Here is a 72,089-nt window from a genome sequence, read left to right on the forward strand (position 1 = left end):
ACTCAGGATGTCTCCGTAATTTCTTCTTCAATGACGACGATTTTTTGTACAAGACCAAATACAGTAAACCGACTTACTCTAGCTACGGTGATCTTCTTTGGAATAAATGCGAGAATATTGACTACCAACCAATCATGTTTAAAAGCCCGCAAGAATACGCGCTAGTTCCAACTTACCTGAAACACAGCTTATCTTTGACCTTCAAGTTCCGCACGCTGATCGGATCCGGACTTCTATTTTCCAAAGTGTCGAAAGCAGTGACAGCTACATTGTATTTGAAAGAAACCAAACTATTTCTTAGCGTAAGAATCGGGGAGGGGAATGGACCCATTATCATGACCCAGGGCGCGGATCTGGATGACGGCTTCTGGCATCGTGTTGAAATCTCTATCACAACTAAGCATATTATGCTTAAACTGGATCAGTTGTCGGAGCTCAAACATCACAGCCCTTTCTCTCACTTGGTCTCTTTCCATAAAAGTAACGGAACACTGGGTGGCGGTGAAGAGCACATTATGAAAGGTTTCGTCGGCTGCATGTATAACATTTGGATGGACAACACACTGATTGATTATCGCAAGTTACACCCAGTTTATTCAGCCGGTGTTCTTCGAAAATGTGAATTGAAAGACTATTGTTTGTTTCAGCCGTGTCGCAATGGAGGGCGGTGCACGCAAAACCATAAATCATACAAATGTGATTGTATCAATACAATGTATAGCGGCCCAACCTGCGAAGAATCAGTGTTCCAACGGAGTTGCCAGGAATATAAAGAGCTGGGGTTACACGAGGACGCTTATTGTACAATCGATCCGGACGGAGATCAAGCTCAAATTAAACCTTTCCGTGTATTGTGTAACATGACACGATATTCACACAAAGCGGTCACCATCTTCGAGCATCAGTTACCAACAGATGAAATTCAAATCTCAAAAGGCGTCATCGAAGGTCAATCCTATCACCATAATATTGATTACGCCATTGATCTAGACACGTTTGATTACCTGCTTCAACACGCAACTCATTGTCAGCAACACGTCAATTTTAAATGTAAGAACGCGCGGTTGATGAATTCTCCGCTCGGTCCAGCTGAAACTGTTTGGATTGGTCGTCAAGGACACGATGAACAATACTGGGGTGGAGCCAAACCGGACAGTGGGTCATGTGCTTGTCGATACGATAAATCATGCGCTAAACCGTACCGCTATTGTAATTGTGATGTCGGAGACGACGTCTGGAGATCCGATGCAGGTAAGATGTCTTTTTCTCTTTGAAATATTTCAAAATATACTAAGTGCTACCCACTTTGATGTTAGACCACTAATATTTACTCTCGGTTACCTAATAGCAGGGGGAGGGGTTGGAAAAAATCTCAAAACTTAATAAGCGAGGGAGGGGGTTAGAATAAAAATGTCTTGGGTGGAAAATGTTTGAAAAGGAGGCTAGTACAGCAGAATTAGGGCAAAAGAGGGAATTTTTTAAAAACATTTTCTCAAAAATTAATAGGCGGGGGAGGGGGGTTAACTCAAAATCTGCAATAGAAATAGCACGGTGGGTTAATAATGGTTATGGAACTCCGCTAATTGATAGGAAATGTTATTATCTTCTACAGTTAAAGTGTATTTAAGACTTGTTGAATTTGTTGGCCCGAAGTTCACCTAGGTTTAACATGTGATGCATACCTGAAGCATGAAATGGTATTTTTGTGAAAGTTTTGAGCCCCCCCGCCCCCTTTCATAATTTTTTTACCAAGCATAGGGTTAAGCATAAGTCGAGGCTCAAAATTGAGCTTTACTTAAGCATAGTGAGCTTCAGCCGAAATTTACCGTATGCTTATAAAAAAAAAGAGTGTATTTAATGCAGCATGCCTGACACAGAAAATCATACAATAAATAATACATATTTTTTTCTCAACGCAGGTTACCTCAATCAAACGGACCGCTTACCCGTCGTTATGATGTCTTTCAAATTGACCGCCAACCAATCCTTCTTCAGTGTGGGTCATTTAGAATGTCAATTCAACGCTACAGCTATCCCGCAAAACCTATCCAAATTCAGGGCGTTAAAAGCCTGCACGCCCTTAAACCAGCGCCCGACCAGCCGCCCTCATGTCACAAATCCATCGATCAAGCAGAACGAACGTATCTTGAGTTGGGACCGTAAAAAGCCGAACTTCAACTATGGCCGTAAAAACCCGACCAAAGAACAAGGCTACGTCGGCCCCTTTGTGCCTAAAGTCAACGTCAACGTCACAGTCGAGCTACCAAAGATCTTGGAGAAGCAAGGGGAAGAAGGCTTGAAATTCACTTTGAGCGTATATGCTGTCATCGTTATTGCCGTGGCAACCGTTATTGTTGTTATCATTATCGCCATAGTGATTATCGCTAAGCGTTGTCAGGGGTTACGAAATGGTGGACGAGCTACGAGCGAACACGATATGGATGATTATGAAAGAGAGGATGGGGCGGCCGCCAATGAAATGTGTACCTTCTTTGGATCTTATTCCCGCCCTAGCAATAGTAACCGCCCTGTTATTGAAGTTCACCGCCACTCTATTCATTGTGATACCATTGATGAACTTCCTCCCGCTTATCGGGAATTCGCCCATGGTTACGGACACCAACCTATTACGACGCATATAGACTTGAGTTATAAACCGCACAAAAAGAGCTTTGGTATGTTCTGTTGATAAATAAAGGTTCTCTTTTTTTGCTGTTAACTCAACACAAACAAAAAGAGGGAAATCTAATTGGTGGATGTTAAAAAACGAAAGGTTTTCTTTTGCGCGTTGGAAAGATAACCGCGAGAGAAATGCAGCACGTGATTGCTGTATGTTGCATGAAGAGGCTGCCAACCTTCTGGTGTGATAACACTTTGGCAATATAGCCAAACAAAAAGCGGCTCAAAAACTTATCGAAGAAAAAGGAGTATGTTTTTTGTGAGATTGAGAGGGTACTTATCTTGGAACATAAGATTGAGTCAAGAACGTTATTTGGATAAAGAACTCAAATCAAAACCGTAACTGGCACAGATACTTGTATGAAAACATGTTAATAAAAGCATTTGGGCTGACCAAAAACACCTGCACACATACTTCAAAAAGCTACAATGTCGCGTCCAAGTTGCCTGTTCTTGCATTAATTAAACATTAAGTTTGGGATGCGTTGAACCAATTTTTGGAATTTGGAGAGTGTCAATCACGAATTTTTGACACTTTTATATGAAAAACATTTTACACACTAGAATTATAAGAAAGTTAAGCAAATCGTGTGGGTTAAAAGAAAACCAGCTGGCACACAACGTTGTTTTAACGTTCATCTAATGTTATATGGACGTTTTGAACGTCATATAAATGTTATATGGACGTTTTGAACGTCATATAAACTTTGAAACAACGTTGTGTGCCAACTGGAAATGTATTTTAGAAATGATTTTATTTCACAATTTTAAAATGAGAATATCTTGTTTACACATTACTGCCGAAAGTTAGAGTCCAAGATTATAGAAATTTTAGATTTAAAACCTGGTCAAAAGTCTATTTCCTTAAGAAATGACCAAAAAATGCCTACCGGGGAATTGTTTAAAACTTATCGATATGAGAACTTGATCTTTGTTTTGCGTTTTTTTTTTTGGATTTCACGAAAAATTTGTGCCAACACTTCGTATCTGAGTTGTGTCAAGAAAAAACGAAAATTGCGTTCAAAATGTAGAAAAACTTAATTTTCCGTTAAAGCTGACACATTGGGTACTTAGGGTTTTTGAAATAGAATATTCTTAAAAGCAGAGAAAGATTTTCATCGGATGGAAGAGCGTCATTTGAAAGTGTTTCTTGTTGACGGTGACTTTCAATATTATCGAATAATTGAGCGAATTAGTCGAATTAGAGAGTGTTAACTGTAATTTTCAATTTGCCTTTAAAAACACAGCCTACAACTAAAATTGTAAATAGATTTTTTGATAATTTTTTGTTACATAGCATAAAAATATTATTTTTCCTCCCATCATATTTGACCTTAAAACACCATCAAGTACCATTTTTCAATATCTTTAAACTGTCATCAAATCAAAAATAATATCTCATTGATTGATTTTCTCCTTCTAAATATAATCCGTAATGGAGACAAAAATGCTGTAGCACAAAACCGCTATCTAGTGCGAATTCTATCAAAAGTTACAACCGTTTTGTTCGATGCTCCACTGCAGATTATATTGAGACAGACTTAACTAGGTTCATACCTGAAAACTTTAATGGACCGATACACTAAAAATATCCCTTCAAAAATCAAAAGGTTAAAAACTGGGCGTACAAAATAATTAGGACCAGTGCTAAAAGAGCCAACAGAGGATGGTTTACCTAAAACGCCTCAATTTAGTTCAAAGATGATGTCATCTTCCATACGGATTTTGGTCACTCATTTAAAGACGTATAATTAAGACTGTTTAATAAGAACCTTCGGATTGTGCTTGTTCTTGAGTCAAAGAATAGTTCAAGATCAAAGATTAAACTTCTTAAAGATTTTTACCAGATTATTAGACCAGTAGCGTGGACAAAAAGGGGCGCAGAATTTGTGTCGGAGATCAGATTTTTATGATAACAATATTGTAATTATCTTTTTATTTTATGAATAGATAATTACTTTGTCATAAAAAGCTGCTCTCTTACACAAATTTTGCATCCCTCTTTGTCCACGTTACTGCAATATGAACAAAAAGAATGCTAAGTAGAAATTCACAATATTAAGAGACTAGTTATCGTGGTTATCAAGACATGTTTGTCCATCCTTAAAAGTCTTGATCAGTTCTACGAAATTCGTTTTGTCGTTCGCCGTCGGCTTGCATTCGCTGTTTGGACAGAAATTCGCTTTGGAGCATGGGTAAATGGCCCAGAATGCATTTGTGTGTTTCCCACTTGCTATTTGTCCTTCCATACAAAAGCCAAGATCAGCGTTACAGAATTTCATTGGTTTGTAATGGGTCTTACGGCTCCTTTTACAATCTCTCTGCGCCCATTTACAAATACGGCCTCCGATCTCCGACTGGGTTTCGCTTTTGACGTGAAACTTCACGCTGACGTCAAGGTAGTGATCGTCGTTCTTGCAGTCAGGGGGCGTTGCGCATTTTTGTTTTACAAGCACGTACGTACAATCATGTTTCACGCCACCAGCTTTATTGTACATCGATAACCGCCCATTACCGCCCGGTGCAAGTTTCTCTTGAAAGGGTTCCATGACTTCGCCTTTACCGTTCTTGCATTCCTGAACGTGTAAATTAAATTTGGAATAATTCTCGATCGCACCGACTGCACCAAAGTCATAAGCGCTGAGGAGCGTTGCTGCAAATGCGTTTCCAAGGTTGGCCGCGATTGCGTTGATTCCGTCAGCAACGTGGAAACGTTCAACGTTGGACTCTTTCGCTGAGTTTTCTTCTACGTTGGCGATGAAAAACAACAAAGCAATGATGGCGCTAATCCGCTCCATTTTCGTCCAGTCTAAAATAAAATGGAACATACTATACACAACAAATATGCCTCGTAATATTATCCAGATTTGATGTATCGGCCCATGAAGTCGCGTTCCCTGCGTATTATCAGCTTTTTAATTCATACTGATATCGCCATTTAATATACAATACCCTGGCATTGACTGTTTTGTGAAATCCCTCTTCTGATAAAGGGAATTTGCACAATACCACACCAGGGTATTATCTGGCATCCATCAACATTGTAAATAAAGCCTAGGCCCGGGGGTACTAGGGTTGCGAGCTGACAGGTATATCCCGACTTTCGATCCTCAGACTAAAAAGAACTAAAAAGGAAGAAAGAAAGTAAAATTTTGTGAATTTTACGACCCTTATTGGGATGGCTTCGATCTTTAGGAGCAACTTGGAGTTATCCCATTTTTTTCCCGACCTTCAGTGGGTTTGAAATTTGATTTTCTGATTTTTCCAACTCTTAGTAAAAAGATACCCTTAAGGGCGGCACATACTCTTACCCGGACCCGGGGGCCTAGGTCAAAACTATTACTAAAGTATAAGGTTTTACTGTGATCTAATTCTGGACAATACTATAGAACACGAGATTCCAGTGAAGAATGCAAATGCTCTTCATCAAGTAGGAGATATGATTGAAAATAATCTTACCTTTTTTCAAGAGAGGTAGCCACTATATCTCAATCAATCTTCTGGTTTGGTAAAATTTGAGCTCATTGTAAGAAGTTTAAAGAAATTTATACTTCTGTACAAAAGATATTAGAAAACATTTCTAACTTGATTTGTTTACCCATGGCTAAATAAGTTTTGGCTGGTTCACAAAGCATTTGTCTAAGATAGTTGAAGCGTGCGAATTTCAATTGAATGCTTCACGATTTTTGTGAAAATACACATTTCTATTCGTTTGTTCAACAAATTTCTGTAGTACTCAGAATACAGAAATTGTAAGTTTCGTAGCAAGCTGAGACACTTATTTGTGAAGACATCTTGTGAAGGTGGTAGACTGGCAAAGATGATTCATCTGAAATTGGGCATCGCGATTACAATCTTACTGATCGGCTTCTCGCAAGCTTTTCAATACAGCAGAGCAAAGGATAATTCAACAATCACACCAGATTCATTTGAGACAGGTCACAAGAAAGGACTTATCACCGGAGCTGCGGTCAGCTTTGGAATGTCAATGTTGTCGACCATGTTCCTGTCCGCCATGCCCGAAGGCGCGTCCGCCGAAGGGACCGTCACAAACGATAGCCCGTACGTACTATCGTTTGACGGATGCGAAGTAGGTGATAGTGATGGTGTGATCACGAAACTTCCACAATCTCTACGACCTGGTCAATCATCGACATTTCAAGGGTTTGAAGAGCAGCTGGCGAACGATTTATGGTTCAAATGCGAATATAAGACGAAAACAAAGGGAGGTTCTAAGAATGTCAAAATTGTGTTCATGGTCTTTCTTCATATCAAAGCTCTACGAGAGAAACCGAACCGGTTATCTGTGACCATTTGTGAAGAAGGAAATTGCGCCGGCAAGGATAGTCTCACGGCACTTTTTAACGGTCGAGGCTCACAACAAGAGCTATACGATGCATCATCTGAAGCTGGAAAGTATCAGCCTGTATTCCATTGTGTTCCCAGTCTTGATGTTTGTGTGTCAGGGACAATGGGTAGCGCCCAAAAAACTGTGGTTACATTGACTGTGATGGATAAAGACGGATGGAAATATTAATTTTTATATAGTGTTACTTATGTGCTTTTATTGAGAACCATAAACTTATTCTGACGTCGAAGTGATGTTTTTAAAAAATAACCTGTATAATAACCTGACTATTCTGGTGTGATCTTCTACAGTGTGTTCCAAAAAAAAAAAGGGGGGGGGGCAAATTTTACATAAAGTAAAATCCTGAAAACTCATTATATAAAGTGGGTTTAGAATGATTGAAATAAGATTATAATTCGTTGTTCAATCAATTGATTTTCAATTCCCCAGATGATGATATGGTTTTGGAGAATTAAATATCAAGTATGGTATACAAGACATAAGATTTTGCGTAAATAGTATAAATTAAAATTTGTCTGCTTTTCTTTGGGACATACTTTATGAAATTCTGTGTTCTCGAAATCAGTAGCCTTGGAATTTTAATCTAATAAAAGTCTAATACCATATTTAATAACCAGAAAATAAGAACATGATAAGAATAGGTTAAGGCTCAAAGTAAAAACAAAAGTAACAATCGACCCCAAAAAAATTTTAGTGTTTCACCGAAAAAAATATTTGAACGATTATGTGTCCTGGTTGTGATTGAAGTGTGCAAGCGAAATATTTCACGGGTTGAGACAAAAATTCCATTACTCTCGGGTACCTAATAGCTGTCCCCCCCTCCCCGCTAATTAATTTTTCGACCCAGGACATTCTTATTCCAACACCCCCCCCCCGCGCTTATTGATTTTTGGGAAAATGTTTCTGAAAGTTCCCTCTTTTGTCCTAATTCTGCTGTATTAGCCTCCTTTTCAAAAGTTTTCCACCCAGGACATTTTTATTCCAACCCGCCCCCCGCTTATTAAGTTTTGAAATTTTTTCCAACCCCCCCCCCCGCTTATTCCAAACCCCCCGGCTATTAGGTACCCGAGAGTAGATGCTAGAAATTTCAGTAGTTAATCACGCTGGTAGTTTTTGACATGATTCTCTCCCCACTCGGTAATTAAATGGATGTTTCCTAGAGTTCCAAAATTCTAATTTGTAACGAAAAAAGATGTGTTTTAACCTTTCCGCCCCGAAAGACGTATCTGATACGTTCGCCATACGTTCCGAAAGACGTATCTGATACGTTTTTAAGGTGACCTTTATATTTGGTCGGATTACGCCCCAACCGTCAGAGGTACGGTAAAACCGATTAAAAAATCGGAATCAGCGTGAAATTTCCGATAAGAAACAATCGGGGTTTGTTTTGGTATGACGCAACATTTTTCAAAAATAGAAATGGTAGACAAGGTAGAGAAAAACACTGAATCAAGATGGCAACCAAGAAATGGGTTTTTCAAACTTACTGCTAAAGTTCTTGGATTTTTTGACTGGTTTAGGCCACTTTTCTTCATGGAAACATTGTTTTTATAATGGCAAAACATCCAGTAAGTATATCTTATATTTTGTGTTTTATTTTGAGCATAAAAATTCCATTTATTTGTCATTTTGACCACTTTTCTCGACAAACCATCGGAGTCGACCCAAACTTACAGTGCTTTTTACTTTTTATTCAGGTTGGAGCATGGAAAGTGGACAAATTCAATGCAAAAGTGTTTTCTACACCTCATTTATTTCAAAGGAGCACCAAAGAAATTGAAAAGCCTGGATTTATGTTGAATTGCACTACTTCTTCCGCTCCACCAGCAACGGTCGATCGATCCCCGAAATTCTTGGCTCATAACGATGTCCTGATTACAGCTTATATGGATCAAAATGATGGCAGGAACCACATAACAGCCACATGGAATTATTATGATGACATTTAGCATTCCTTATGGGCAAGAGAGACCAGATTTGATAGCAATGAGTTTGCCTCAAAAGGCTTACAGTTTTTGGAAACTTTGCAACTGTCGCCGACTATGCCATCTAGTTTCACGGTAGCCGATACCCTTCAAAAGCTTCAGGAGCTAAGAATACTGACTGAAAGTGTTGTTTAGATAGTTGGGGAATACTTTTACACCATTTTTGATGTTGTAGCTGCTTCTGGAAACACATTATCATCAAAATACTTCAAAATTGTATATATTGGATTTTTTTAGCCGAAAATCGTGATTTTTGGCAAAAGTGACCGATATTTGGGAGGCTGGTGTGACACATACAGATTTTTCTGGATGCTGATTTTTGGTATATTACTTCAAAATGATGTATAGATTGATAAATAGCCAAAGACAGATTTTTTAATTAACTTCCCCCCACTTTTTTTGCTCTAGAAGTGAAAAATGCAAAAAAAGTGACATTACCGCAAAACGTGAAAAAAAACTATGGTTTACGTGATGCTACCATTTTTGTTGGAATATTTTATTTGGATTGGTACTTGGTCTAAAAGTTGTAGAATTTATGTAGCTTTTCAGGGATACCTTACTTTTTTTCTAAAGATTCCTAGTTCTTGAGTTATGATCAAATAACTGAACATGTCTATTTTCTGAAAAAATGTTGCGCGCTGACAGCGTGAAAATTTAAAAAGTTGCGCGCTGGAAAGGTTAATGAATTAGGTACGTAGTAAAAATTATATGATCCATAATGTTTGTTCCTAGCAAAACGTTTTTTCTATGGAGAAGATTATAGCAAGAAAGTTTTGATTATTTTAGGCGTACAAACTTCCGCGAGCAGAAACGATTTAAATATCTTTAAAAATTCTACTTATTCCAAACTCTACCGCTACTATTTTTTCCCGTAAACTACCCTGACGCATATATATTGTCCCTCTAAACGGACGATAGCATCGTTTAAGTAAGAACGTGGACGCAAAATAGTGTGATTTATGGACATTAATCTATTCATCCAGTTTAACTATATGTCTTAAACTTTGAATTGTTGTACTTACACATTTTTCATAAGAATAATTTTATAAGAATATTTTAAGGTAAAAGTATGTGTAGTTGAAAATTTGAATTTGAATTTCTTTGAAATTTTACCGAGATTTTGATTTTAAAAACTAAATTAGATGAGCTTAAAAGAGCTTAATAAAAACAGCTACCCATTAATATCGCAAAGATCTAATTTACACTATTTAATCAACTCAAAATTATGAGCTTCCAGAAAAGTATGGCTGGATCTAATTCTAAAACTTTTTGCAAAAACAAAGTTCGTGTAAGCTCTAAATAATATTGGTAAAAACATTTTAATAAGGCGAAAATAAAAAAAATGTTGTTTCCGGAAACCGGCCGGGTGAAAATTTTGTTTCTGACCCGGCCGCATTATGGGTTCATCTATATGGTTCATCATAAAGAAAATCAAGTTGACCGTTCAAGCTATCAAACGTCGTTTGGTTAGATATTCCCGCTTGTAAATAAATTTTTGTTCGTTAATAGTTGATACATTGGTATCCAGGGCTTACTTCATACTGTTTGTACATAAAAGTTTTATTTAAAGTTATATTTCAATGATCTTAAGTTATAAAAAATAGCAAAAATTTTTTTTCCGGCCGACTGCATGAGAGCTTTTTTCCTTCACTCGCATACCGGGTACACTACATTTTTTTATTTTCGCCTAAGTTTTAAATTTTCAGGTGGACTAAAATTGGGAATCAGCCTATTTTTTACCTAAAAATTATAACTTTTATCTTTCGCACAACAGGCTCGGAAACAACATCATTTTAGTTTTCATGTTATCGCAAAACAAGTCCATAAAACAACTTTATGATATGAAAGAATTTAAGTGTTTCTCTTTTAACCGAAATAGATTGGTACGAAATCTATCTAGCATACTTTTTTTGTCTTTCAAATATTGTCCTTGTACAGCCCATACTCGACGACATCAGTTGACTCAACTTTTCGATCTCCACCAATCCAAAAGCTTCTCTTTTCATTCCTGACCAATCAGATGACGCGATTTACATCCTCCGCCAATCGAAACTGATCTTTATCTCCTTCTTTTATTATCTCCATTGGGTCCACCTAACCATCGAAATTTCAACAACATATTGATCTTCATCCAGACCATGTCAACAAAATGCATATTTCACTTTTCACTGGGTCTCTGTTGCTGCTGCACTGCTACTTGTAATTGACTTCGTTTTCCGAGGTTCATAATTCACGAGAACCTTTCCTATCAGGTACCTAAACATAAGATTACACGAGATTAATTTAAATCCATTTTTGGTCAATGAATCTAACTCTAATTCATCCATCTGCCTTATACTTATAATACCGATTTTATGTATGTGTATTTTTCCGCGATGGAGACGGCAAGGTTATAATTTGGCTACATCCTGAATGACTAAGGACGACAGTAAATCAGCACTTTTACTATCCTTGTTTTACATGTTTGAAAAATCTATGCTAATTTGAAGTATATTGCCATTATCAGTGCTACTTCCCACTCATTTTAGACTGACTGGTGCTAATTTTGCCAAAAGATGATTGACAAACGGCACGCGAAATCTAATCTCTCAAATAATTATTCAGGTTGAAGTACAGGGGGGGGGGGGTCGGTAGTAAAATCTTAGACATATGAGTAGTAAAAGGATTCTTACTACCACCCAGACTCTTGGAAGAGGTATTTTACTACCCTGGTAGTAAAAGTTTTTGGGCAAGGCAGTCAATCTAGAAACATGAAATTTTTTAGATTTTTAATGAAAAACAACAAAAGGAACTATCCACCCTTTCGAAGCAAGAAATATTTAAAGGTAATCTTTTTTTCAAGAACTTAAAGAAAAAAAACTGTAAGAAAAATCGATATTTCCGCAATCGTACGTTCGAAAATATTAAGTTTTTAAGGACAAGAAACCGGAAAGACTTATATTTCATGCAGTGTTCGGACTTATACTTCATTGGGTACCACCCATTTTAGTATTTCACTACCCTGGGTAGTAAATTTTTTTTCTCCATTCTTCGTCACACCGCCACCGTAGTAAACGTCATAATGTCTGAGATTTTACTACCAACCCCCCTGTGAAATATTGTCTTACTTTTCGTTCCGTATTTTCTCATACAGTGCTTTGAATTGTTTCCCTTGGAAGAGTAGAACTCCAATGACGGAAATAGACAACATCAACAAAGGATACACGCGATGTAAACATAACACGATTGTCGACTTCTCGAAACCTGGAATCATTTAAAGTAGAAGAGAATGAAAAACAGGGGTTTTGCGGCTAAAACTGTCTTGGGTAAGTATATTATTATAAGCCTAGTACCGTAATTAACTATACCAATCCAAATGTTTTCTAAACGATCATTCAAACGCGTCCGACAAAAACTTGGATAATACTGCGGTACAGCTACCTTGAAAAAAGACAAAACCAGTATAAGTTCCCTTGAGTTAGTATTTGAAAAGAACAATAGAATCTCGAGCTTACCGAGCAACGGCATAACACCGGCAACGGCGACATAAGGCGCAGTAATTGCCAACAACAAGGAGACGGTTACAGGATACACGATCTTTTGTAGGATAAACATTAAATCAAGATTCGCAAACCCATTTCGATATGCCTGAAAATGAAAGCCAACATGATATTATATTGAGTTGAAGGATATGTTATTTCTTATCGACAAGCATCACATCAACACACGGCAGTTTTTCACATTCTTTTTTAAATATCCCTGGACAAAATACATTTTTATATAAGCAGTCCCAATTTTTAGCTTACTGTAGGGCTTAAGTTGCTAAGGATTTTCCTGATTTCAGCAAAAAGTTGCTTATGTTATGGATTTTGACCCAAAAATGCCTGGGAACTTCAAAAATTTTGGATTTCATCTCATTTTATGTCTAAAATACCAAATAATAAAATAGGTATATTCAAATACCATCGGTACAAATTTTAATGCCAAACAATGCCTCTTTAGGTATTTTTGGTTGCTTCCCCGTCCCAAGCTCAGTTTCAGGGCTAGGTTTGCTAAGGTCAAATTGCTTAATATTTTGGCCATTTTCAGGGCTAGACCCTTAGCAACTCGGTTGCTTATCAAAAAAGTGGTATACATCTTCAACGTCCTATGTGCGGTTTTTTTTATATGAAAGGGCCCATTTCAACTTCGAATTCAATGCATTCCATCTCGTTGCTAAATCTCAAATTGTCGACTACCAATTTCATTTTGAAAATCTTGATTTACATCCCCCAAGCAACTGAAAGGGTTCAAAGCCCCGAAGGGGCTAAATCTGAACTCCTGGATGGGAAATGAAGCCATTTATTTCCCAGAACACATGACCCTTGTGTTTTTCAAACAAAATTTCTTAATGCTGGGCAAACATAAGGCTTCGCTTTTTCTTGCTTGACAGAAGTTGGAGATTCCTCTCTAGCCCCTTCGAGGCTTCAAACTCAATGGTTAAGACAGTAAAGTGTAAAACACAACTCACCCTATCTATTGCATCACGCAACCACCAATCAGGACCGACCATGATCAAAGCACATAAAATCTTCAAATGTAATACTCCTAACGCCCAATCCTTGAGAAAGTCACAAATAAACAAAACAATTACATTCTGAACTGGTCTGCCTTCCTTACTCTTAGGTTCCTAATAAACGGAGAGCGTTAATAATTAAGCGCTTGATATTTTTTCGATCCCCCTCTAGACCTGATTTGCCCCTCTCCCTGGTTTATTAATTTTTGAATGACGTTTCAGACTAATTACCTCATTTTGGGGGGAGGTACTCAGAAGTACGATTTCCAACCCAATTAGGTCCCCCTTTCCCGTTAATTTATTCGAAAATTCTACCGTAACTTTTAACACTGTAGTATCAACGGGAGAAGAGAATTTTGAGAGACAAGGGAATCACCGCAAGTACACTCACCTGCCATATATACAAGAGAGCAGTTTGGTCGAGAGGTACACGTAAAGGAATCACCACTACAAATTCAAAGAGGATTCCCAGGAATAAGGGAATGACCAACAGCACAGCAATCGAAGCCACTATTATCTTCAACACCTAGAAAAAACAATCAATGAAAATTGTGTAATAAGTAATAGTGCCCTTCTATATGCTAGAACGTTAGCCTTCCTAAATATATCTAGGTTCAGAATATCTGTTAACTTGTGGGATGCTCGAATGTTAAAACTTTTCGAAGTTCATGAAATATGTTTCTTTTGAGAAAACTTATCGACATTAGCGAGTTTATGTATTTGCACTTTTGAAAACAGCGGAATGAATGAAACGATTTGGAACAGTCCGCAGTATTGACCCGCAAAATTGAGGACGCTAAAGTGTTGATTTGTCATCGTCCTCAGTCAGTCAGGTTATAGACAAATTAGAAGCTTACTGTCTCCGTTGCAGGAAAACATAAACTCGCCATTGTTAAGGATCTTGGTTAAAGTTTTTGGAAAGATGAAATTCGACGATGGAGGGCACAAACTACAACCGTAGGACGGCTAAACTTTCTCATCCCCGGAAACCTATCCTTTTGTCACTTTACAAAGGAAAAATTATCCGGAACTCTGGGTAGGTACCAAAGTAGCTTCATTTCTTCAGCCAAGAAATAAGTCTTTAAACATGCTTACCATTGTAGCGAAATTCTTGACTTTTGTGTAGAGCGCTTCCAGTCCTGCAGGATACCATGCAGAAACGGCGGACAACATTCTCATGAAAAGCCATAATAAATAGAACCCAGCAGCCGAAGTGTACAGCTCGTGAATGACGGCATTTCCGAACACAAAAGACAAAACTTTTCGACCAATGTATACTAAGAAAAAGAAAAGAGGTAGTCATTTTAGCTTATCTACCACCAGTAGCGTGTTGGGTCGACTAAAATTGGGCAAACTGAGGAGGCAACTTTCGAAAGTTGGGGATTTTGGCGCCCCTATCAAAGAGAAATATGTTTGTGAAACTACTTATGCGAACAAAGCAAGCACGGAAATTTTGAGGGATTTTATCTGTTTTTTAGCTGAAAACTACTACTTTAGGCGTACAAGCTTTCGCGAGCAGAAATTTTTGCCATTTTCGCGAATTTCGGCCCTTTTCGCGAAAATAAATGTCTTTAAAAATTCTAGGAAGGGCCATTCGCGAAAGTTTATGCTCGCAAAAAATTCTTGACGAAATAGAAAATCTTTATAACTTCAAACTTTGAATAAAATGTAACTTTTATGGCACTTTTTAGCCTGCTAAAAGACTAATAAGTCAAAGGACAAATGTTTCAAGCCAATCCAAGAAGTATTTGTCCCTCTAAGCCACTTTTTCATGTGAAAATTATCAATTTTACGTCTTGATTCGCAAAAGTTTATGCTCCCGAAAAATATTTTTCCGTTAAATTCGCGAAAGTAAATGTCGTGAATTTCGCGGTTTTTCGTCCTCGTGAAAGTTTCTGCTCGCGAAAGTTTGTACGCCTAAAGTAATTCTAAGGCGTAATTCTAAGTGTAAAAAAGCAAAGGGGCGCTAAAATTAGTAATCAGGGCCACGTTTTTGCTCCCCTTATCTTTCGGTGCCTCCAAAAATTTCTTTCCAAAGCTTTTAATTTCAAGATCTACTATAAGATTTCACACATTTTCCAGATTTCATTTTATTTCGCAGTGAAAAGTTTACAAAATTTACCTTGTTCGGGGGTAAACTTGCTCTGTTTGGGGGTAATTTTGCTTTGCTTGAGGCTAATTTTGAATGTCCAGGGGTCAACTGATGCTTGTCCGGGGGTTTAGACCTGCTGTCCGGGGGTCAAAAGTCACAATGTCTGGGGGGTAAATTTCCAAAAAATGTTATATCCTCCACCACCCCCCCCCCCATATTCAAGCGGAGAAAACGCTCTCGCTTTTTTACCTGGTACAGTGAGTATGGAGAAGGAAGTCAGAACGAACGTTGCCACCACCAAACCCGTGAAAACCATCATCTAAACAAAAAATAGATCAGTGGCAAACTTTTTCGTGGTAGATTGAGCTTTAAATTTATAGAATTTATAGAATTTGATTCTTTAAACTTTCAAGAAAAAATCAAGGGCACGAATCGAGTTGGAAATCATTTATTAGAAAAAAAGAGAGAACTTTAAAAGACACTTTCTCAAAAACCCTTTCGTGAGGAACGATTATTAGGTACTGGAAGAGAGCACATACGTAAAAAACTTAAATTAAAAATGAGAGAGCAAACTTGCTGAAAATGAAATTATAGAAGGGATATTAAAAACTAAACAATCTCATACCTTAGCTTTAAAATATTTGCTTCTCGAATACGCCCTGACAGTGGGCGAACCAACACCCTCCATTTGATTTTCCAGGGGCGTTCCACGGGGCGGGGGACCTCGCTGCCATTTACCGTTATTATCAACGTGAATGATCTGTGGTAAAAAGAACATTTAAATTTTATGCGGCTATAAACAAGTTGGTTTAAAACATTGTAATACGACGTCTGTATAAGGTCCCCTTTTGGCCCTCCCTTTCCAATACTAATTAAAATATGCTGAAATTTGGCTGTCTTATGTCAATACATTGCCCTCTTATGACGTCACTAAGGTATTGACGGGTTAATTTTTGAAACTTTGGCGTGCATTCGAGTTCGCGAATCAGGCTCTTTTTCATCTAATTTCTTTCATCTTCCTAGAGATTTCGGCCAAATTTCGGAATTTAAATTTTTTGCGAGGCCTAACTTTCACGAAAAGGGCCAACATTCGCGATACGAAAGATGATGAAAACTCAGACATAAAAACATTTTAAACTGAAAAATGAATATGAGCTTACCGATTGAGGGGGTAGAGCTTTGATTTCGATATCTCCGATCAAATATGAGCGTGTATCTCTATAAGACAACAAATTGAATGTTATACTTGAGATACAATTTTTCAGAATATTGCTATGGTTAATGATTACCTGAGGCATTCATAAAAATTATTTTAATCGGATTAACTTTTGAGAGATTAAATTTCGCGATTTTGCGAATTTTTACCATTTTCGCGAAATGCGTAAATAATTTTTGAATTATTTTTTCGGTGGAGTGTGTGGAGGAACCAATCAAAACTCTTCATTTGTGGCAAACATGGCCATTATCAGCTATTTTCAGGCTCATTCGCGAAAGTAAATCTACGCGAAATTTTTCAAAACGCTGACTCGCGAAAGTAAATCCAGAAAAATTTTGGACTTTTTTGTCTCGCGAAATTTAATCCGATATAAGTAACACTTAAAGACTCAAAGAATTTAATCAGCTTGGTGATGGTTTCAAAACGAGGCAGTTGCTCTGAGAATAATTTTTAAAAAGCTCTATCACGCACGCAATAACATGTACTTAAACATAATCTCCCTCGTCCGGGGGAGGGGATTTGTGCTTTCTGGTGGGGGGGGGGGTCAGTCCTGGATTCAATTGATGAAATACTGGGGGGGGGGGTTAAAATCAACAATTTCTCTCCCTTCCAATGTGAAATCTTTTTCCAGAAGAGCCAAATAAGATAATGATGAAGCACAAGGCACAAAACAACTTACAGAATATATGAGACAGCCTTTGACCAGTATTGAATGAAACTCTTTAACCAGCGCCTTGCATGACCTTGCTCCAAAAATGCTGGTAAGATCACTTGCAATAATAACAACTCTAAGGACATCTCGCTGATCGGTGCGTCGCTGAAAACCCAAAAGAATATACAATTCGTCTAAGTGGCTGGTCGAATCAATCGAAAAGTCGATCGAAGATATACATTTCGAATTCGACCGCAGATTTACATTTTGGTTTCATTTTTCTAAAGACTACGATTGACTTACTTTAGGCGTACAAACTTTCGCGAGCAGAAACTTTCGCGAGGATGAAAAATCGCGAAATTCACGACATTTAATTTAGCGAATTTAACGGAAAAATATTTTTCGCGAGCATAAACGTTCGCGAATCAACACTTAAAATTGAGAATTTTCACATGAAAAAATGGCTTAGAGGGATAAATACTTCTTGGATTGGCTTGAAACATTTGTCCTTTGACTTATTAGTCTTTTAGCAGGCTAAAAAGTGCTCTAAAAGTGCTCTTACATTTTATTCAAAGTTTGAAGTTTTACAGATTTTATATTTTGTCAAAAATTTTTCGCGAGCATAAACTTTCGCGAATGGCCCGCGTCCTACAATTTTTAAAGACATTTACTTTCGCGAAAAGGGCCGAAATTCGCGAATTATGTTATGTATTAAATTAAGTTTCTGCTCGCGAAAGTTTGTACGCCTAAAGTAGACCAATTCGACTTCGATCGATTTCACTGAAAAAGTTCACCTTAAACAAAAACATTCAAAACATTATTTTAATTAAAAATTGTTTGAACGTTGAACTCACCTGCTAAGCGAGACATTGAAGGGAATGAAACCATTGGTGACTCGCTTAACCAGTTGAACTGGCAACCAAATGATAACTAATACTGTCGTCCCGAAAACAACCTACGAAATAAAATAACGTTACATAAACCTAAGTATTTAATCTAATACACTCTTCTCGAAAATGCATAAGATAATTGGAAACCTCATTCTCAAAGACTTGTTGCTACGATACTTCAACGTCGTCAGACATAATCGTTTGCAGTTTTGTATCAAAATTGAGAACGGTTTTTGTTGGAAAACATATTGCATGTGTAAATGACGTTTGAATAATGATTTCTCTTGAAAACGAGGCCCACAATGTTGTTGATTCATCTCGAGAAATGGACTTACCATTGAGAGTGCAACACGTCTTGTGTGTCTCATGACACTCAACTGTATCATCTGAAAAACAACAAGAAATCATTTAACCTTCAGAATGTTTCATTTAAAAGTAGCTTTCATAAGTAAGTTGAAGTGAAAGAAAGGCGACAAAATTTTACTTATTCAGCAATTTTTATAACAACCATCATATCAGTGCTAGATCTTACAAAATACATTTTGTTAACTTCATTTTAATTTAACTTTTTATTTAACTCACATGACAAAAATCTCCTCCAAACCCAGACAATTACACATGAAATACCAAAGGTCTTTATTTTGACCAAGAAATTTTGTAAAATACTACGGTCTGTTTTATGAAAAAGTTTTTTCATTCCTAAGGCATTAACGTTTTTTTGTGTTTTGCATTTTGAATGAAAGCTGTGAAATTATGAAGTCCTTTTGATATGAAACCCAAAACAGTTATTGGTGTTTACCTCGCGGACTGGATGGAATTGTGGATCATTAATGTTCCTCAAGAACCACAAGACACCTGGTCTCAAAACCTATGGATAAACAATGTAAATGAAATAAAGTTGGCACGCCAAAACTTATATAAAGACCGCAAAAATATGCAACATCCCACATCCACGCAGTTTTCACTTAACCAGCCATCTGACTTAAAGTTAATTATTGTACAAAAGGTGACCAAGTGGCCGGCGGCATCATTCACTCCAGTCATTTAAATTTGCAAATAGTTATTTTGCCATTTATCACATTAAAATAGAACCCCCTTAGCTTTTTGGAAAATTTCAAAGACCTCCCCTGGATTGTTCTCACATTTTGAAGCGATTCATCTGGGTCTTCGAGGAAATTTAATTGACCCTTAGATTTTTTGTGCGGGTACGCCTCTGGACGGAAAGAATATGAAAATATAGTCCATTTTAGAAGAACTATTAAGGCCGGTCTCCACTTGCGCGCGCTGCGATCGCAACTTTGGCTTCAATCATTTTTGCTTGGAGAAAAGATTACGTCATAAAAACGCAGCGCGCGCTTGGAAAAAAAGTTGAATGTATTTCAACTTTTTTTTCAAGCGCGCGATCATTACGTCATATCGCACCAATGGAGTTGCTTCATTTTTCTTTTGACCAATAGCGTGGAAGCTTTGCTCGAAGAAGAGCGATCGCAGCGCGCGCAAGTGGAGACCGGCCTTTAGTCCCGGACTATTTCTGGAAAAGCCCATTCTCAACAATAGTAAACATACGATAAAACAGAAGTTAGTTGCTGTTATTTCGAGAAATTCAAAGTTTCTTAAATCTGGCACAATCCAGGGGGTTGACCTGATAGTCTCCTAGGAGGTAGAAAACATATTTTCTGGAATAGCTCATACTACATTCTTAACAATAAATATTATACGAAAGATGCTCACCTCTCTAAGAAGCATGATGAAAGCGGCGAAATAGAAAACGTATAGCATGCCCACTAACCAATGAAGAAATGTCGCTGTGGCTATGGTGCAAGAATAATAAAATAAATTTTTCATCGAATAATAACGGAACAAATTTCGACGCCTTTTGACAAAATTACGATTTAGCTTCTCACCAAAGCAAGACTAGTTTTCGCCAACATAAGTTCCCTTTAGGAGATTAGCCTCTAATCTTATTCATCTATCCGTAAAAAAACAATTCCACAAAATGATTCCCAATGAATTAAATTCAATTGAGTCTCCAACTTGAACATGCACGGGGAACAAAAATTCATTCGAGGATTTCCAGTTATAGAATAGGGTATTGTTAACTGAAGGGGCCAAAAAAACTTGTCAAAGTTAAAAAAACATTCCAGTTATAGAGGTTCGAGTTAAAGAGGCTAATACTTTTTTATAGTAAATGATTAAACATTTGAATTCTTTCTGTACTGCTTACCAGGGGCGTATAAGAAGCTGTCTTTGCGATCTTTCGTCGTGATGGCAAACAAAGGCTAAAGAAAAATAGAAATCACACCGTAACTCTTCAACGTACGATTGTGTGAGCTGTGAGATTCTGAAGTTGGTCAAAAGATTCGTCGGCAAAAAATTTCGTCACTTACCAAAAATTTATTTTTATTAATTTAATTCAATTTCCCCTTTGCAGGCATTTCTGCCTCTCCGAAAGGATCTACAATAAGGTTGCTTAAAAAAAAAGTCGTCATGTATAGTTTATCAAAGATTTATCAGAGGTCTTTTATCCCGTTTGGTTGCTGGTTGCGTGAAATCTTCGCGGTCTTTCTTTCCATGCTTCGTCCAGGTTAATCTTGAATTGGAACACCGTTTTTTGACGGCATCGGCTGGTAGATTATTCCAAGGAACGATTTTTTGATAATAAAATTTCTGTAAGAAAGAACCTCTTGGGGGAAATTTGTAAAATCGCTCGATTTTTTTAGTCAAAGCACTTGTTATACATTTTTGGAAAGCTAAGTGGTAGGGGAATCAAAATAACTTGGGTGCCAATTTTTTTTCGGACACTTTGGTGTGATTTTCGGACAAATACGACGGTGTCAGGCAAAAATCATAGGGTGAAAAATTAATGAAAATTTTAGCTTGAGAAAATAGAGACCTGTTGTATATTTTTGGAAAGCTCTCAAAAAATTATGATTAGTGATATATTGCGAGTATAGGTGATTTCAGTACCCAACTCGAGATATTGAGCTTCCGAAAGCGCAAAAACTGGACAAAACAGCTGTTTCTGGCTGAAAAACACTGAAAAACACTGTTTTTAAGGATTAATATCTCGAGTTAGGTAAAGAAATCACCTATACTCGCAATATATCACTAATCTTAATTTTTTGAGAGCTTTCCAAAAATATACAACAGGTCTCTATTTTCTCAAGCTAAAATTTTCATTAATTTTTCACCCTATGATTTTTGCCTGACACCGTCGTATTTGTCCGAAAATCACACCAAAGTGTCCGAAAAAAAATTGGCACCCAAGTTATTTTGATTCCCCTACCCCTTAGCTTTCCAAAAATGTATAACAAGTGCTTTGACTAAAACATTCGAGCGACCTCAAAAAAACGAACAAATTTCCCCCTACTAAGAACCCGCTTGTAAAATTTACTTACCAATGAACAAATGTCAAGCCACCAACCGATGATCAAAGGGAATATTCCAATCTCTATTGTCATCAATAATGTGACCTGAAAAAGCAACGAATGAATCATCGTTACATATTGTGGATGCGCCAATTCCAGGATAGGGTTGGTAGCCACTAACAAAGTTTGGGTTAAGGATGGCTAAATACACGCTTTTTTTTAAGAAACACACTACTAGAGGAACATGAGGCTCAGGATGCCTAAAAACTAAGAAACATCTAAGAAACATGCTGAGGCTGAGAATGAGAAAATAACATTCTTTACTTTAATCGGATTAATTTTCGCGAGATTAAATTTCGCGATTTCGCGAATTTTTGCCATTTTCGCGAAATTAAAACTCGCGAACATGCGTGAGATTTCTGATTCGCGAAATTAAATCCACCACAAAACTTTTAAAATTGTATTTTTGGCGGAGAAACTAGTTCCAAGTCTCCATTTATGGCAAAAAAATGGCTATTTTCATCTGTTTTCTGGCTTATTCGCGAAATTAAATCCACGCGAAATATTTCAAACCTCTGACTCGCGAAATTAAATCCAGAAAATTTCGCGATTTTTTTAGCTCGCGAAATTTAATCTCGCGAAATTTAATCCGGTTAAAGTAATTTGTTTTTTTAAGAACCTTCCAATCAAAACAAATGTTTTTTTTTCTTTGCATGAAAAATAGGCTGATTATTTCAAAAAGTTTAGAAACATGTAAGAAACATTTAAGGCTCAAAAGGCCGACTTATTAAGAAACATTTCTTTAAAAAAACGTGTATGTCGTTCTTTATTGTTGTTTTTTCTCGTTCTTTGTCCTTATTTCTTAGGGGGTATTGGGTCATTACCAGTAAGAGGCAGGGTTGGACTTGAGAGTCACAATTTAGTTCTCTTATGGACATTCGTACCCAGTGACTAAACCTAAAACTTCGTTTTCTCTTTTTGGTGGTCTGGTTTTGGAGCTTACACTCCCTCTTATGCTCTCTGGTGCAATCAAAGATTTCCATTGAGTTTACCAGAAATTATTTTCTAGCAGCGTGAACCAGATAAATGTGGACTGGAGTTAGATTCGAACTCACATTGCTAGTGCAACTGCTCTAATTCCCGCTTATCTTTTTGGAGATTTATTAGTTTCAGGTTACTTACTTTGAGCACAGTGTAACAAAGGCCTATCGTCCTCCGTAACCTTAAATCAAAGAGAGAGAAATAATATGTATATATGACGGACAAGGAAGTGGTCTTATTCAAGATTCGGCACATGTAAAAAGGTTTTACAGCCTTGCGATGTTTGCAAACAACGATAGCATGGGAAGTCTTATAAAAGATTCTACATTGTTTAAATCAAAACTAAAATTCAATCTAAATAAGTTTGCGTTTATCAACCCAGTGATAGTCATATTGGAAGTTTATCGTGGCTTGGATCACGAGATTTACGTTTGGCTACGTTTCGAGAGATTCTTCTCCCATCATCGGGTAATGTGGAGGATGTTTTCCTCACTATTTATACGAATAGACCTTCCTCCACATTACCCGATGATGGGAGAAGAATGAATCTCTTGAAACGTAGCCAAACGTAAATCTCGTGATCCAAGCCACGATAAACTTCCAATACTAAAATTCAATGCGAAGTCTTGTTCCTCGGAATGTTAGAGAAAAAGATAAAAAAACAAACCTTTTCAGTGACGTGTATCTCAAGAGTGTCTAATCATTCAATGTAAGTTAAGTTAAGGATCAAATTGGAAAACTCTTTTGGGGAAATCTTATGCTATTCGCCCTCCCGGGAAAATCTTATGCTATTCGACTCCCTCCCGGGAAAATCTTATGCTATTCGCCCTCCCCCGGGAAAATCTTATGCTATTCGATTCCCTCCCGGAAAAATCTTATGCTATTCGACTCCCCCGGGAAATGTTATGCTATTCGACTCCCTCCCGGGGAAATCCTATGCTATTCGACTCCCTCCCGGGGAAATCTTATGCTATTCGACTCCCCCGGGAAATGTTATGCTATTCGACTCCCTCCCGGGAAATCCTATGCTATTCGACTCCCTCCCGGGGAAATCTTATGCTATTCGACTCCCCGGGAATGTTTATGCTATTCGACTCCCTCCCGGGGAAATCCTATGCTATTCGACTCCCTCCCGGGGAAATCTTATGCTATTCGACTCCCCCGGGAAATGTTATGCTATTCGACTCCCTCCCGGGAAATCCTATGCTATTCGACTCCCTCCCGGGGAAATCTTATGCTATTCGACTCCCCCGGGAAATGTTATGCTATTCGACTCCCTCCCGGGGAAATCCTATGCTATTCGACTCCCTCCCGGGGAAATCTTATGCTATTCGACTCCCCCGGGAAATGTTATGCTATTCGACTCCCTCCCGGGGAAATCCTATGCTATTCGACTCCCTCCCGGGGAAATCCTATGCTATTCGATTCCCTCCCGGAAAAATCTTATGCTATTCGACTCCCCCGGGAAATGTTATGCTATTCGACTCCCTCCCGGGGAAATCTTATGCTATTCGACTCCCTCCCGGGGAAATCTTATGCTATTCGACTCCCCCGGGAAATGTTATGCTATTCGACTCCCTCCCGGGGAAATCCTATGCTATTCGACTCCCTCCCGGGGAAATCTTATGCTATTCGACTCCCCCGGGAAATGTTATGCTATTCGACTCCCTCCCGGGGAAATCCTATGCTATTCGACTCCCTCCCGGGGAAATCTTATGCTATTCGACTCCCCCGGGAAATGTTATGCTATTCGACTCCCTCCCGGGGAAATCCTATGCTATTCGACTCCCTCCCGGGGAAATCTTATGCTATTCGACTCCCCCGGGAAATGTTATGCTATTCGACTCCCTCCCGGGGAAATCCTATGCTATTCGACTCCCTCCCGGGGAAATCTTATGCTATTCGACTCCCCCGGGAAATGTTATGCTATTCGACTCCCTCCCGGGGAAATCCTATGCTATTCGACTCCCTCCCGGGGAAATCCTATGCTATTCGATTCCCTCCCGGAAAAATCTTATGCTATTCGACTCCCTCCCGGGGAAATCTTATGCTATTCGACTCCCTCCCGGGGAAATCTTATGCTATTCGACTCCCCCTCCCCCAAACTGCTTAAACAAGCTCACAAAAGGATAAACCCTCTGCCTTAAAGTATTGCCCTGTTGAATTCCCTTTAAACCACAAAGATTTCTTTCGCCAAAAACCATTTTGCTAGCAATAACATTTCAACAATATTACCAATAAAGCACGGCGGTGTTGAGTATACAATGTTCGACTTTTGAAGTTATGTAACTTCTGCCATTTCAAAATAAAATATTTGATTAGCGTAAGTAATCGCATCTTCAAATTCGAAAGTTTTCTCACATAATTGCAGATTTTCGTTTAGTTACTTGGGTTCAATTTGGCAAAACCTGAAAAGAATCTCTATAATTTTAGATACCTTAAGTGTATATATTTTCATGGGTTTCGCGAAGCGCAAATTTTTTCCGAGAAACTTGTTTCGCAAGTACTACATTTCGCCATTGCGTCTTTCTGGAGTTTTCACGTGTTTTAATAAATTTTGCGAAAATCACTAAATTGGATATTTTTAAAGAAGGGGATTACAAGAAAAAGACTGATTATGCTTAAAACACAACGTAATAGGTGCAGAAATACACTCATTTTTTTTATAAGCATAACGTTTATAAGCATACTGAAGCTCAAATTTCCAGAAAATTTAAGCATATGCTAAGCATACCTTGAGGCTAAGCCAAAGAAATTTTTAGAATCATAATTTCCAAAGCTTCAGAAAATAACAGAAGAATGAAGAAGAGAATTACAAACAAAATTGGTGATTTTATTTTGTTTAATCTCTTACAAATAACACAACTTGGTCTCTTAAGAATGTACATTATCTAAACTTACAATAAGCTTTTCGTTTTTGTGAGCATTTCTCTCAAGATTAAAGAGAGGGGAGAATGCGCGAAAATTTTACCCCCCCCCCCTTCATAATTTTTAAGCATAAGGTTAAGCATAAGTCGAGGCTCAAAATTGAGCTTTACTTAAGCATAGTGAGCTTCAGCCGAAATTTACCGTATGCTTATAAAAAGAAATGAGTGTAGTGTCAAAATTGGAATAGAGATCATTGAAAAGATACGTGTAACAGGATGAGGAGACCAGCGATGGCAACATAACCGATATTCAAGACAAACATCCCGTCCACAGCAGTGCCTGTGAACACCTGAAAGATAAAAGACAAGATTTGTCCCATAGAAAGCGAACCTATACAGTGTATGTAATCGTTCTATGATGTTGGTTGACTCAAAAAATGGCCAGATTCTCCTAGTTTAGGCATTTTTTTTTGCATGATTTATCTACCTCTTCGGATACACGGTTTTTATAAGAGCAAACTATATAAGAACATAAGGCTTCGATGGAAAATGTTAAGAACAAGTTAAGAACATTTTACAGCTTTGCAGACTCTAAAACACCCGATTTATTAGGAGAATGGCAAAAAATGCTTAGAAACCGGCCAAAATAAGAACATGCTAAGAAGATTTTTGGGCTTAAAACTCAAAAATTTAAGAACATCCGAAGGCTTCAAAAGCTTTGGATATTCTTATAAAAAACGTGTACAGTTTTGACCAGTTTTAACTTTCTTACATTATATAGTCACATGTAAAGATTATTCAATAGAAAAATGATAGTCAACCAACCTTGTCATCAAAGCCAAACAAATTTAAAATCATCTCTCCGAAGTGATACGGGCAAAATACTGTAACGAAAGAAAATCACATATTAAACCCGTATTCATAGATATCACCCACGATATGATTATGTAGTCGCAATAATATTCAGGTATTTAGCCCAATCCATCACCACTTCACTAGGCGTTTTCCCATCTCAGAATAGTCCCGAATAATTTAATATATTACCATAATTTTTTTCTTTAATCAATATTTTCTGATTTTCTGGAGTAAAAAGAACGAACAAAAAAAAGGCAGTTCAACTGGTTTATTTTAGAGTGGGTTGTGTAGATTCTGACCAATAAGATGACTCCTTTTCTAATCCTGCAATCTCGATCAATTTCAGTATTGAAATATACCTTGATATTTACCATTCTAATGTCTTCTAACATTACATCACGGACTCAACAGCTGATTGGTTTTAAGTGACGTATGACTGATTTTACGTCACTTACAACCAATCAGCTGTCCATGATGTGATGTCGAAGACATTGCAATGATGCATATCACGAAAACATTGCTTTTTCTACTTGAAAATTTTCACCGCTCCCCTGAATAGAATGTAGGACTTACTAAAAACAAGGACGAAGGAAGTATTGAGAGATATGATCCAAAACACATGCTCCTAAAACAAACAGGAATGGTTGAAGTCAAAAAAAACTGCATGACAAAATATACGACAAGAGTTTGTGGGATGATTTACACTCGATAATTCAGTTGTAAGAGTTATCAAGAACTACGGGTGTAACAAGAATTTCCATACTTGAACGGAAGTGATTGGTGGAGGAAAAGGTCGAACTTATTTCGCTACTTCTCCCTTGGATAAGCCAAAAAAAAGAAAAGTTATCCAGGCTTAGTCAAGCCATCCGGCGCTTGAGGTGATAAGGCTTGGACAAATCAGTTGACGTCCAAATTCCTTAAAGTTCTACTATATTTATAGCGCAAACAAAATAAAACAGAATAGACTCACCAAAAAGATGAATGAACCGTCAAGCCCAAGAAACTAAACAACAAAATAAAAATTCGTTATAAATCAACAAACTTTAAAAACTCGTATAAATCTAATGGGCAAAGTTTCAAGAATTAAACAATATGATAGCCGAGCCTCAGCCTCAGCCGAAATTTAGTCCGGGATCCGGGAATATATTTTCGACAGGTGAAAAAAAATATTTAATTTCTAGTTGCCAACATATATTCTTACTTTGTGTCGTAGATATTTTCTATTAGACTCAGACTCACTTTTTCCCAAGTCAAATCTTCCATGATGGCATCCGGGTTCCATCCCGCTTCTTCAGCACCCGCACCACCTCCTACATCATTCGGTAACACATTATCATCATCCATGGCAACAGGTTCCTCTTGCGGCGGCGGCGGTAGTGGTGGTGGGTGTGGCTCCACATTTTGTTGGTTATTCTGGTCATCTTCAACTCCGTTTTCTGCATTATATCTGTCACAAAAAGAAGGTATGTAAGGAATAGCCTAAATTCTAAAAGGAGCACGAATCCGTTACCTTAAGGGAACTAATTTTCGCTGTAACTGATTTTCGCTGTAACAAATTTTTGCGGTAACTAATTTTCGCCGTAACTAATTTTCGCTGTAACAAATTTTTGCGGTAACTAATTTTCGCGGAACTAATTAGCTCCACGAAATGCAATTTTTACCATAAATTCTCGAAAAATCCTAGGAAAATGAAATAATTTCGTCGAAAAGTTGGTGTCAATCGCGAAATTTAGTTCCCTAACAAACGCCAATTTCATACCCTCGCGTCGCGAAAATAAGTTCCATGCAAATTAGTTACTGGGAAAATCAGTCACCTTAGTTAGTGGAAGCCAGCAGCCAAAATTGTTGAGGAAAACATAGAGATATGGCTTGTGGCGACAGTTTTTGACTTTTTTTGAACTCTAACATAATACTACTTTTAGCGTACAAACTTTCGCGAGCAGAAACTATCGCGAAGTCGAAAAATCGTGAAATTTGCAACATTTTCTTTCGCGAATTTGAGGAAAAATTTTTTTTCGCGAGCATAAACTTTCGCGAATTGCCATGTTAAGAATTTTCAAAGACATTTACTTTTGTGAAAAAGGCCAAAATTCGCGAAAAATGTGAAAGTTTCTGCTCGCGAAAGTTTGTACGCCTAAAGTAGTCTTAGGATATTTTTATTGAACTTTACTTGCAATACCTCCAAAAGAATTCAGATGTTGCCCTTGAGCTAATTTTAGGCTATTTTAGGGGACTCTTTAGAGGTTATAAAATAGAAAACCTTATGGTATATAAAACCGAGAAATAGACTTTGAGGTTACTAGCAGACAACTTCAAAGTCTATTCCCACGTTTATATACTGTAAGATTTTATATTTTCTATTTTCAATTATTATTTGATTAATCATATGTGAATTATGGGTGTTCTATTTTTCATTTCCCATCTTTTCATTTTCCAAGAATTACGGCTGGTCTATTTTTCATTTCCAATCTTGTTTTCATTTCTGACGAAGAAAAAGATGTCTCTCACAGTGAAAAAGAACTCTCATCGTTAAGAAAATCTCTGAAAGAAATTGCTTTGCTTCATAACTAATGAGGTGCTATCCCAGCTGGCACACAACGTTCTTTTAACGTTAGTCTAACGTTCACAACGTCCATCCATCCGTTAGATGCATGTTGAAACAACGTTGTGTGCCAGCTTGGATTTGGGTGTTCTATGTAAAACTATATATAGAAATCTTTCATGTTTCGTCTTAAGTTAAGCAACAAACTTTCGAATTTGTAGAGGCGATTCCTAGCGCAAATCGGATGTTCGCTTCCAGAATTGCAGAAACTACTAAACAAAACTTAACAAAATATGAACAACCATGAACAACAAATATGAAATTTAGAACGGAACTTTATTTTTAATTATTTTTTTAATATTCTCTATTAAAACTCAAGTCAAAATTGAGTGTGATTAATTACGTGCGTCCCGTGCCCTCGTGCCCTCGTGGGTAGTTCGTGGGTCCTGAAAAAAATTACGTGGGTCCTGAAAAAAATTACGTGGGTCCTGAAAAAAAAATTACGTGGGTCCTGAAAAAAAATTACGTGGGTCCTGAAGATGATTTTGTGGGTCCGGAAAATGATTTTGTGGGTCCGGAAAATGATTTCGTGGGTCCAGAAAATGATTTCGTGGGTTCAGTAGTCGCGTGTGTCCTTGTAATTGTGTGGAATCTTCTTTGGAGAATTTTTTGGGATAAATTTGAGAGTTTAATCGGATATTGTTCTCCTTAAAGCTATACTTTGAGACAACATACGATCTCGCCAAAATGAAAGCACCATTTTTTAATACGAATTTCCAAATTAATTGACATTGAATATTAAAAATTTTTATACTAGAGAAACATGGCACTATCAGACTGTTCAGTGTGATGCTTGAGATATGAGAGGATTTCTAATGCCAAACTTCAATTAAAATATTAAAAAATCCCTGCCTATTTCAGAAAGTTCTTATAATTAACACTATATCCATCACTTATAATAAAAACCTGAATAGTTCGGTTATATAACCCGAAAATAAATTTTTCTGCATCTGTTGACATAACAGATAAATTTAAGGGCTCTGACCATAGCGAGCCTAATTGTTTGTGTTTACATACAAGATTTTGTAAAAAGTTTTCGACAAATTTATACAAAGCCTCCCCCTTCGTGGCATCGAATCATCGACTTTTCGCACCTCAACTTAACCAAATTTTCTATAATAATTCTGGGATGCCAAGTATATGTTTTTCGGACCCACGAACTACCCACGAGATTTTTCTTGGACCCACGAACTACCCACGAGATTTTTTTTTGGACCCACGAACTACCCACGTAATTTTTTTCGGGACCCACGAACTACGTCCACGTAATTTTTTTTGGGACCCACGAACTACCCGCGTAATTTTTTTTGGGACCCACGAACTACCCACGTAATTTTTTTTAGGACCCACGTAATTTTTTTCGGGACCCACGAGGGCACGAAGGCACGAGGGCACGGGACGCACGTAATTAATCACACTCGTCAAAATTAAGTCACAAAACATTCGATGTTAGAATTTTTCATTTGTACCTATAAGAGATAAAATGTTGGTTTTTTATATTTGCTTTCTTTATAAAAGTTTTTTAACCGTTCAATCAAAGTCAATAGAGAAAAGAAACCAGAATGTCTACTAAAGACTGTCTCGAAAGAATGTGAACATTTTATATACCTTTTTACCAATTTCTACTCAGTAGTAACATAGTAAACATAGAAACAGAAAATAGAATTTTCTTACGACGTTATCGTGACGTCGACAACGTCACATCAACGTTACATCAACGTTACCTAAGCTCTAGTTTAGACGGCCAACTTTCTGACCTGCCTATTCTAATTTTTTGAGTAGACAGAAAGTGGCCAAAAAGTTGGTAGTTAAAATATTTGCTTGGAAAATATTGAAAAAAGACGTTGCATTGACGTCAAAAGAGGGCAATACATTGACTTTAGACAGCCAACTCTCTGCCAACTTCAATTCGCAATTAGACTGAATTAGAATAGACAGGGCGAAAAGTGGGCCGTCGAAATTAGAGCTAAGTGACGTAAAAAAGAAATCATTAATCAATGTTGAATCAACGTTTCTGTGTGTTTCTGTTTCTGCGGGATGGCCTAGAATATCACATATATAAAGAAAGAAATTTAGTTGGTTCAGAACATAAGAAGAAAAATGATCAAAGTCCAAGTAGCCCTTACAGTAATCTACGGCATTATTTTCATATTGGGTACAATTGGAAATGTGGCGGTCATTGCTCATTACACTCGAAAGATCATCAAAGAGAGGAACAACAGATCGAATTTGACAAAATATTTGATCATCAATTTAGCGGTTGCCGATTTCATTGCGTCGTTCACTGTACCAATTGTTATGATTCACGATTTATGGTCCTTATACGATTGGCATTTGGGGGAAGTTTCGTGCAAATTGTTACCACCTTTGTACATAATTTCGTTGGCTTGTTCAATTTGGACCATGTTGGCCATTGCTTTAACTCGTTACAGGTAAGTGAACATATAAGTGAGTCAAAGGCGACCCAAAGGCTCCTCTTTCGACAGAAACCCACCTAAAGCTAGCAAGGGGGCACTCTTTCACCCTGGATGGCTCCATTTAAACTTGATCCTTCTCTTGGAAATGTTTGGTATGATCTAGCCAGGGATTGAACCCACGGCCTTGCGCGTTGTAGCCGAATTCTCTACCTTTGCACTACGATTCGCTAAGTGAAGAGACATTTTTTTCTTAATCAAATCTGCAGATTTTCAAATTTTGTTGTCGGGATTTTAAAAGTGAGATTTATTTTCTAGAGCCATTACATATCCTTTCAAGAGAACTAAACCATCGAAAACTATCATCTTATTAATCATCAGTGGTACATGGGTCTTCACAATCCTCGCTTTGATCCCATATGCTTATACTTTGCGGTTTGACGCAAAGGCTTACAATCAATGTACATCATATTGGAACAATAAACCTTACTTTAAATATTACCTCTTTTTCTATATTGTCATCATTTTCGTGCCGACGTTAACTATTGCATACTTATATAAGTGCTGTTACATCAAAATCAAAGAAAATACAATCAGGTTGAAGTCCCTAGGTGACCCGGAAATCCAGAAACAACGCTTAAATCGAGACAAGCGAAGAAACAGACTTTTCATCGCGATTGTTGGGGTTTTTACATTGTTGATAACTCCTTACTGGATTTTCTACTTGGTTTGTACCTATATCAATGCGTACCGTTCTGATTTGGTTGGAGATCCGAGCATTCATTATTTTTTAAACTACGGTTTATATACGTTAGCAACCTTTAACTCAGTTGTTAACCCCTTTATTTACGCCAAAATCCGAAGATAATTGATTGAAACTATATTAATAATTATTGAGTATATACAACATTGCAAAGAAATACTACAAACATCATGACCTAATTGACAACACCTTCTGGATTAAGTTGTTTCTTTTAAATTGTTGTGTTTGAAAAATTTATTATTATTCAAAAAATAAGATGATCATGGCCATGACGTTTGACTTGGTCAATTTGTGGGTCCAGATTTGGAATTTAAACTTGAAACCCACAATTTTTCTATAAATGTAATTTTGAGTCTTTCCAGCTGTCAGCAATATGCATATTGAAAAAGAATTATGACTTTCAGCTCAAAGAAAAGAAGTAATGATTTAATTCTAAGCTGATACTGAAAAAGATGATTAACTAATCTCTATTGAAAAGTACCTTAAAAATAAAAGAAAGTAAATGACTAAGTATCATAAACCATTGTCTAATCATCATTAATCAAGAAAACAAACTGATCACATATCTTAAAGGTAGAATGAACAAGAAAAGATTGTTTTAATTCTAAAACAAACTCAACGTCAGCACCATCATAAATATGAAGAGATAAGATTTCGTCAGCAACTCAGACAAAATCATTTGCGAACCCCTGAGAGCCTGAGTCCTATCAGAAACACACCCTATTTTGAGAATATCTACCAATCAGATTCAAGCAAAGAAATCCACAGTTTTATGACTATTTTTGAACTCTAACATAATGCTAGTCTTAGGATATTTTATTGTACTTTACTTGCAATTTAAAAGGGAAGTTAAGTAATTTCTAGGGTACCTATTTTTTGCTGTTTTCATACATTATAATGTGCCTCAGGCTACTTTTTATTCGTTCGAAACACTTTTTTCTACGAGTTGTGTTTAATCTTGCCATGAAGGTTTGATTCAGTAGTAATTACTTAATCATTTTGAGATTCTCACATTAACATGCCAGTGGAGGCTTTGTGACTGCCAAGGCAGTTGAATTCTTCTACATTTTACATTGCAAGAGTATATCCATGTATTCGATCTTTTTTGAGCTAACATGTAGAACTATGACAGGAGAAACTTTGATAGTGTGGAAGAGTTTTTCTGCATCTTCGGAATTGCCCAGATTGTATCTGTAAAGTAGTACCTGCTTCTTGATCTTTGGGGAATAACACAGTGGCATATCGACGGGGGGATGGGCGGTTCTCCCAAAAAAAAAAAAAAATGGACCAAAAAGGTCAAAGTTTTCCCAATAGAATTTGAAGGGGTCTGTAGTTTTTGTAACCTTTTTCTGGCTACATCTGACCTTTTTAAGGCATCCTTTAAGCTGCTTGACATTTCTTAGAAGCTTTTTTTTACGTTTTTTACACTTTTTATGACCTTATTCTCACTAACTTTGAGATTTCCAATGCCATTTGTTAAGCTATTTGAACTTGCTTACAGCAAAAATTTACGCTTGCGGCGCATAAATTTCCTCTAAAAAAGGTGAAAATTTTTCAAATCTCCCCCGAAACGAAAACTCGTGGCTACGCCTCTATTACACCGTATGTTTGTGGCGGTTGAGTGAATTCTTCAATACATAGTCTAGCGACGGTTTAATAGAAAAGGTGCCCGCGCACTTTTATCGAAGGCATCTGTATCATTTAAAGGCGATTTAATGATGGCATTTGTTCTGTAATTGAATTGATGATTGGATTACAAAGAATCGGAATCCCAAGTCTGAAATATAGGCTTGCGTTATGATATAGTTGAGATCTTCAAACTTTTGAATCACTATGACAACAAATCATGTGTTTCTAAAATATTTAACCAACAAATATATAAGACCTGAGAACACAGCTCTGAACTGGTAAAAGTTTTCGAAAGTTATGGTGATCGTGGACCCTATAGCAACTCTCTTTACTATCGAGGCATCAAACAGTGGAATAGTCTGTCTGAAAAAGTAGTTAAATCATCAATCATCCAAGATATAAGAGTTTAAAGAAGATCTTGGAAAGAGGAAATGTTTTGGTATGATTGAAAATGTCACTATTGTTGCATATCTGTAATATCTTTATCTTGTAATAAAACAAACCAATGTGTGAGTGATTTATAGATGCCCATGTGCTTGCTTCGGAATCTGTAAAGCTTTACTATTACTTAGTTGGGCCCCCAGCGGTTTGTGTTAATGCGTGAAAATCCATTTTTTATTGCGTGAATGCGCGAATCTGCCCTGTTTTTTGCGTGAACGCGTGAATTTTTCCTTCTCATCCAAATTTGTGCAAATTTCCCCTATCTTTGACAATTACCCTGATTTTTTCCGAAAATTTCCCCGATTTCCCTAGTCTAGCATGCTAGACGACTTAACTCAGTAAAAAATAGGAAGTAGAAAACTTGACAGGAGCATCAATATAGTCGTCTAGAATATTTTGTGCTCAACAAACTTTTCATAAAAATTCTCTTTTTTCATGTTTTTGGATAACATTTTCAGGGGGTCTTGTTGGTTTGTTTTGTTTTGTTTTTTTTTTCTTTCGCTTAGAAATTCTCATTGGCTAAAATTTTTATTTGTTTATATATTTTGTTGTATATGATTGTTTTCTCACCCCGCAGAAATCTGCGGGTCCTGCTGGAACTCCCGTAAGCTACGGAAACCACCTTAGCCCAGTCGTTTATTTTAACCATATCCCGACATAAAAATTTCCCGCTTTCAACAAAAACGTTATAAACGACTGGATTCCCAGTCTACGATTTCCCAAAAAATCGGGTTTGCATGAATTTGAGAAAAACTTGCGTGAATGCGTGTATTTTTGGTCCGCTGGGGGCCTCTTAGTTTGACCTGGTAATCAAACCTTTTAACCTAATCCATCGTCAAATAGGAGATCTACCTGGTTTAAGTGCCAGTTCTACAGACAGGATGTGATGTACACACATTCCCGTTAGCACTTAGCCCCTTCAAGCTCCCTACCTGCTAAGAAATTCTCAACGGTTTATTGATGCTACAGGGGTGTAAAAATAAAAACGACGATTATTTAGTTTTGCTTGATGACACCGATGGTTTCTTTGTAGCTGCCTGCTACGTAAGCGAACTAGATGAAGCGAATCTGTAATGAACTAGATTACCCTTGTGGGTCAAGCGAACAAAGAAAAGGTGGTCTAGAGAGTTAAAACCATTGGAATCTCTTCCACTTTCAATCAGTATTTCAGAGCATGACTTCTAGCCTTCGGCTTATATTTCATTGCTATTGCTTTATACTCTACATTACATCCTACATAACACATTACTCAGTAAAATTTCAGACTTTTTAGTATTGAGCGAAAAGAATGTTCAGCTCGAAAAATCCTTTTCCGGGGTGTCCACTCACTCAAGGCTTTAAGGTTTCTCGGGGCTCCATTTGATTTTGACTGGTAGTACAATACTCTTGAACGAGGTGTGTATAAAAGATTATTTCGTAGTATTCTCGAGATTACGAGAGAAACTAGAGAAGCAAGCACGCAATTTATTTGGAAATATTGCTTGTATAGAAAGAGACTTCGGGAAAACACAAATCGAACCACAAGACAAAATGCTCTTTTTCAAGGTTTTCAAGGAATTCCTTTAGATCATGTACACTTTTCAAGGTTGTTTGGTCTATTTTGAAGTTTCGTCATAAGCTTTTCAAGGTTTTCAAGGTCCTGTAGTCACTCTCTTTTCAATAATTTGAAGCAAATGTCAAACTTTTGGTGGTGATGATGACATCATTTTAACACCTTTTGTACTTTTACTCACATTGAGTACATTTTATGCCTTTTTTGTAAGCAAAAAAGTTGTTCAGCATGAAAAACCCTTTCCAACGGTATATAATATGTTCATGTTCAGAGACATCAAAATTTCAAAAAAATACAAAATCCGCCATTTTGAAATTTCCACCATTATGGAAAATGCCCAAGGTGTGAAAAGTGTCACTCGATGGTTTTCACTCCTAAGGACCTAATGAACACATTTCAATCAAAAAATTTCATGTGTACGCAAATTTTGGGTTCCCTAAAATTAAGCCTGAAATTCCCCTGGACCATTAGGCAGAAATTCGTTCAAAAACATAGCTTTTTGGTCAAAAAGCATCAACAGAGGAGATCAATTTTTGATTTTTTTCATCATTTTACATAATGGAGAATAACTTTTAGAGATACGAAGGCATTCGGTTTCCAAACTAAAGGGAATAGTTTGTAAAAGTCAAATTTTGGTTAAAAACGGCTAAAATCGATTTTTGTCAAAAAACACCAAAGAAGGAGAGCAAAAAGCCAAATAATAATTGTTTTTTGACAGCAGTTTTCGGTTTTTTGTCGTGGTAAGATATAGTTCTTCAGTCAAAACCATTAAAGGGGTCATTTGTACCGGATTTCAGTTGTCAGCAGACTTGTTTTAGCAGTATATTTTTGTAAAAACGCTGATTTTTGCAAAAAACCTCCAAGAAGGAGTGCAAAAAATGTTTTTTTCAAAAATTTTGAATTTTTTGCTAAAAGGCAATTCTATTGGTAGCAATTTTCAAAAAAAATTAAATTCTAAAAACCTTTACTTTGCTGACAGTCAGCATTTTTCTAAAACAGGTAAAATCGAAAAAACACCACGGAGGAGTGCAAACTCCAGCCTTGTTTTCAAAATCGTCCAGGAAAGACTTTTTAAGACCTGGGTTTCCATAATCAGCATAAAATTTCCGTTCCAACGGTATATAACAACCCCATTCTTTTTTAGGGTTAAGCAAAAATGCCATTTTTGGATTCTGCTCCCCGACTAATATAGCTCCCTCTCTTTTACAATAAAAGTGAGTTTTTAAAGAGAACGCGTTTTTTAAAGAGGAATGACACGAGCATCTGTACTGACGTCATTTACTCCAAAAGACGAACAGAAATTTTTTAAACAAAATCTGTACTGATAAATAGGGCTAGAAATTTATTCGTTTTTTTTTAAGATTTCTTTACGTTTCTTCGATCCTATACTTTCTCATTCTTTCTAGCTACAAGATTAGTAAGTGCTTGACCTTTTGTGATAATTTAAGTTTGATGAGGCAACCGTTAATGATAGATTTGTATATGAGGAAAAAGCTTCGGCTCTTGCGCAGAGCTTATTTCTTATAAAACGTTAAATTCATTCTGACTCATGACCGTAAAACTCTCAGTAACGTTGATACTCGTCCCGTTATATAGGGGCTTCTCTACCCAGTGAGATTTTCTCCGCTGGCCACCTCAGTGGAAAATGTGTCCACGAATAGTCCTCATCCCGATTGAGTAAATCGCTAATTCCACTTAGATTTTGTGGCTGAAAATGATTCCATTGAGAAAAAAAGAATTAACATAATCCCATTTAAAAGTCTCTTATTTTGACTTTTACTTTTACTGTATGAGATTCAAAAGTTCCCTAGAAGATTCTCCTTCCTTTACTTCTCCTAGAATTAAAAAAAATATATTTTAAACCAATTGCTTTCAGACTTCAAATTCCACCCACTTGATAGAGCTAGCCTTTAGAAAAACCCACTTGTAAACTACTGGTAAAAACAAGTTATGAACTTTAGATAGAGGGCGCACAACGTCAATTAGCGTTAACTCACTAAAGTTCACTTGTCATGAAATAGGAATTATTTAAAAACATTAATCTTCATATCTCTTTTCCTTCGTGTTTCATAACTATAACTTTACTTACGGCCTCATCACATGGAAAGAAGTCCAAAACTTACTAAGCTTACTGGGAACACAAAGATTCTTTCACATACCTAGATATTGTGGTTACCATTAAATTTCTATTGAAAAATTAACAAGGTTTTTGGATTCTAGTATGGTTAGACCGTATAACACATCAAGTAATGAAATATTGAAAAAAATCAGGGGTTGAAAAAAGTTTTGATCAGTTCTGATACAGCTCTTTTCTACTACAAAGTCGTTTAAAAAGTATTCTTTCTGGAGCAAATGACGTCACACGAAAGAGAGATTAGAAGAAATTTGAAACAAAAAGGGGGTCTTTTAAACACCAGTTTTTGCGTCTAAAAGAGTATGTGTTTATGAAAGATAAATCGATGTTTAGACATTGAATTTGAGATTTTCGTGAATTCTATGATGTTAAGATTAGTTTTCAGGGGAAAAACATATACCCTAAAAATCACTTAAGGTGGGAGTCTACCCAAAAATAAAAAATCATCGAAAAAATTGCCGAATTCTGGTTTTTGGGTGTTTTGAGATCCTTAGGTCTTTCTGAACATCTCCTGAAAATTTCAGAGCTATGTCTTTATCATTCAGGCCGCAGTGAGCATTTTTATCCTGCTGGGTGCTTGAAAAATCGCCCTAGCAACGGAAAAAATCCCGTTGCTAAGGACTTATTTCTTCAATCTCGGCCGAAACATAGCAATGTGATACGCCAAAAGAAAGCTCTTTTTACGCCCTTTTCGAGCGTCAAAATATTATTTTCCGTGGCATTACGTAATCCTTAAAATTAAAGATGGTAGCTTCAGAAGTGTAACACATCAAAATAAGCTGAAAAGCAAGCTGTATGCACGATTCTGCAGATTTCTTGGCAAGTTTTAGATCAAAACTTAATCCCTTTGATGGAAATGATTTATTTAAATGAAGAATGGACTTCACAGAAGCTATAAAGTTGCTGTACATTGGTTATGTTGCTGGATTTCTGCGGAAAACATTTAAGAAGTTGCTTAAGTTGTCGGCATTTTGTTTTAAGCATAGACAGTGTGCTTTTGGTGGCTCACATAACGCTTTGTAGTGGATTTTAATGTAACTGAGATATTTCCAAGCACAGCATGATGTAACAGAGATGGAAATGTGCATTATAATGAACTGGACCTAACTTCTGGAGACACACATTCTCATCTGACACCCGCCATTCATAACCGCCTAGGCGGCTGCCACCGAAGGAACCTTCGGTGAAGCCAGCTCATTGTCAATTCAAGTCTATGTGAATAAAAATATGCACTAGAAAGTTTCCATGCCTACAGAGAGTCATGCTGGACTTTCAATGAACATTTTGTCACACTTATGTGGCTGTTTTCACCCAAATTTGATGTTATCGCAAGATTACCGCAAAGCACAAGTTTGCTATGTTTACATAACTTTAGCGCAACATGTTTTTGTTGATTTTTGGATAATTTATCAATTTTTGTGAAATGTTTTACTTTAACTTATGAAACCTGACTAGTTTGATAAGTATTCAGTGAAGAAATTTTTTGAAAAGAGCTTTCCAGCTTAAAATGATACCCATTTTTTGTCTTTTTCTTTGATTTTCTCAAAAACGCGTTTCCGGGGGTTCGCAAACACCTTGTCAGAAAAATCTCAGAACTGGAAAGTGCTAGAAACTTTTTTTTTTTCACTCATTCTGTAATTTTTCCGAATACTGAACTTTAAAAAAAATAAATAACTTTGTAGGTCAACTCAGTGTTTCAGAAAACCTGACACAAGCAAAATATAGCATTTTACCCCCTGGCTGATTTTACCCCCGTCTGTGGTTATTTTTAAAATTTTAGAAACCTAAATAGTTGATTATCATTTCCTAGAAATTTCATCAAAAAATAGTAAGCAGTTGTTGAGTTATTCCAATATATTTAATTTTTTGACTTTTTAAATCTTTGGGTAGACTCCCACCTTAACTTCCCCTTTAAACCTCGAAAAGAATTCAGATGTTGCCCCTTGAACTAATTTTAGGCTATTTTCGGGGACTCTTTAGAGTGACTTTTTATAGGTTATAAAATAGAAAACCTTATGGTATTTTATATACTATAAGATTTTCTATTTGATATTTTCAATTATTATTTGATTAATTACATGTGAATTATGGGTGTTCTATTTTTCATTTCCAATCTTTTCATTTTCCAAGAATTACGCCTGGTCTATTTTTCATTTCCAATCTTGTTTTCATTTCTGACGAAGAAAAAGATGCCGCCCACAGTGAAAAAGAACTCTCACCGTTAAGAAAATCTCTGAAAGAAATTGCTTTGCTTCCCAACTAATGAGGTGCTATCCCAGCTGGCACACAGCGTTCTTTTAACGTTTATCTAACGTTCACAACGTCCATCCATCCGTTAGATGCATGTTGAAACAACGTTGTGTGCCAGCTTGGATTTGAGTGTCCTCTGTAAAACTAAATAAAGAAAATTTTCATGTTTCGTCTTAAGTTAAGCAACAAACTTTTGAATTTGTAGATGCGATCCCTAGCGCAAATTGGATGTTCTCTTCCAGAATTGCAGAAACTACTAAACAAAACTTAACAAAATATGAACAACCATGAACAACAAATATGAAATTTAGTTGGTTCAGAAAATAAGAAGAAAAATGATCAAATTTCCTATTGGAGTCCAAGTAGTCCTTACAGTGATCTACGGCATTATTTTCATACTGGGTACAATGGGAAATGTGGCGGTCATTGCTCATTACACTCGAAAGATCATCAAAGAAAGGATCAACAGATCAAATTTGACGAAATATTTGATCGTCAATTTAGCGGTTGCCGATTTCATTGCGTCATTCACTATACCAATTGTTATGATTCACGAGTCATGGTCCTTATACGATTGGCATTTGGGGGAAGTTTCGTGCAAATTGTTACCACCTTTGTACATAATTTCGTTGGCTTGTTCAATTTGGACCATGTTGGCCATTGCTTTAGCTCGTTACAGGTAAGTGAACATATAAGTGAGTCTAAGGCGACCCGAAGGCTTCTCTTTCGACAGCAATCCACCTAAAGCTAGTGAGGGGACACTCTTTCTCCCTGGATGGCTCCATTTAAACTTGATCCTTCTTTTTAATTCTGAGCATTAAGCACAGAGGCATCAAGTACCATTTTGGAAATGATCTAGCCAGGGATTGAACCCATAGTGTGCAGAGGGGTCCAAAAATACAGCCCCCAATAAAGCAAAAAAGGTTTAGCACCCCCTCCCCCTTTGCACTACGATTCGCTAAGTGAAGAGGAACTTTTTTCTTAATCAAATCTGCAGATTTTCAAATTTTGTTGTCGGGATTTTAAAAGTGAGATTTATTTTCTAGAGCCATTAGATATCCTTTCAAGAGAACTAAACCATCGAAAACTATCATCTTATTAATCATCAGTGGTATATGGGTCTTCACAAGCCTCGCTTTGTTCCCATATGCTCATACTTTGCGGTTTGACGTAAAGGCTGTCGATCAATGTGCATCATACTTGAGCGAGAAACGTTACTTCAAATATTTCCTAGTTTTCTACATTGTTACCATTTTCGTGCCGACGTTAACTATCGCTTTCTTATATACGTGCTGTTACATCACAATCAAAGAAAGTACAACCAGGTTGAAATCCCTAGGTGAGCCAAAAATCCAGAAACAACGCTTAAATCGAGACAGCCGAAGAAACAGACTTTTCATCGCGATTGTTGGAGTTTTCACATTGTTGACATCTCCTTACTGGCTTTTCTTACTGGTTTATACCTATATCAATGCGTACCGTTCTGATTTGATGGATCATCCGATTATTTATTTTGGTTCAAGGTACGGGTTATTCACGTTAGCAACCTTTAACTCAGTTGTTAACCCCTTTATTTACGCCAAAATCGGAAGATAATTGATTGAAACTATATTAATGATTATCGAGTATATATAAACATCTAAGTGACAACAACTTCTGGATTCGTTTGTTTTTTTTAAATAGTTGTCTTTGACAAATTTATTATTATTCAAACAATAAGATGACCATGGTCATGACGTTGCACTTGGTCAAATTGTAAGTCCAGATTTGGAATTTTAACTTGAAACCCACAAATTTCCCATAATTGTAATTTTGTTTCTTTCCAGCCAGGCAGGTCTTCAAATTAAAAAAATGTGATAGAGCTTTTCAAACTGATCAAAAATTCGGAATCAGTACCCAATTAAAATCATCTAGTGTTCAGTTTTATACAATTTGCAGTAATAATCACTCGGTTAACACATCCAATCACTCAAGCTACACGTTTTTTTTTATTAGAACCCAGTTTATAAGAACATTGAGGCTGAAATTAGTCGAAAAATTAAGAACATCGTAAGAACACGCCCAGCCTCAGTTTGGAAAAAAAAGACAAGAAACTACAATTTTTCTCTCTTTTCAAGCAGTTTTAATCAAATTTAAGGATGGATTTTATAAAATCGAGAGTCAGATAGATATTGTTCAAAGTTTACCAATTTTAAGTGCTCTTTATTTTGCATGATTGTGTCGATTTAGTTTTTTCGGAAAAATTAAGAACGCATTTAAGAACATTTTAGGCTGCAAATCTCTAAAAAAACAAGCACATCCAGGCTTAGCCAAATTTCAGGTGTTCTAATAAAAAAAACGTGTATGAGAGTAGAGAGATATGGATGGTTCTAATTCATGGGATGGTTCTAATTCAATGCCGAAAGTGAGTGACACTACAGAAAGTGAGTGACACTACAGAAAGTGAGTGACACTCCAGAAAGTGAGTGACTCTACGTCATTTTCCCTATCGGAAACACCTGAAAACACCGGAATTTGACCAATGAATGTTACTAAAATTTTAACACATGGGTTCAAATTCAACACCTCCAGCACTACCTAAAGTGAGTGACACTACAGAATAAGTTCTAAGTGGTAAATAATTTTCTATAAAGGCCTTTTTAGTCTAATCATTCATAATTCATAAAAACTGAGTACATTGTTGACAATAACAACGTGTAAAAGATTTGATATATAGGTAATTTTATCAGCAAAAATAGCGAAATAGAAACAGTTCTAATGTTAAAAAAATAACCTTAATAAGTCTTATTTTTAATTGTAAAAGATGAATTTGGAAACGTCCTCAAGGCATTTGATTGAAAATTCTTTAAGCGTTTATTAAGCTTGGACATTTTTTGAGGTAAGCAACACTGCTGCAAGTGTAAAAATCGAGTCAGGTATAAACAACTCGAGGTGTTAAAATAAAATTGCCTGATTTCTAAGCAAATCAAAATGAAATTCTCAAAATGGAAGAACAAACGAACATTAAATTTTGATGTTGAAAACGTTACTTTGATAAAAACAAAGAAGAATTTTTCATCATAACTCAACGACCCAGTGGACAACATTTGAAGTCCAAAGAAAATTCGTGAAGGAGGCTCGGAGGAGTATCCAGAGTCAATTATATTACTATTGTCCTAGCCACTGGAAACAAAGTGTTCGTAGAAGATGGTTTTTTCGAACTTCACGAAAGTTGTTAATAAAAGGGAATAAAAGATATGTAAATATTTAGGATTTTAGAATTGTTTAAATGAATGTAAAGATGCTCATTATTATACAAACGAATGTATTTAAGTTAATTTCTCAATAAACGAAAGAGTAAAGAATCTTATTGCAAGACTGTATGTTTTATGCTAGAACTAGTTGAAACTCAAAACTATAATCCAGAAACCCTATGTGACGCTACTTTCAGCTAAATTCGTAGAGACAATAAAAAAGAATTAAGAAAACAAAAATATTTATTGCTTGATGGTAATAAATTATTTCTAGCTTACAAAAACAATGTTATCATTTACAAGGATCAAATCTTATTCTTTCATTGCATCATTTGGAATTTGTCGATTAATTAGAAAGCGACGTTTTTCAACAGCGAAATCCAGTGCTTCTTCAAAGTCCATATCTTGCTCCTCTCTAACCCTTTCTAAAGTTTCCATCACAGATTTATGTGTTTTATCCTTTTTCATTGCTCGAAGAAAAAGGATCTTGTATTTATAAATCTCATGAATTGATAAGTCAGTCTCTTGACATTCGTTCAACATGCTCTCCCAAATATTAAATGTTTCTTCAACACCTTGAGATTCTTCACTATCACTGGACATGGACTCGCTGTCTGTAAAGTCCTCATCAGACTCTTCTTCTTCTTCTTCTTCAGATTCTTCAGGGTGGGCCTTTGCAACATGTCGATTGTAATTGCTTTTATTGGAAAAGGTCTTTTCGCAATCGTCACATTCATACATCGTGTTTCTCCCGTTGATTTTAAACTCATTTAAAGAAGAAGCACCTTTGCTTATGAATTTATATGCAAAACACAAGAGTAATCCAATATCGGGTTTCTCTTTAGGAGCCTGGTTTCTCTCTAAGATCTTTGTTTCTTCTAGATTACCTAGTCTTTATTGGTCCACGTTCGTTTCTTGGTCCGGAACTAGCTTGAGAAATATAGTCTTACTTGATCCTCTTTTGGGACTCAGTAGTCCTATACCTAGTCCTTGTTAGTCCCTTTTTTTAGACCAACCAATTCTTATTGGTGGCTGCAAAGTAATCCCTTTTTGTGTCAACATATAGTCCCTTTTAGACTTCTATTGCGACTACCCGATTCCTGTTTCAGACTACTTAGTTTTGATAAATCCTTTTCGGAATTGGCTAATTCCTGTTTTGGATACCCAATTTAAGCTTCAGGAGTATCTAATCGTCTTTTGTATCTACATAGCTCTAGTTTAATTATCCTTAGGATTACCAGGAATACCTAATCCTTCTTTGAAACTAACCAATCCTTATTTAGGATTGTCTAATCCCTCTTTGGGACTAACTAATCCTCATTTGGGATTGCCTAATCCCTCTTTGGGACTAACTAATCCTAATTTGGGATTACCTAATCCCTCTTTGGCACCAACTAATCCTCATTTGGGATTACCTAATTCCTCTTTGGGATCAACTAATCCTCATTTGGGGACTAGCTTGGGAAATTTAGTCTTACATGATCCTCTTTTTTGGGACTAAGTAGTTCTGTACCTAGTCCTTGTTAGTCCCTTTTTTGAGACCAACCAATTCTTGTTGATGGCTGCGAAGTATTATTTGTGTCAACATAGATCCTTTTCGGAATTGGCTAATTCATGTTTTGGATACCCAATTTAAGCTTCAAGAGTACTTAATCCTCTTTTGTGTCTACATAGTTCTAATTATCCTTAGGATTACCGAGATTACATAATCTTTCTTTGGGAATAACTAATCCTCATTTGGGATTGCCTAATCCCTCTTTGTGACTAACTGATCCTTTTTTTGGGATTACCTAATCCCTCTTTGGGACCAACTAGTCCTCATTTGTGATTATCTAATCCCTCTTTGGAGCTAAGTTATCGATGTTTGGGACTGCGTGATTCTTTAATCACTAGTTGGATTCTTTCTTCCAATTCATATCAAAGACTTATGGTATGTTGTTGTTGTTGTTTTCTTTTCTTTTTTCTTTTTTTTTTACTCGTACGCGTGCGTTTTTTGTTTGGTGTGGGATTTGGTTATTTCGTTAGTTACACCCGGGCCCCGTCAGAAGTGCAGTGAAGGTTAACTTTAGGGATGCTATAAATCCGATCAACTTTGACGTTTATCACTTTGTGATAAACATCTTTGCAGATTGAAAGTAAAAAAAAAAGAAAAAAGAAAAGAAAACAACAACAACAACATACCATAAGTCTTTGATATGAATTGGAAGAAAGAATCCAACTAGTGATTAAAGAATCACGCAGTCCCAAACATCGATAAGTTAGCTCCAAAGAGGGATTAGATAATCACAAATGAGGACTAGTTGGTCCCAAAGAGGGATTAGGTAATCCCAAAAAAAGGATCAGTTAGTCACAAAGAGGGATTAGGCAATCCCAAATGAGGATTAGTTATTCCCAAAGAAAGATTATGTAATCTCGGTAATCCTAAGGATAATTAGAACTATGTAGACACAAAAGAGGATTAAGTACTCTTGAAGCTTAAATTGGGTATCCAAAACATGAATTAGCCAATTCCGAAAAGGATCTATGTTGACACAAATAATACTTCGCAGCCATCAACAAGAATTGGTTGGTCTCAAAAAAGGGACTAACAAGGACTAGGTACAGAACTACTTAGTCCCAAAAAAGAGGATCATGTAAGACTAAATTTCCCAAGCTAGTCCCCAAATGAGGATTAGTTGATCCCAAAGAGGAATTAGGTAATCCCAAATGAGGATTAGTTGGTGCCAAAGAGGGATTAGGTAATCCCAAATTAGGATTAGTTAGTCCCAAAGAGGGATTAGGCAATCCCAAATGAGGATTAGTTAGTCCCAAAGAGGGATTAGACAATCCTAAATAAGGATTGGTTAGTTTCAAAGAAGGATTAGGTATTCCTGGTAATCCTAAGGATAATTAAACTAGAGCTATGTAGATACAAAAGACGATTAGATACTCCTGAAGCTTAAATTGGGTATCCAAAATAGGAATTAGCCAATTCCGAAAAGGATTTATCAAAACTAAGTAGTCCGAAACAGGAATCGGGTAGTCGCAATAGAAGTCTAAAAGGGAGTATATGTTGACACAAAAAGGGATTACTTTGCAGCCACCAATAAGAATTGGTTGGTCTAAAAAAAGGGACTAACAAGGACTAGGTATAGGACTACTGAGTCCCAAAAGAGGATCAAGTAAGACTATATTTCTCAAGCTAGTCCCGGACCAAGAAACGAACGTGGACCAATAAAGACTAGGTAATCTAGAAGAAACAAAGATCTTAGAGAGAAACCAGGCTCCTAAAGAGAAACCCGATATTGGATTACTCTTGTGTTTTGCATATAAATTCATAAGCAAAGGTGCTTCTTCTTTAAATGAGTTTAAAATCAACGGGAGAAACACGATGTATGAATGTGACGATTGCGAAAAGACCTTTTCCAATAAAAGCAATTACAATCGACATGTTGCAAAGGCCCACCCTGAAGAATCTGAAGAAGAAGAAGAAGAAGAGTCTGATGAGGACTTTACAGACAGCGAGTCCATGTCCAGTGATAGTGAAGAATCTCAAGGTGTTGAAGAAACATTTAATATTTGGGAGAGCATGTTGAACGAATGTCAAGAGACTGACTTATCAATTCATGAGATTTATAAATACAAGATCCTTTTTCTTCGAGCAATGAAAAAGGATAAAACACATAAATCTGTGATGGAAACTTTAGAAAGGGTTAGAGAGGAGCAAGATATGGACTTTGAAGAAGCACTGGATTTCGCTGTTGAAAAACATCGCTTTCTAATTAATCGACAAATTCCAAATGATGCAATGAAAGAATAAGATTTGATCCTTGTAAATGATAACATTGTTTTTGTAAGCTAGAAATAATTTATTACCATCAAGCAATAAATATTTTTGTTTTCTTAATTCTTTTTTATTGTCTCTACGAATTTAGCTGAAAGTAGCGTCACATAGGGTTTCTGGATTATAGTTTTGAGTTTCAACTAGTTCTAGCATAAAACATACAGTCTTGCAATAAGATTCTTTACTCTTTCGTTTATTGAGAAATTAACTTAAATACATTCGTTTGTATAATAATGAGCATCTTTACATTCATTTAAACAATTCTAAAATCCTAAATATTTACATATCTTTTATTCCCTTTTATTAACAACTTTCGTGAAGTTCGAAAAAACCATCTTCTACGAACACTTTGTTTCCAGTGGCTAGGACAATAGTAATATAATTGACTCTGGATACTCCTCCGAGCCTCCTTCACGAATTTTCTTTGGACTTCAAATGTTGTCCACTGGGTCGTTGAGTTATGATGAAAAATTCTTCTTTGTTTTTATCAAAGTAACGTTTTCAACATCAAAATTTAATGTTCGTTTGTTCTTCCATTTTGAGAATTTCATTTTGATTTGCTTAGAAATCAGGCAATTTTATTTTAACACCTCGAGTTGTTTATACCTGACTCGATTTTTACACTTGCAGCAGTGTTGCTTACCTCAAAAAATGTCCAAGCTTAATAAACGCTTAAAGAATTTTCAATCAAATGCCTTGAGGACGTTTCCAAATTCATCTTTTACAATTAAAAATAAGACTTATTAAGGTTATTTTTTTAACATTAGAACTGTTTCTATTTCGCTATTTTTGCTGATAAAATTACCTATATATCAAATCTTTTACACGTTGTTATTGTCAACAATGTACTCAGTTTTTATGAATTATGAATGATTAGACTAAAAAGGCCTTTATAGAAAATTATTTACCACTTAGAACTTATTCTGTAGTGTCACTCACTTTAGGTAGTGCTGGAGGTGTTGAATTTGAACCCATGTGTTAAAATTTTAGTAACATTCATTGGTCAAATTCCGGTGTTTTCAGGTGTTTCCGATAGGGAAAATGACGTAGAGTCACTCACTTTCTGGAGTGTCACTCACTTTCTGTAGTGTCACTCACTTTCTGTAGTGTCACTCACTTTCGGCATTGAATTAGAACCATCCCATGAATTAGAACCATCCATATCTCTCTACTTATGAGAAGATAAAGTTTTCACTTTAGTCAGACACAATTTTAGTTGATGTTTCAATAATTCAATTCAATCATTCAAATTGTAACTTTTTGCACGGAACCTCACTTTCAATATACAGACTACACGTTTTTTATATGAAAAAACTATATAAGAACATAAGGCTTCGAGGGACAAATTGTTAAGAACAAGTTAAGAAAATTCTTAAAGGCTTTGTAGACCCACCCAATTCCTTAGGGAAATAGACGAAAATACTCAAAAAGAACTAGGAACATTTCTAGGCTTAAAACTAAAAAATTCAAAAAAAATTTAATAAATATATTTGTATTTTTCAATTAACCAACAACGAGCAATTATTTTATTTTTTGACAATATATTTCGATCTATTGATCATCTTCAGGTCTAAAATTCAATAAAAACAAGATTATAAAAATCTCCGATAAAAAAATGTATATGTTCACATGTCTACAGTAAAAACAATCATACGCTTACAAAAAAAGTGAGAAATGAAAATGCTACTGCAAACAAAAAATATAATATGTAATAAAATTTTTGCTACTAAGGAAAATCCCATGTGACAACAAACAATAAAAGAATAAAAAACTACAATTAAAACTTGACTACTAATGTACGGCTTCTGTACTCGTCTTTTGTATTCAGTTGAGGCTTTAATTGATTAATAACAAGTGATACTTTTATGGACCTACCTGGCTTATGCATTTAACACATATATAATTGATAATTATGTGAGTGACTATTAAACAATCATTCAGAACACAAATAGTGACGATCCAGGACGATCTATTAAAATTAGTCGTTTGTTTCTTATAAAAAAACGTTTAGAAACCAAAATTTCATGCTCTTGAACTATTCTTTCATATTCAAGATTTTGTGAGCAAAGAAAACATCTATCTCATCAAAAAATTGAGTAATTTGGCTAAGAACATTGATGTATGCTTATTAATAGTGATTCTTATAGTTTTTTTGAGCCAACACAATTTTTTTGAAAAAATCTGCTTGAGTCACCTTTTACCTATGATGGTACCCTTAGGTGCCGTGGTATAGTGATAGTCGACCTTGGCTTCTGTGCAGGAGGCCAGGGTTCGATTCCCACTCACGGCAGTTCACTTGGCAAGTGAACGTTCCTTCGCCCGGGTCAACCCATGCCATGTGAGGGGAATTGGGTAGTCAGTTCAAGGTGCTGACGGGACGCTCATCAGTAAGCGTCTATAGTTGCGAAAATAGGCCTCTAAAGCCTCCTGCAACTCAACCAAATAGAAAAAAAAAAAAAAAACCCTACTTTCATGCAAAAAATCAGAAAAAGTTAATGATCCAATTTTAATGATCCGTTTTTTAGCCGTATTTTGGCCCAAATTTGCCCCCCGATTTTTTTTTCGAAAGTCAGGCTCCGTCACATTCGAGGGTTTATAGTTATGCATCTTTGTGCAATAAATCATAAAGAATTTAAGAGCCAATCTCGAGAAAAGCTAATAACGAACGAACAAACAGACGAACGGACAAAGGTTAATTTATAGGACCTCCACCCCACCGGGGTAGGTCCAAAAAGTGCCTCTAGTGTCATTAAATGGCTTGCCGAACGAGAACTACCTTTCAAAATAGCTACGTCATCCATTGTTAATGAGTGCTGGCATGACGTCATGTTAATGGTAACGGGTGCGTTTTTCCTACCGTGCTCCTTAATTCGGATGATAAGATGTCGCCGTGTTTGGCCGACCTAGCACGAATTACATCGTGGACAGGTAATTTTATAAACTACACCAATTTTTAAGGATTTTTCCACGGAGGACTTCAATGATGGTAGCACTGTTTTTAACTTTTTCAAAGTAAATATCACACGACAAGGGGCTTTCAACTTTCCAAGGTTATGTTTCAATTCCTCAGATAATTTTCCCCTGTATTCACGAAAAACATTTTCGGGTCATCTTCTTCATCTTCATTTTCTTCCACCACAGGAGGTTCTTCTTTTTCAAACAATTTGTTTAAAGTATCTCGTATGATAGAATCAACTAGCGGTTCAGGATATTGATTTCTGTTAAGGATTACTTTAGCACGCTCTAAACCCTCATGGAATGTTTTGTAAGAGCTACACGCTCTGAAAATACGATGAATCATTCCAATAACAACAGATTTTTTATACTTTAATGGAGCAAGGGCGTGAAAATTCATTGGTAAACCAGTATCTGTGTCTTTTGTATGCCAATACGACTCTAAATTATTCTCTGAGCGGGTATCATATCAAGAAATGGGATTGTACAGCAGTTTGTTTCCATTTCTACGGTAAACTTTAGCGACGGATGTAGCGAATTTATCTCTTCAAGTTTCTGGTCGATAGCGTTCTTATTTATGTCTCGTAGTATATCGTCCATATATCGAGTGTAAAGTAACGCATCATTACTTACTGCTGTGTCGAAGGTACTCATCCAAGCGTTGGCTAACATTGGGGCTGGTGGACTACCCATTGCTAACCCATCAATTTGTCTGAATAGACCATCATTTGTTGACATTATGACATTCTTGCTACAAACATTTAGCAGTTTCGTAAACGTGTTCTTATTAATAGGTGGTTTTTTTAGCATACCGTCGTAGAGCAAATTTGCGCAAACTTCAATGGCTTCGTCGACTGGAACATTCGTATATAATGAGACGACATCAAAACTGACCATCTCTTCGTCATCTTCCAGGACAATATCAGCTAACTGGTCAGCAATTTCTTTTGTAGATGAGTTGATTTTGCATTCTGGAACAGTAGATAACCAGTCAGCCATTTGTTTTGCAATGTTGAAGTAGGGTGATCCTGGCATAGATAATACTGGTCGAATTGGTATACCGTTCTTATGTATTTTTGCCAGTCCGTATAATCGTGGAGGTTGACTTCCTATCGGCTTTAGTTTTAGAAAGAGAGCGTCACTAATTTCATTATCTCTTTTGGGGCAAACTCAATATGTCCATTATTTTCTGGTCGTAAGTGGTGATCTTCATATAATATAGATCTTCAAATATATTTGTCATCATTTTTTAACAACCACATTACAAACGGTGTCAATAGACGATATCGGCTTTCCGAATTCTCCCCGAATGATTACCCATGATGCATTGCGCAAAAAAATTCACGGACAACATTGACTTACTGAACTTTTTTGCGTAATGCATCATGGGTAATCATTCGGGGAGAATTCCGTTAAGCCGATATCGTCTATTAATTCTGTACATAACAACTGTTACATTTCATTATTGAAGTAATTCACTGAGTCTTTTACTATTAGGCCGTGTGTATGTATAATGTATAATTCCAAACCTTTATTTTCCTATTGGATTTTGGGAAAATCACACCAAAATCGCTTAATAATGGCCCCCTATCTGATCGATTTTCACCCCGAGTACCATCACCCCTGCTCTATGCGGTAGTTTTTTGGCCATAAGAACTTTCGCCAGACCTAATTCGCGAGTTCCCTCTTAAAAAAGTCTGAAAATTTTATCGATCCAATCACATGCGGTTGTAGCCAGTGCCTTCCCACAAACCAAATTTTTTTATATGTTTATTTCGTTCCGGAAAGATTTCCCTTTAAAAATATTGATTTCCTGAATTTATATCTTGTTGAAATCAATACAATACATTCGATTCCACGGCAAAAAGCAACAGACGTTAAATTACGATAAAAAAGCGGTTTTCGTCTAACAGGCTAATGCGGTTGCGTCTCACGAAAGATACTACGGAACCGAAGGGTCGCCCCCCCCCAATAACATTAGAGGTTTAAATTTGTTCATATGAAATGTCATTTTGCCTTGTTTTTGTTTTCCCCTGTCCTACCATTTCCTTCACATTCAAAATCTATTGATTGTTCGGTCCGGTTCCACTGTTCCACTGTTCCCGCACGTTTACAATCAAACAAAAAAGAGTAATGGAATCGCTAACTAACCTGTCGTTTTCATCATCCGGTAATTGATAATGATCTTCCTGTATATCCGCATCTGCTTCTAAATGGAAGTGATCTTGAACAGGGATTCTTGGTCGCTCTCCTTCTTCGTTGACATTCTGATCAAGAGGAGGAGGGTCATCTCCCTCCTCCGCCTCGTTGTTTTCTACTGGCTCTCCATCTTCGTTGTTTTGTTGAGGTAATTGTGGTACACCTGCATCTCCTCCCCACAGCTTCAAATAGAAGAGGGTAACAACAATGATTAATATCATAACGTACAGTCCCTCCCCTCCACAGAATGTATGTCTCCAGAAAATTGAAGATAAACAGGTGGGTCAGCCAAGGTCTAGGTCCCCCTAAAGATTTAGGTCCTTCACGAAATATTGAAAGTTTTTTAAGCAGCCCCCAGTCCTATACCTAGTATAAAATATTTTTTGATTTAATATCGTTTTTAAGAAAATCACATTTCTATTCCATTGACTATAATGGTTAATTCAAGATGGTAGACACAAGTGAAAACAAACAGAATCAATAGACTGTAAAATGAAAGGTTTTTGGATAAAAATGTGGCGATATAAAGAAAAATTATAGAAGAAATAGTCAGCCGCCATTGAATTTCCAGCCCCCCCCTAACATATCAGGTCCCCCCAAATATTTGGCCGTATTTTAGCTCCCAGTTTTCGTTTGCAAGTTTTTGGGTGTAACCCCCCCCCCAATGTCAGAGGGTTGACGCTATGAAATATGTCACTTATTTTGATCAAAATACACCCAAGTTGTAACATAGTACCAAAAGGAAGTACTAAATTCTTTTTTATTGAGGGGTTTTAACTGACGTGAAAAAAACTTAAAATAAAAATGCAGTTGTTCTCAACAGAAGCATTGCTGTCTAACTAAAAATAACTGGATATAAAAAAATTGATAAAAGGAGGTTGTAAATAGACTTAATAGACAGACTTACAATATTGCAAAAGAAAAGAAAATTGATCGGTATAATCTTTATTCAAAACAAGCGAAACAAGTTACTGCCAGTTTTGACAGTGTCATTATATGTGTTATGACTAAAACATGCTCTCTTAAATAACTCGTCTATGTGGGCCAGTCAGCCTTCATATTTCAGAACTCTTCCGTCCCTCCACTCTAATCAACAGGTATCCTTTTTTTAGACGAGAACTATAAAAATTTTGAGAATGACGACAGGATATTCAGAGAGAGTGCAGTGAACGGAAATGACTATTGCCGTTAAATATACGGCGTTTGTTAATGTCATTAATTTTTTTGGTTGCAACTTGCAAATCAAGGAGGCTCTGGATCACTTCGCAACTTTTATGCATAAACATTTACGGCTTGTTTTTGTCACTCTCAATACAGGATAGATAAAACTCACTTGATTTTGAAAGAAATTGACAACCATGGCGTCAAACTGTGGGTGTGGTCCTCCTTCTGCTTCCACCAACCATTCAGGACCACCGTGAACGAGTATCTGTTCTCGTAACCATAGCAATAGGATGAATCCACCGACGGAGGAAGCCACCACCACAATACCAAACAAACAATCTGTGAACGCATTTTCACTGAAATTGAAATTTTCGAATAAAGGTTTATAAAATTTTATCGGTCTGTCAAAACATTTGAGAATATGAAAGAGGCATAAAAATGTGTAAAATAAAATTGAAAATGACCAATTTATATCTCCTTTTTTATTTCATTTTATCATGGAATGGAATCGACGCTGTCAAGCATTGAATTGTAAAGTTTTTAACTTCAAACCTCTGGTGTAAATCAGATTCCTTATTGCCAAGTGGATTAATTAATAACGCGATGATTATATTTCGCTAGTTTCGCAAGTTTTTCCGAAATTCGCGAAAGATGCTCCTCGCGTAAAATTCAAAACCACAAATAAAAGCACAAAGGAAAAATGAAAGAAACTAGGTCAAAAACAGGCTGATTCGCGAAATTTAATCATCCAGAAAATATTTATTTTCTATGCTCGTGAAAGTAAGTCCCATGAAAATATCTGCTAGCGAGAATTAATCCACAACCTATGAAGGTAATTTGTTTAATCAAAACAAAAAGAAAGCAGCACTTACAAGGAGAGCATATCCATTGGCAACGTCAGAAGTGAATGTAGTGAACCAGAAAATAAACATTTATAGATACGATCTGATGAGAAGAAGAAGAAACAAAACAAAGTCAAACAAAGATTTCATAGAGATTCGGCAGGTATCTACCCTCAACAACATACGAAGGAGACCTCAGTCTGCCTTTAAGGTATCAAAGATTAAAAATCATCAACAGTTTCCATACCACATACTCAATAAATTTGATTCCCGAAAACGCACCCTACATACATAGTCAATATATTTGATCTTAAGACCCAACTGGAGTAGGCAGAGTTTAACATCCAGTATATATGCAATCCGCTTAACCTTTTTTTCCTAATGTACTCCCAAGGCAAGGCACCAAATCAATCAAAGAAATTTGTTAAAATTTTAGAACGCCATGCAAGGCACTAAGACTGGGTTTTAAATGGTATTGATCCTGATTGATTGAAAATTTTCAGACTAAAATTAGCAAATACTTATCAAAAAAAGTATAAGGAGAAATGAGCAAACCACCTACATGCAGTCAATGGCACTACACCAAGCCAAGCAACTACAACCAATGTGTAATGTAACCAGAACCTTAGTGCTCTTAAAATGTTCTTGCCAAGACCATGCAAGAGCTCTTGTGGCGGTATGGAAGGAGGCATATCAGCTGCATATACTATGAAAATAAATAGTAAATAATTATCATAATAGTTGATAATAATTGATTGAGTTCAAAACATGATGCTGTTCAAAACATGATGCTGTTCCCCAATGTGCTTCCAGTGTAGACTGGATAGCTCAGTCAATAGAGCAAGTTGCACTAGGAATGTGAAAGTTATGAGTTTGAAACTCACTTCAGTCCTCACTTAAAAGGTCAATGCTCACATATAAAAGTGTGGGCTCTAAGTGGTAAGTTCTTGATAATGGCCAAAGTTCGTAAAAATCAAACCAGCAAAATTTAACCCGCTTAAGGTACGTCTGGATATGAATAAAATATATGATTTTTCTCAGCTCAAGTGAGCTCCAGTTACAAATGGTTCCCTTTCGTTGAGTTAATCCAATCTTTTAGAAGACTGCCACCCATTTAAGGAGCGATGGCCAAGTGGTCAAAGGCGTCAGCGTCTCAAACCAGGGATTTTTGGTTCGAATCCCCGCTCCTTCCAATGTTCTGTTCAGTTCATAGATAGCCGAGCCGGCTAGCCGTGGACCGCATGAGGACAATCAAAAGACTGTCTAAAAGTCCTAGATTAGTACTGGGCTATCCACGTAAAATATTGACTCTATCTATTTTACCCATCTAAGTTATACCGGGACAAAAAGTTTGAGTTATGGACAAAGAGTACATTTATTAGCAATAACACGCCTTCAAATTTCATACCTGGCTTGAAAATGAATTTGTGATTGCACAGCTCACAGTATCTAAAAGTAAAAAAGTGTGAAAATCTGAATTATATAGAATGTAGCATTCTGGCACAGCATGCATGTATTGGGCTATTCCAGAAAAAAGTCTGTACCCCCTATATGTTGAGAAGGTGTGACGTCCAGGGTGGTCTGGAAAATAAAAAACCAGGGTGGTCTGGTTTTTTGAATGACAAAATCCAGGGTGGTCAGTAAAATCAGGTTGAAAATCCAGGGTGGTGAAAAATATAAAAAAAATATATAATAAAATAAAATACAATGAAAGTATAAAAAATACAGAAAATTAAAAACCTTACTCTTTTTTACTATGGGTTAACCATTGCACCAAACTAAAGAAACAAAACAGAAAAAAAGATTTATAACATTTTCCCTGTTTTATGGAAAATTTCCATAAAAATTGTGCAAAATGACCATCTTTTTTTGTCAACTACATTTTTTGAAAATCTTAATTTCAGGGCACCAACACAAGAGAGGGAGAGAGAACAAGTGTTGAAAATACTAAATAAAATAAAGATGAAACATAAAAAAGGACTAATATTTTTATAATTATACGTTGTTTTTTTTCTCCATTTTTTTTAATCTTTCTAAATATGTAAATCAAACCAATCAAACCAATCAAACATTCTGTCAAGAAATGAGAAGATACTGACCATTCCTGGTGGATATACTTGATACTTCCAGTGCATACACAAGGATAGTGAAGAGGTCGATCTTGAGTTGCTTCCATACGACATACTCGACAGATGTCCACTGAAAAGGTCAATTTTGAAATTTTTTTAATCACACGGAATTGAATAAGTATCTAATGTTTCCCTCGTCTAATTTTGTCACCTTTCAGTTTCATCACAATTATTCAACATGAAAGTTAAGGTAGAGAGTCTATCACCATATTTCCCTAACATCCTGCCTGAAAGTGCTTGAGATTCACAGTCCATTGCGGTGAAAGTCTGTGATCCAAACCTTCACACTACCAATCAGAAGAATGTTAGTGAGATACAGTGATAGCCTTATCCCGATGGTGAGTGAATGTATACCGAGTTTATCGTTCTACACCTGCAATTTGACCATTACTTTTTTTTTATTCATCATGACGTCATGATTAACAAAAGGTCTACATAATTAAGACTAAAGTAGTGTCCATACTGACTGCAGGAACTGTATCATCACACAATTTAAAGTTCTAGCAGCTAGACTCAGGGGGGGGGTCCATTAAAATATAAGCGTATATATGCAGTGGCCAACTGCCAGAACTGTAAAATTTCGAATTTGAGTTCTGACTGCTCTAACCATAACCACTGCAAATATTTAAGCCACAAATTAAAGCCTGAAAATTCTGTAAAACCGAAGAAAAACCAAGCCTTGATATCGGAAATTATCGAGAAGAGCCCCCCTCCCCCCTAAGTGCGTACGTACTACCGTGAAGTCGGGTAACTTGCATCAGTGGAGGCTAACATGCATAGCCCTCAAATGACTGACCAATCAAAGCAGCAAAATTTCAAAACAAATGAACTGCGCAGCTCCGCTCGCGACTCTACTCTACCATTTTTGTTTTGATTTAACTTTGTATTTTAAGGACCAGTAGACGGCCCCCTTATAAACGTATTCCTTATAAGAAAAGTGTAACAAAAGCAGTTCAGTTTGTGAAAATTTACTTTAATGAAGCTAATAGCATTCATTTAAATATTGAAACCTTTGATTAATGAAAAAGAAAAGGTTAGCAAAAGTCTACCATGTCACACTTGACTAGAACCCAACATGGCAACACTCTTTCTTTATGGGGTTTTTATTGACCTGTTTACCACTCGTTGAAACACAGTTTGAACCTTTTCTATCAATTTCAGCTGATAAAAAGGGTGTCGGAATAATTAGAGGAGGGATGTCGACATTAGACCAAGTTACATAGCCTGGGAATCCAAGCGTTAAACTTTTTTCACAGTCTAGTTTATGATATTTTTGCTGCTGGTTTAACGCTTGGCGCAGGTAACTCGCCTGCAGGGAGATTTTTCCCTGCAATGCAAGTTCGGCCTGATTGGCCAGCTTTCGGCGTATTACTTAGCAGTACTTTTGCGCGCATTTTGATAATTTCGATGCGCACGCATAATTTATGGAAAAAGCTGACTCTGCAGAAAAAAAGGAAAACAAATGAAAATGAAAACATAGATTCATTTCGAAACAAAATGGCTGTTGGCTGGAAGTCTAAATACATATGTGGCTGATGTTTTGATGTGGTTTTTAGTAGTTTTGAAAGTCTTTAGAGCTTGTGAAAGAGTTTTTATGGTAAGTTGATTATGTGTGTTTACATGGGTTTCCAAAGTTCAGAAAGTCTGTCAACAAGGGTTCACACAAAGATTGTTTATAACATTCTGTATCAGACTAATCTACCTGCACCAAGCTCCATAATTTTAGAAGTTTGTGAGGTGAGGTATTTTTTGTTTTTTCCAAAATTATGAGCTTGGATTCCCAGGCTACAAGTTACGGTACAATTTAGTGATTGATTGGTAACTTTGGTATGTATTTGTTTATGTTTGATTTTATATTTCGAAGACCAGCGTACAGCTTATGTTGAAATAACAAGGCGCATGTCGATATTATTGGACGATTCTACCCTTATACAATACGGCTAGTAAGAATTACGTTCCTATCAGGGGTGATCTCTTTACCTAACCTGGTAGTAAATACATTATTCAAATCAATTCATTTCTAGCTAGCTGTGGTTTGTTCTAAAAAAAAAAAAGGTTAAAAAGTAAAATCAGATTACCATCCCCATCAGCTTGGGAAGAACTTCCATTGTCTAAATCCAAGTCAAAATTAAGATCCATGGTAGACGAATAAAGGGATAACAATCACACCAAAAAGTTGCAAAATGTGGATTATTTGTGTCAAAAAAAATTGCCTGTCGTGTCCGCCATCTTGTTTTCACTGTACATATTTTGATCGTTTATTTTGACTCTTTTATGCCGGTGGCACCTGGCTCTAATCTTCGACCCTTAGCTTTTGACCTGCCTTATTTTTATTTATGGCCTCCCCAGCGGCTTGCGTGAATGCGTGAATGGGCATTTTCGGTTGCGTGAATGCGTGAAAATTGGAAAAAAAATGCATGAATGCGTGAATTGAAAAAACTTGCGTGAACGTGAAAATTCATTTTTTGATTGCGTGAATGCGTAAATCTGGGCTATTTTGTGCGTGAATACGTGAATTTTCCCTTTTTTCCACCGATCAGTTTTCCCGATTTTCCAATGTTTCTCCAATTCTTCCCGAAAATTTCCCGATTTCCTGAAAAATCGGGTTATTGCGTGAAACTCGAGGAAAATTTGCGTGAATGCGTGAATTTCGAAAAAGAATTGCGTGATTGCGTGAATTGAAAGGTCGGCTGGGGGGGCCAGAGGGAGGGCGCGGATTAGGCCCGGGAAAAGACCAAAATAATGACGCCATAGGCAAAACTGCAAGGGAAAATAAGGGGTAGAGAAAATAGGTTATTTTTAAAAGTCAAAATAAATGAAAAAGATTGGTACCATCTGATAGAGCATGAAATTCTGAGCAAAAAACTGTATTACAACAACTCTCTCTGACTAAAAAAACACACAAAGGAATACAGCCGCTTTAAGACCAACTAATTGTCAGCTACTAACTAGTACTACTGTGATTTGACGTCAAATCTTGTCTTGATTGTACTGACGTCGGTATGTTTTTGAACTTCAAATAGCGAAAAAACAATTAGGTTACACATCAGGTTAGAAACTACATCATAGTACCCTTCATGCTCAGGCATTTGTTTGGTCGTTTTCTATCGGCTAATGCTATCTGAAAATTATTGACACCAACTTTCTTTTTTCCGACACAAACTGTTTTTTTTTCTGAAAACCGACAAAAGATTTTCTACAGCAATTTTTTTGACTTGAGTCTTATTTTTTTTCGATCATTTTGTCATAGCATGGTCATAGTCTCGCCCATAAAATGGCATTTCGAAAGCCAACGACATCATTACAATCGTTACATTAGGCACTTTTGACAAACCAGCAATTGAACGATTGAACTCTGCATTTACTGCAAGCATTTACAAGTGCCAAGCAAGTGTAAAACGCACCCCATGTGTTGAGATAGACTATGCTATAGTCTAAGACGAATCACTATCTAAGAAAAAAGTCCAAAGCCGAAGAAAATTCTCAAATGGGTTTTTTTGCCGAAAAGAATTTACAGTCGGTCGGTAAAGTTGCCAGTCACTTCGAAACTCTCCCGCCGATTTTTTTCGTATATCGCCATAACGCCATACCGCCATATTTTCCCGCCTTTACACTTCACTGTAACGCACCCAATGGCCAATATGTGTTGAGATTACTTTCTCTCATTGAATCTTTTCTACTTTTCTCAGACTCTATCGTGATTTGATTGATACAGTTTTCGCTGAATCTTTTCTACATTTCTCAGACTCTATCGTGATTTGATTGATACAGTTTTCGCTGAATCTTTTCTACATTTCTCAGACTCTATCGTGATTTGATTGATACAGTTTTCGCTGAATCTTTTCTACATTTCTCAGACTCTATCGTGATTTGATTGATACAGTTTTCGCTGAATCTTTTCTACATTTCTTAGACTCTATCGTGATTTGATTGATACAGTTTTCGCTGAATCTTTTCTACATTTCTCAGACTCTATCGTGATTTGATTGATACAGTTTTCGCTGAATCTTTTCTACATTTCTCAGACTCTATCGTGATTTGATTGATACAGTTTTCGCTGAATCTTTTCTACAGTTCTCAGACTCTATCGTGATTTGATTGATACAGTTTTCGCTGAATCTTTTATACATTTCTCAGACTCTATCGTGATTTGATTGATACAGTTTTCGCTGAATCTTTTCTACAGTTCTCAGACTCTATCGTGATTTGATTGATACAGTTTTCGCTGAATCTTTTCTACAGTTCTCAGACTCTATCGTGATTTGATTGATACAGTTTTCGCTGAATCTTTTCTACAGTTCTCAGACTCTATCGTGATTTGATTGATACAGTTTTCGCTGAATCTTTTATACATTTCTCAGACTCTATCGTGATTTGATTGATACAGTTTTCGCTGAATCTTTTATACAGTTCTCAGACTCTATCGTGATTTGATTGATACAGTTTTCGCTGAATCTTTTCTACATTTCTCAGACTCTATCGTGATTTGATTGATACAGTTTTCGCTGAATCTTTTCTACATTTCTCAGACTCTATCGTGATTTGATTGATACAGTTTTCGCTGAATCTTTTCTACATTTCTCAGACTCTATCGTGATTTGATTGATACAGTTTTCGCTGAATCTTTTCTACATTTCTCAGACTCTATCGTGATTTGATTGATACAGCTTTCGCCCACCATCCTGGATGATTGACATGGTTATTTTTGTTCTCGCTGGTTGCGCGTTGAATAAAGTCGGCGTTTATAATACCATGGCGATACTCGAGGAACAAGAACGAACTGAGAAGATTGTTAATGAACTACTTTTATTACATTTTATTACATACATAGACAAGCCAATTATAGCCGGCCTTTTTTATTTGTTTTTAACTTGTACATTTTTAACTTGCTGAATTACAATCATGGTCGTAATATTTGAGAAAAAAAGGAAATTCACCGCGAAGTTTTGAAACCACAATCGATTTGTAAGTGCTCTAAACTAAAGTAGGTTCGAAGGGTAGAGTTTTAGCGCTAGACTTAGGACCTTAGAATCTGAGGATCCAAAAGTTCAAAAATGGTCCAATAAGGCTCGCTCATAATATAGCTTGGAGGTCTACAAACCCGTGCCAAATTGAAATATCCGATTAAATTTAAGAGATAGCCCAAAATCGACTTTCTCGCCCGAACTCCAAATTTCGAAAGACGAGGAAATAAGCTTAATTCTTAATAGATTTCGACCATGATTGTAGATCATTTTTATGAACCTGTTGATGGTATGAACACCGAAAAGCTTCAAAAGAAATAAAAATTGTTTCATAAATGAATTTTTAAAATTTTTTGTTTTAATCCAATTTGACACAAGAACTACTAAGGATTTTCCAACTTTTCTCTTACCTATCTTTTATTGTTCCATCTTATCGCGCCCAGGCTATCTATGGGAGCTGCTGACCAGATGTCTCAATCGTGCGTTACATTGATTCTCTTTAGATTCAGACATTCTTCCAGGTAAACTGTACTTCCCCCTTTTTGAGGGTTGATTTGTGTATTCCTTCACATAAAGGGTATGTATTCGTATTGATAGAATTCTTTCGCGAGCAGAAACTTTCGTGATTTTCACGAATTTTGGCCCTTTTCGTGAAAGTAAATATCTTTAAAAATTCTAGGAAGGACCATTCGCGAAAGTTTATGCTCGCGAAAAATTCTTGACAAAACAGAAAATCTGTAAAACTTCAAACTTTGAATAAAATGTAACTTTTATGGCACTTTTTAGCCTGCTAAAAAAACTAATAAGTCAAAGGACAAATGTTTCAAGCCAATTCAAGAAGTATTTGTCCCTCTAAGCCATTTTTTTATTGTGAAAATTCTCAACTTTACGTCTTGATTTGCGAAAGTTTATGTTCACGAAAAATATTCTTCCGCGAAATTCGTGAAAGTAAATGCAATGAGTTTTGCGATTTTTTGTCCTCGCGAAAGTTTCTGCTCGTGAAAGTTTATGTACGCCTAAATCATGCTTAAGTTGAATGAAAACGCCTAAGGTGACTTGTGTCTGGTTGGCAGTATGGCGCGCCAAATTAATTTTTATTACCTACTTTTTTTTCCGATACTTCAACTTTTTACTCAACTTGATGCAGTAGACAGTTTTGATCTGAAAACAGCAGCGAGTATTAGTGTTCAATATTAATGTTCGAGGAGTAAATCACTCAAAAAATTATCGTACACCTCTACAAAAAGTCAAAAAAAAAGTCAAAAAAAAAAGTCAAAAAGTCAAAGAAAAAGTCAAAAAGTCAAAAATAAAGTCAAAAAATTCTTAGAAAAAAGTCAAAAAGTTTCTTGAATGGGCGGATGGGTGGAGCAAAACCTTATGGACGGTTGGCGTTATTGGACGGATTTGGGCGGAAAATGTTGGGCGCCCGAAGGCGGTAGGCACTTTTGTCGGAAAAATTCAAAATGATAGTTTGAAAAAAGTCAAAAAGTCAAATGAAAATTCAAATAGTCAAAAAGTATCGTACACCTTTTTTCAAGTGATTTACCACTCGTCAATGTTGACTACTGTATAGAGGAGGAAAAATTGATTCCCTGTGAGACGCCCACAAGTGAACAATATACCATCATGCTTATGTCTAGGTGGCCCATTTGACGGCTTCATTTTTACATAAATCTTCCTTTTTCATATCAGACACGCAATTCGTGTGCTGAATAAACAAAAAATTATTTTTCTTTTCCTCTTTCTCTGACCAATCTTCAGAATCTTGCTCCACATCCGTGTCAATCCAATGTGAAAAAGCTTGACAATTTAAATTGATGAGTAAACAAACGATTGTCTTATTTTTAAAAAACCTTTTACACTTTTTTTTTATAAGAACTTTTTTGCTGAGGCTCGGCTGTTCTTATCTTTTTGGCACTTTGAGCCTTGAATTGTTCTTATTTTGTTCTTATTTTTTCTAAGGTAAAAAACAAGTTTTGGCTATTTACTTTACTATTTAGAGGATTTTAGAAACCAGTGATTCTTTTTGCTATAGCTCTCTAACTTCAGCCTCTCCACTGCTCTTAAATTGTTCTTATTTTTTGGCATTTTTGAGCCTCATTGTTCTTATAAAATTGTTCTTATAAAAAAAAGTGTAAAAGTGAAAAAAAAAACACAGCAAAAACGGGGGTAACCCCCTTTTTTAATTTACAATCGTGGTCGGTGGCTTCTAGGCTATATTCCAAGCCTTTTTGGACCAATTTGGAGCTTTTAAATCCTGAAAGATGCTAAGGTACTAAATATTAAGTCTCTTGTTAAAACTCAGAGTTAAAATTCTACTTTTGAACTGTAGTTTAACACGTGCTTAAAATCATTTGTGGTGTTTAAAATTTCGGGAGGAAATCCCCTTTGTCCCAAATATTTTGTCCATGATTCTACATAAAACCGTTTGTAAAGACAGGTCCTCAACATTATGCATATGATCGATGATATGAAAAAAAAAATACAGAATATTCCAGAAGAATAAAAAGTCAGGAAGAGAACTTTTCATAAATTACGTCACGAACATCACTTGCTTCGTTTTAAAATTATTGCCATGGTGATTATCTCCTAGCTGATTTTGTAAAAATTATTTTCTATCCATAGAAAAATCATTTAATGTCTCAAGGGACATAATCACCACGGTAATTGTTTGAATACGAGGCAAATGATGTTCGTGATGTAATTTATGAAAAAATCTATTGACAATCATATCCTTCTTGTTTCAACATACAGGGTGTCCGGAAAAAAGTATCGGAACTTGCACATGATATTGAGTAGAACGTTGTTGCGTGTGTTTAACAAAATGCAAGAAAATATACAGGGTGTCCCTTATTAAAGTATCGAGTTTGGACATGCGATTGAGTAGAAAAGTTTGTGTGTGTTATCGCTAAAATATAAGAACGTTCTCCATCACACAGGCTTATTACAACAGGTAGTTACAACGTATAAATTAATCGTAATGACAAAGAAAAAAGAAGGAGAGCTTAAAATACAATTTTGTGAACATACGCACATAAAACTTTCTACTCATAGTTGTGTTTCGACTCGATACTTTAATTAGGAACACCCTGTATACCAAGGGGGGGGGGGGTTTCAGGGGGTACCCGATTCCGTAATTCCGCCAATTTTTTCTCCAATTTCCGTCACACCGTCTTAAATTGAACCAAAATTCCGTCACCGAAAATTCCTTTGAAATTCAATATTTTTGTCGAAAATTCCGCAAATTTTGAAAATCTTTTACCAATTCCGAAATTCCGCAACTTTTTTTACTAAATTCCGTTTTTCCGCACTAAAATTGTCTGATTTTCCGTCTCCGTCAGAGAACCCAATTTCCGCAATTCCGTCTAAATTTTCGCCAAATTCCGCCACTCCGTCCGAAAAAAGGGCCGATTCCGCTCCTCCGCCAACCATGAAACCCCCCCCTACCAACACAATAATTGTTTTTACAACATTCATTATGATTTAAAAGAATTAACTTTCTTTACAATTTTCATGACGTTAAAGTTATTGAGAATTGTTTTTTGTAAAAATTATTCATAAAAGATGTCTCATGACAATTAATATGACACGGAGATAAACGTTGATAAATATTGCAAATTTAGTGAAACACACACAAGAACTTCCTTTCTATAGAAGTGGTACGACTCGATATTTTTTTCCGGACACCCTGTAGAGAAGAGTTAAATTTTTTTATTTATTATGAGTATTACGGCCAATTTGGAAAGAATTTTTAATGCAAATTGAGTTGAAGGTCTTGGATAGCTAAAATATGATCGATTCTAAGTCTTACAGGTCTTTAATCGTTAAATTAGGTCTTGAATGGTTAAATACTTCCGCGCAACAAAGCAGGTATATTTGGGTCAGGGCTAGCAATCAGGCGTAGACATTCGAGGGTGACTTTGAAAGATTTTGGATAGCTTTAAAAATTTGAAAATTAGAAATTTCNTAGTGTTTCCAGAAACCGGCCGGGTGAAATAACTTTTTTTTCTGACCCGGCCGCAGACTCGTTAGTAGTTGATACATTAGTATTCAGGGCTTGCTTCATACTGTTTGTACATAAAAGTTATCTTTAAAGTTCTATTTCAATGATCTTAAGTTATCAAAAATAGCAAAAAAAAAATTTTTTCCTGCCGGCCACATGAGAGCTTTTTTCTTTCACCCGCATTGCGGAAACACTAAATTTTTTTTTATGTCTGGTTGGGTGAAATGTAACTTTTTGGCTACAGGATGTCACTGGTTGATTCACCGCTAAGTTATACAACTAAATCATGGCAAGGGTTGAAGATATATACGACGGGATGAATTTAAATGTATTTTTTGTTTTCATTAACCACTTGGTGGTTGTGTTGATGGTATTCCATTGCTTTCGTTAGGTTTGTAACATAAGCATTTGTATTTCTTTTCTCCTGATGCAGAGCATTCATCGGCTATATTACATCCACCGTCGCATGAAGCATGAACTGTTTGACAGAAACGGCGACATGAGATGACATCGTAGGTACCTTGTTTTTTATCACAATCATCATACAATCTACACTCTTCGTCTACAAAAAAAGTCATCAATGGATAACTAAGTAACTTTTGGCAAGGCGTGGCCTCCAAATAGTTAAAAGTTCCTGTAGTTATACTATTAAGATTACTTATTTTTCCTGCATTGCACGATTGAACGTAATGATCGAGGTGAATGACCACCATGCAAAACAATAAAGCAAGACTTTTCATTGTCTTCATTCTTCACCTTAAAAACATGAATAGAAAGATGATTGATAGCTCAACGATGCCTCTTTTAATAAACAAGATCAATAGAGAAGTCATTTCGACTTTTGCTCAGTAAAACATGAATGTTTCTGCTAATCCTTCAATGAATAAGTTTCCTTTAAGAAGCATATAGAATTCTGCGTATCAGACTATAAACTTAGTGGCCACACGCTTTTCGTATAATAAGAACAAACTATATAAGAACATAACTCTTCGATGGCAAAATTATTAAGAACAAGTTAAGAATAATTTAGAAGGCTTTTTATTTCAGACCATAAAACACTTATTTTCTTCAGAAAAAAATGCTGACGAATGCAAATAAAAAAACTCGGTCCTTTACACACCATCTTTGACAGAGGTCAATACTCGAAGCTATTGCCCCGATTATACGGTTGGATGTCTACACTTTCCCACTCTCGGGGTAACATCCCTGACGTACTTCCAGGTTCTTTCCACTGATTCAAATCATACCAACAGCGACAAGTTTTTTCGCAGCGTGCAAATGTATCGACAAAACACACAGGCGACCGCCCAAAAATTTTGTACCTACCCACAATCAAGGTCATAATATTTGAGAAAAAAAGGAAATTCACCGGGAAGTTTTGAAACCACAATCGATTTGTCAGTGCTCTAAAGTAGGTTCGAAGGGTAGAGTTTTAGCGCTAGACTAAGGACCTTAGAATCTGAGGATCCAAAAGTTCAAAAATAGTCCAAAAAGGCTCAGAATATAGCCTGGAAGTCTGCCAACCCCTCCCAAATTGAAATATTCGATTGAATTAAAGAGATAACCCAAAATTGACTTTCTCGCCGGAACTTTAAATCTTGAAAAACGTTAAAATATGCGGAATTCTCAATATATTCCAAGCATGATTGCAGAATATTTGTCAAGTTTAGCTATCATACGGTAAATATTTAGAAAATGAACTCTGCCATATATTGAGGAATGTAAAAAAATAAACCAAAGAGCTCACCTTTAGGCTGGAAGTTCAATCAGTTTAAAGTGTTCTTTAAGCAGTCTTCTTACTTTCTGTCTTTAAGCTGTTCTTTCACCGACTTATATAAGATATATGCAGGTTTTTATAAGAATGCAACTCATTAAGACAAATTAAGGTTTATGTGACCTCAGATCTCAAAAAGTTACTAAGGAAAGTATTGATTTAAGATTCTGAAAGCCTTTAAGTAAAGAAATTAAGCTGTTGAATATATTTTAAGAATATTTTAACTTGAAAATTTCGAAAAATAAGAACAGTCGTAAAAACAACTGTTAAAAAGTTTATTTAGTGGTCCTATAAAAAAAACGTCTATTTAATTAAACTGATTAATCTTGATTTTTTGCTTGAAAAGGCGATCATTCAATCTGCATTCAATCTGCATTAAATCTAAGACAGCTTGTGAACGATAATATCTTTGATTTGTATCAGTTGAAAGACGTGTGACCCTTTATGGTATGGTTTTTTCTCTCACACAAGTTTCTCTCTTCTTGATTCATCGATCATCCCATCGTACTCATTCATCTGTGAGGTGAAGCATTAATAAAGTTTTCTTTCCACTTTTTGCTCACTCCACTCACTCCTCACTCCAACAAATCTTTTCAGACACGACCAGTTTTCTCTTCAATGAACAACTTGAGAGAAACACAAGAGCGACCAACACGTCTTGGGCCTCCGGACATTATGACCATCGAAACCTGTTCTTGTATACCATCAACGGTCGATAAACATGGAATTGTTGATTTCTGGATTGTATCTTCACTTCCTGTTGAATCTCCTCGACAACAATTTTGTTTTGATACCTTAAGGGGATTAATTTTCGCGTTAAGTTATTTTCGCGAGACAATTTTTTCGCGAAATAATTTAATTTTCGCGGGACTTATTTTCGCGAGCACAGAAAATTAAAATTTTTGCGAGGATATAATTTCGCGAATCATTTCTTTCATTTTCCTAGGGGTTCAGGCAAAACTCATGATTTTAACTTTTTCGCGAGGATTATATTTTGCGAGTTTCACAAACCCAAAGGTTTTTAAAATTTTCGCGGGGATTAATTTTTGCGAATTTTTGAAAAACTCGCGAAATTCGCGAAATATAATCCCCGCTAAAGTTAATCCCCTTAAGGTACTTCAACCAGGTTTATAAATCAAACTTTCACCATTCCATAATCACAACCAAATTCATTCAAAAGCATTTTATAAGTATAAGTATGCTCGTTTTGGATGGGAAATAAGTAGCTTCAATTTCTCTTGTCTGAGAAGGGTTAAAGTCTCGCCTTTTGCTTTTCGGGCTTGAAACTCAATGGTTGGGTTGGGGTGCGCACGCGAATGTGCGCGATCGCATTTTACGCATTTCTTGTTGTGAAGATCTGTTCCTTTTTCAGAGTGAAAGCCTACCTGCTGAGAGTAGCATATTCACATTATTTGCAATTTATGATTTGCAGTTATGTTAATCAAATGACTTTGGAGGTTCGGTGAAATGGAGGCCGAATTGCTGCCCCATGTTTGTTAGATAGTCCCAAGTTAGAGCAATTGACAGTAGTTTTATTTAAGCATATAAAGCCTCCAATTTGCAGATTTTCTAAACATAACATAAGAATATATTCGAGTGTGAAATATTTTTCAAGTCGTCAATTTTTTTTACGGTTTGACTACCTTGACTAGCCACGTTCCACTGCTCCCAAAATCTGAAGCTTTTTAATCGCATGTTAACGAAATTTCTGAGATTTTTCAAAAAAAATTGGCTCGGGCTGAACCCGAATTAAAAGCATTATAATTTATAAGCATAAAAAAAGAATAGTATGCTATGCCTTGATGATTTGAAAGCTTGGGCATACAAGAGCCTGACCAAAGGGTAGACATTTTCTTATAAAAAAAGGCAAAATACACAAAACATACGTCTCGAAGATCAGAGGTTTTGGCACAAGGGCGAAACATTTCTCAATTAAGGAAAGTCATTGCAAAATAATGATCATTAGTATTTAACGAAGATTAAATCAACCGAAATGTCGATCCGAGATAACATTATATTTTGAATATCCATCTTGATAGCAAGTTAGAGCAATAGATTAAAACAGATAACATACATATAAGAAAACAGGAAAATAGGCAAAGTCAATAATAGAGGTCAAGATAAGATCGAAGAATAGCTATAAATGCGGTATTTGATTGTTGTCACAATTTTAAAGTGGCAGTATTTTGAAGTGATAATTTGATAAGAATTAGTCTGTTCGGCCCCCATTAGTTCAATGTTGAGTTCAGAGAGAAAAACAGTGATGCTCCACACTAACAGTCTATATCAGGATTAGAAACTAGGCTAGTCTTACCTCTTTCATCTTTCCCTTTACAACAATAAAATGCTGACAAGTTGACACAACACATTCTCCCTGTGAGAAATTTATATATTGAAATCCGCAACAATAACGAAAGTGGTCTCTTCTACTGATTTCTTCCCAGCGCACACCCGCAGCTGTTTATCAAATTTCCACCAATAAAGCTTATTTTTGGCACCCGTGGCCTCTTAGTGCCTTGCACGACGGGCGGCTGTAAAATCCCACCCTTTATATATTTGTTTCAATCCATGATCCTAAGGCTTAGGTTTTTTCTCATTTTCATCAATTTTCTGAAGAAAGCGGGAATTTGATGTGAGAGTTAGATTGTCAACATATAGGCTATTATAGCCGAAAATCGATAAAAACCTTGATTTCTGACGAAATATAAATAGTCGCGTCTTCTCTAAGGAATACATGGTTTCTCATTATCAGAGAAATGCTCATGACAAATTATGACTTTGGGTCAATTTTGGTTTAGGAAATATTCCACTTTTTGGTACTGCGCATGCGCAGGGTAAGGAAATCGGGCTTTTTGAAAAAAAAAAATTTGTTTAACAAACATGTGTTTTTGTACACGGCACTTTATTATCAGAAAATTAGCCTATAATCGGTTAGTTAGCCGATGGATAATAAATTTATTCATATTTCTGTTTCCAAAATTGAATATTATATCAGTTTAAGTGAAAAAGATTCTTTTGGCTTTGGACAATGAAGTAATGGTGAAAAATAGACGCGACTATTTATATTTCGTCCGAAATTGAGGTTTTTATCGATTTTCGGCTAAATAGCCTATATAAAATAGTCTAAATAGCCTATGATAGGCTAATTTGAAGGTGTCCTTGACTGATAGTGCTATAAAAAAGCATTGAATAAAAGAAGAACTTTAAATCTCAAATATTTTCATTTTGAAGAATTGGTGCAAAAAAAAGAAACATGGAAAAGTTTTATTTTTTATTGGTTCAATCGAAATAGAGGATTTGGAAAACTTTCTGTGTTGGGTTTTTGCACAAACCCCTGTAACTATGGGCAAGCATCCCGTTGCTAAATCCCGTTGCTAAGATCTTGGCTTGAAATCAAAAGTGAATAACCACTAAAAACGAAAGCAAAATCGGCTCGCACTCCAAATCCCGTAATCTTGATATAGGAGTTTTGGTCTATACCGACTTGTGTGATATAATCTTCCTATATTGAGCAAGGAGGCCAGCTGATAATTAAAGATCAGATTTAATGTCGCCTTGAAAGTTAGAGCAATAGATTAGAGCAGATAGCAGATAAAGAAAACAGGAAAATACAGTAAAGTCAAATTTCATTTAAAATAATGGAGGTCAAAACAAGATCTGGCACGCGGTTTTAAAGTGGAAACTTTATGAAAATTAGTCTGCCCTACCCTGCGAGTATCAGAGGTTGAGTCTTCAGAGAATATATCGACCTCTGAGGACCCCAAGTAAAGAAATTTTATCAGGCATGTGTCAATCTAATCACTATAGAAAGGCTAGAAAGAATCAAAGAAAAAGAACAAATATTACCGTATCAATGTCTAGCAGACTGTACAATATACATGTTTACTATTGACGAATTCCCCAGAAACCTCCAAGTGTAATCGAAATGAGTTTCTTTCAAAAGAAATCTTCTACATGATTCCCAAATGTATAACGGGGGCTCCCCCAGGGGCTGGCGTGACACGTGAATTAGTTTTTCTTCTGCCGTGAATACGTGAATTTGATTTTTTTCAGGCTTATTTGCTTCCCCTATATCTGACAAACAGGGGACATGGTTTACACCAGCATACACGCTTGAGGGAGCCCTAAGGAAAGTAGTAACTTTAACGCGATGTCAAGACTAAAATTGCGCTCAATGAAAACCGAAATAGTTAAAACAGCCTTAAAAAGTCGAAAATGACGAGAAAAGGTCACAAATCTGCATACAATTTCACGCTGGTGAAAATGATAGGTACCAGAATAAGTAAAGCGGTTAATAGATGTTCATAAAAGGTCAAGTCACAAAAGTTTAACCAGAAAGTTTAAAGCAAAATTAGCGCATGAACGTGAAAAGGGTTTTTTTCGTACATGAATACATGAATTGGCAAAAATTTGTGCGTGAATACGTGAATTGAGGATCGACTCACTGGGGGAGCCTCATAACAATAATTACAAAAGTATTAATTATGGTAATGTTACTTCAATAGAATGGAAATAATGAACAAATCTTTATGTTATGATTCTCTATCACTGACTCTTTTTAAAAAACGATGACATTTCTGAATTGTGTTTTCAACGACGCAAAAAAAAATAAATATCAACTTTGAACTTCATCCAAGACCTTGGATGGTCGTCATGGTTACTTTTCTCTG

General features: G+C 36.3%; 3 protein-coding genes and 1 long non-coding RNA gene across 4 annotated transcripts in view; 2 read left to right on the forward strand and 2 right to left on the reverse strand.

The window, feature by feature from the left end:
* Positions 1–2,947, forward strand: part of LOC136821674 (contactin-associated protein-like 4) — a 7,908-nt gene extending 4,961 nt beyond the window's left edge. The window contains exons 2-3 of the mRNA XM_067077886.1: positions 1–1,251; positions 1,920–2,947. The exon at positions 1–1,251 is cut by the window's left edge and continues 260 nt beyond it. Of these exons, the coding sequence (XP_066933987.1) occupies positions 1–1,251; positions 1,920–2,689 (2,021 nt within the window). The 3' untranslated portion in view covers positions 2,690–2,947. The remainder of the gene's footprint in view (positions 1,252–1,919) is intronic.
* A 1,752-nt stretch (positions 2,948–4,699) lies between these two features.
* Positions 4,700–6,197, reverse strand: LOC136821683 (uncharacterized). Its single transcript, XM_067077895.1, has 2 exons — positions 6,139–6,197; positions 4,700–5,488 (listed from the first exon to the last, which is right to left on the reverse strand). Exon 2 carries the CDS (start codon positions 5,475–5,477, stop codon positions 4,746–4,748), a length of 732 nt encoding a protein of 243 aa, XP_066933996.1. The 5' UTR covers positions 5,478–5,488; positions 6,139–6,197; the 3' UTR covers positions 4,700–4,745.
* A 2,285-nt stretch (positions 6,198–8,482) lies between these two features.
* LOC136821668 (uncharacterized) lies at positions 8,483–9,600 on the forward strand. Its single transcript, XR_010848786.1, has 2 exons — positions 8,483–8,616; positions 8,746–9,600. It is a non-coding gene; the product is annotated as an uncharacterized lncRNA (long non-coding RNA).
* Positions 9,601–9,984: 384 nt separating this feature from the next.
* On the reverse strand, positions 9,985–58,948 carry LOC136821669 (E3 ubiquitin-protein ligase MARCHF6-like). Its single transcript, XM_067077882.1, has 32 exons — positions 58,757–58,948; positions 56,649–56,748; positions 56,295–56,327; positions 55,958–55,998; positions 55,112–55,255; positions 54,580–54,652; positions 53,877–54,063; positions 52,496–52,725; positions 27,788–27,995; positions 27,519–27,551; positions 27,122–27,173; positions 26,519–26,577; positions 25,960–26,043; positions 23,494–23,522; positions 22,968–23,007; positions 21,816–21,890; positions 20,642–20,696; positions 20,149–20,228; positions 19,217–19,285; positions 18,753–18,803; positions 18,382–18,482; positions 17,555–17,692; positions 16,820–16,877; positions 16,285–16,419; positions 15,909–15,978; positions 14,663–14,844; positions 13,959–14,093; positions 13,523–13,612; positions 12,528–12,660; positions 12,141–12,276; positions 10,705–11,289; positions 9,985–10,237 (listed from the first exon to the last, which is right to left on the reverse strand). The coding sequence occupies exons 1-31, from the start codon at positions 58,815–58,817 to the stop codon at positions 11,199–11,201; spliced, it is 2,973 nt and encodes a 990-aa protein (XP_066933983.1). The 5' UTR covers positions 58,818–58,948; the 3' UTR covers positions 9,985–10,237; positions 10,705–11,198.
* Between the last annotated feature and the right edge of the window lie 13,141 nt (positions 58,949–72,089).

Source organism: Clytia hemisphaerica, unplaced genomic scaffold (assembly GCF_902728285.1).
Source record: "Clytia hemisphaerica strain Z4C2 unplaced genomic scaffold, Clytia hemisphaerica genome assembly, whole genome shotgun sequence".
Taxonomy (NCBI): Eukaryota; Metazoa; Cnidaria; class Hydrozoa; order Leptothecata; family Clytiidae; genus Clytia; species Clytia hemisphaerica.

Excerpts from the sequence above, each read along its gene's own strand:
- LOC136821683 (XM_067077895.1), bottom strand. The coding sequence starts at position 5,477 with ATGGAGCGGATTAGCGCCATCATTGCTTTGTTGTTTTTCATCGCCAAC.
- LOC136821669 (XM_067077882.1), bottom strand. The coding sequence starts at position 58,817 with ATGGATCTTAATTTTGACTTGGATTTAGACAATGGAAGTTCTTCCCAA. Across the intron at positions 26,578-27,121 it reads TTCCTTCGTCCTTGTTTTTA|TATTTTGCCCGTATCACTTC; the intron begins GTAAGTCCTACA and ends CTTTCGTTACAG. Across the intron at positions 16,878-17,554 it reads AAGGCTGTCTCATATATTCT|AGATACACGCTCATATTTGA; the intron begins GTAAGTTGTTTT and ends GTTGTCTTATAG.